We start from the raw sequence: 67,438 nt of genomic DNA on the forward strand, positions 1-67,438 counted from the left end.
AGTATTCTTTGATAGAGTCCCCAATCCGCTCGACAATGTCAGGATCAGTAAGCAGCGATTCGTTTAGCCGCCACGTAGGCGGTCGTGATGGAGGGGTGTAAATTGAGAGGATTAGTTCTATGGGGGCATGATCTGACCATGTTATCTGGTGGATACTCGTTGTGACAAGATGTGAGAGGGCCAACTGGTTCACAAAAAAGTAGTCAATTCTAGTATGCAAATCGTGCACTGGGGAGTAAAAGGTGTAACCCCTTTCTACGGGATGCTGAATCCTCCAGATATCATATAGTCTAGCTGTTTGCATCAATCGTCTAAAGGTTTTGGTCAATTGTTCAGTTTGCGTTGATGGGGTCATGGTCGATTGTGCCATATTAAAGTCTCCTGCCACAATAATTGGTAAATGAGAATATGGTAACAGCTTTGAGAGGATTCTGGACAGGTATGTAGATTTATTTTGATTGGGTAGGTAGACATTAAGTAGAATAACTTCTGCCCCATTCAATACTCCCCTAAGTAGCAAGAATCTGCCGGATGGATCTCTGGTGATGGAGGTTAAGGAGAATGAGACATGATTGTGAAGCATTATAGCCACTCCTGCTTTTCAGGATGGGCCGGATGCATAGTAAACATTGGGATACAAGTGCGAATTAATGGCATTCGACTTTCTATTGCAGAAGTGGGTCTCTTGTAGGAAGAGGATTTCAGCTCTCAGCTTTTTGGCCTCCCTGAGCACTAAATACCGCTTTCGCGGGGTATTCAACCCCTTTACGTTAAAGGACAGTAACTTAGCCATGGGGGTTAATGTAGGATGTTTTTTGGCGGTGTCCCCTTGTAACTAACGACACAATTGTAGAGTGAGTCATGCAACCCTGTGCAACCATTCCACATAAAAGTTCAGCAAAAACAAGTATAGAAAAAAAAACATATACAGTTTAACATAGAAACAAACAAGGACAAGAATTGAACCGGTTAAATTGGTCTCAGGGGGGTTAGGAGCCCCTAAAAGGAGACTTAGTGCAAGTGCTAAGATGGTTACCAACACTTCCCGGTTGTCCCGTTTAAGGGGTGACCACTGTGGATGAGCGTGGTCCATATAGGGGGTAATGGAGAACTCGGTAGTCCAGAGAGGCCCGAGCCCCCGGGAACATCTAACTGTAAGTACATGTTTGCTAGTATCATAAGTGCATACTTTTCAGTAAGGGCCTAGTGACTATCACAATGGGAACAATCGTTTGAACAGCAATAAGTGCAGTATTATTGACTGCTTTAAAATAACCATGAAACTAACACAGTTGAAACCATAGAAACATTCGGTATCAGAAACAGATGAACATATCGCCTGGGTATATCGCATTCAAAAATTGTTCATAGTCAGAATATATTTACGTATATGCGACCCTTCTCGGTCAAAGACCTCCATCCGGAGTGAAACGATCGTCCAGCATATAAAGGGATGGGTCCTGAGACATCATGGTGGTGCCGGTGGTTGTCTCCCTCTGTTGCGGCCAACTTCCTGCCATCTGGAGCGTTGTGGTAGCTGGTCTCCACGACGGGGATCTTGCCAGTCAGGTAGTGTCATCTCAGGAATATCCCAGGTTTGCAGGAATGTCGGCAGATCTCCTGGCGATTTCAAGATGGCTGTTTTGCCTTGTGCTTTAGCTGTTGATTGGAATGGGTATCCCCACCTGTACGGTATTTTTCTCTTTTGCAGCTGTTCAAGAAGAGGTTTAAGTGTCCGTTGTCTTTGCAGGGTTTCTCGAGCCAAATCGGGGTATAAGTGGATCTGCGCCCCTTCGAATAGAATCGGCGTTGTAGACCTGGCCTTGAACATGATATCCTCCTTAACGGCATAGTCATGTACTCTGCAAATCACATCTCTTGGAGTGTCGTTGCTTAAGTTTTTTGGTTTCAGAGCTCTATGAGCGCGGTCCAACTTTATCCGATTTTCAGGCGCCATATTCAGTAGCTTATTAAAGATATTCTGCAGGACTACTTTTAGGTCTTCCTGTTGTTTGGCCTCAGGAAGACCCCGTATTCTGATATTGTTCCGTCTTTGACGGTTCTCCATGTCTTCCAAATGCATGGACAGTTCTTGGATCCAACTGGCTTGTTGCTGAACTGTGTCTTGTAGTTTAACAACAGTCTCAGACGTGGAGGCCTCCGATTCTTCAAGCATATTAATCTGCAGAGCCATGCTGTGTAGGTCACTTTTAACTTCTGCAATGGCCGTCGCATGCGTCTCCTCAATTTTGGATATCAACAATTCAAGATCTTTCTTGGTAGGGAGTGCGCCAGTCCCATTCACTGTCTGACGCAGGGGACTCGGGCGACATAGCATTGTGGCTGGAGCCGATATTCTGCGTTCCAGCTTGCGTGTCAGCGGGTATTGGGGACGGCGATCGCGTGTCTGCGTCCCCTGAGGCTCCTCGGGTTGGCGACCCTGGGGGTCCCTCTAACTGAGAGCCCATCTGTCCCGGTGTAGGTGGGGAAGAACCCGGGGACCCGGACTCACCCCTGTGCTCGCGGTCTTCTCTGGGAGGTGTCGGCGCCATTTTGGGCCTTCCCGGGGAGTCCGGCTGAGATTTTTGAAAGTATTGTCTCAAAGCGCCTCGTTCGCTGGGTGTCTGTGTCGCAGTCAAGGGTTTAGCTTTCTTTTGTTTGCCCATGACAGCGTTCAAGGTGGTGATATAAAGCTAAATCGTAGAAGTTTCAGGATATTCCCGGGAGCTCAGAAATGATACGTCTCTACGCCACCATGTCCAGGCCACGCCCCCAAATTTTCTTTCATTTAGGATTGCTACCTCTGCTGGCAGTAAAAGTTGGAGGGGGTGATGACATCAGGGGGTGTCCTGGTGATGTTCAAGGACAGGACAGTGACATTCTGGTTGGGGATATGACATCATGCGCTATCAGTTGGAGAAAACTTTGCCTGCTGTACTTACAAACTGGACAAGTTTTGAACTGCACAGCCTCTACAAAAACTGGGCTGTCCGGTTCAGGGTCCCCATAGCAGTAAATGTGCCCCTTAATGCGCAGGGGAGTGTAAAGGTTTCCTGCTGGCTGCTTGCTATTATTATAGGGTATTATATTATTATAGGGTAAGAGGCAGGTGGTGCAGGTTCTTTTCTCTATCAGCCCCTGCCCGTAACACTGGTAGGGTTGCCATCTTTTCTGGAAAAAAATACCAGCCTTCCTATATATTTATCTTTTTTCCCTATTAATAACATTGGGATCAACCATAATTTTTACCGGCTAGGCCAGTAAAATGCCAGCCAGGTGGCACAACCCTAAACACTGGGTATGTAGTGTTATTCTTGCAAGTGTTATAACATTGCACATAATGCAGACGAGAGAGGCAAATAATGAAAAACATTATAATGGAGATCAATTTAAAAGTTGCTAAGAATAGGCCACTATCTAAACATAAACTTCCCCCATTTAACCAAATCATCAAACCCAAGGATCTTTGCCTGTGCCGACATTCATAGTTTGCTATAGGCCAGTCCTGTTTTAGCTGTCTGTTTTTAACTTTCAGTGCTGCAGGGGTATAATACTGACAACTAAACTGAATGTGCAACAAGGCTGTTACTCCACACACTTCTGGAAAGCCTCTGGATAGTTGCCCTTGATGTGGGCAGTTGGTACTTGATGTTGGTTTTCTCAGTCTTTAATTTTTTATTGGTTTGGGCCTCTCTAATTGTACCTCTATAGCTTCAAAGGGGCAAAAGTCTATTTATGCTGTGGAGATTGGAATGAAAGGATTCCTTTCCTTAAACCAGTAGGGTTACACACCCATGTACTGTATATATAATTATAACAAAGCTCAGATGGTGTCAGTTCTGAACTGATACACTGCAAGATTCTGCAGACCTTCCTTCTGAATGTCAGGGTTCAAGTGTGTGGGTCCCAAAATCATGAGTATTTTTCCCTTTAGTGATTGTCATTACCTATTCTGGAAAAAATGCTGAAAGAAAAAGAAATATTTGCAGCCGGGGAGGGAAAGGTGGGCAAAGGCAGCAGGTTGGGGCAAAGCCTGAGAAGTATTTAGCATCATGGCATGCATTATATGGTATATTTTATCTTTTATATCAGTGATCCCCAAACGGTAGCTTGTGAGCAACATGTTGCTCTCCAACCCCTTTGAGGCTCTCTGTGGCCTCAAAGCAGGGGATTATTTTTGAATTCCAGGCTTGGAAGCAAGTTTTAATTGCATAAAAACTAAGTACAGTGCCAAGCAGAGCCTCCTGTAGGCTGCCAGTCCACATAGGCAGGGCCGCCATCAGAAATTGCAGGGCCCCAATACGACAAAATTTCCTGGGACCCCTGGGCTGCGCCCACCACAAGCCCCACCAACAAGTCCGCCCTCCCCATCTTATTGGCCCGTGTATGGGACCCTCCAATGGGCTTCCCCTACGATATCTGGTTGAAAATTGCCCAGATGTTGATCAGGCAGGGCTAAAAATCCCGTTGGATCACGGACTGCAGGGGCGCTCGCCTCAGGCGGCAGCGCCAGACACATTTCCAGGATGGTGGTGTTTTATATGTATTATATGTTTATGTTTATATGTTTATATGCTCTGCTTCCTAGGTTTGGAGTTGGGGGACCCATCTGAATGCATCCGAGCGAATCCATGCAAGTGCCTGATGAAAGAAGGATCTGGGGTCATCGGCCTGGGCTGCCAGACTGGGCACCCTGGGAGACTCTGAGGGATTCCTAGTTAGGGAGCTAAAGGTGCAGAGGGACGTGGGACACATCGTGATGGAACAGTGGGTCACTTATAGCCCTTGTCTCCCCTTTAGTGAACCTGCTGCTCTTGAGAACTGCTCACACATGACTGTGTGTGTCATAACCAGGTAAAAAAGAACCATCAGCCATTTATTCTAGCAACAGTCCGTGGGGTCTCTCTAATACCCTCCACTGTTCATCTGGCTGAGGCTGCAGGGAGTTACAGTCTAAATGGCTGGTGTTTGCCTACAGATTTCATTTTATTGCAGTGTGTGACTCATTAACATTACCTTCTACTATTCATCTTCCAATTTTTCATTTAAAATACCACCTTTTTACCAAGCACAGGCTGGTTTGTGCCACTGACTAGGCCGAGTAAGTGGATGACACAAGGAGTTCCACTCATACTAGTCTAAGCTGCCCAGTTATCCTTTATCTGGTCACTGATAAAGTGACTTTTTTAGTTTGCGTTACTGTCCATCTTCTTTTGTAGTAGCACATCTAGTTCTATGGGGCTTTGTGCAACTCCTGGTTTCCTCTAGACAGACCCAAAGGGTATTGCATGTACTGTGTCTACACTTATCACATAACACTTGAGAAATCAGTGGCTTTGTATGAAATTTGTCTTTATTTCTAGGGATGTGCTGTCCTCAAGGGAAACGCTCCATTTCACAAGATACGGGCAGCAATTCATGTACAGCAATGAGAGCAAAATCCTCAATTCATACAAATGAAGGAGGCCGCAACGGCATGTTTCAGATCACATGGACTTGAGAAAGGGTCCATGTGATCCGAAACATGTTGTGGACTAAAAAAGTAGCATCACAGTTCTGCAGTTGTTGTGATCTCCTTCATTTTGTATGAATTGATAAATTTCTGGCCTTTACGGTGTGACCTGAGAGGTTGAGCCCACAGGATAAGAAACTCAAGGGACGTGCTGAGTAAAACTACACAAGTTTTTAGAGCAAAATCCTGTCTGTGACCGATCAAGGTAAGATCTGCATATCCTAATGCACAATACAACTCTGTCTGTCTAAATCCCACCACTCTCATGATCTGCCTCTGAGTCAGGTTTTTTATCTTCACAAGTGACATTTGTTTGTGCCATTCTGTGGGTGGCAGTTAGATCATGTTAGAGCGATTGTTTAGAATGGGTGGTGTAACAAAGGAAATTCACTGTGCCCTACATCCACCCATGCAAAGAAAACCAACTCCAATCACTCAAATAAACTGCCATAAATGTAGTAATAAGGTATGGGTAGTCTCTCTCGTCCATTCCACTATCTCCTGCTGCTTTCTGCTTCCATATCTCTCTTCTACTCAACTTCACATTAATATGGCCCTCTCCCAACAGATCTCCATAGCCCCCTGTATGAGCTGATTGTTGGCTAGTGGGCCAAATGATTAGATCAACCCAATTTGGCCCACTACGTACTTTAGGTGGCCAAAATGGACAGAGCTTTTTGTGGTCTGCTTTAAATGGGTGGGTCACCTTTAAAGGATAAGTAAACCTTAAAAATAAGTGAATGTAAAACTGATGAGGGTGCTAATCTAAGCACTTTTGCAATGTACTGTCAATTTTTTTTAATTCCAAGATATTAAAGGATACATGTACTGTTACTATAAAATGAATTTTGTTACAACAGTGACACCTGCTGGTCATTTTCCAGTCTGACCACCAAGAAGTCAAGGAAGTTGTCAGGAGAAAAGAAAGAGGCTGCTTAGATGTTCTTCTGCTTAGGAAAGATTTGAGAAAGGTTTTTATTTTTTTCCAAAGCAGAACATCAGAGCAGCCTCTTTCTTTCTTTTTTTGGCTCTTAATTACCTGGCTGCTATAAGCAGTCTCTGCCTAATCTGCCTAATTTGTTCTTTTTGATTAAGGGTAGGACTACATGGATGTTTTCAGCGTGATCCGACGCAATGCGACAAAATGCCTGCGACAAGTTGCATGCAACAGAAATAAGGTAAGAGATAGAAATGTTGGATGAAGTCGTAGCGTTGATCTGATGCGACACAACTGTCGGATGCAGACGCTGTACGCAAGATGTACGGGCACTTGATGATGCTCAGTAATGCTGCTGTTTTCATGTCTCTTGTGAAAATGTGAATCATAAGTGTATTATGTGTAAAAATAGCCCAACATTGTTTTTTTTTTTTTTGAATGACTGATAAAAATAACTCCCAACAATGCTATGCTATTTATATATTTCCCTGTGATTCACATACCAGCAACATTTATAGTACTTAGGAGGCCTGCACAACAGTAAAGTAGGTTTGTCATAAGAAACCAGTAAGGCAGCCCTTACTCGTTTCCTTTTCCATTGAAAATGTGGTCATCTCCAAATGCAAATGCCACCATGGCTGTTGTGTGCTGTCATATATCAGAGATTTATACTAGGCCTGTGTGGGGCTATTTGGGACCTATCTCAGACCAGCCATGGGGGCAGATTTACTAAAGGGTGAAGTGGCTAACGATAGCGACTTTTCACCAGCATTGGCACCCCCAGGGACATTGACAATACACTAACAGGCGTTGGAGCCAATTCGTTAGCTTACGAGACCATCACTAGCGTTCATTCGCACTCTATCGCCAGACGGCTTTTCGATCTGTCGAACGATCGTTACTCTGCAAATTCGCAGGAGGAGGAGGATTTTAATGAACGTTACCTCTTTCTCCAGAGTTGACTTTGCCACCTCAAACCAGGCGAAGTACTTAAAATAAGTTAGATCTTCCTCAATCTTTTGTCACTTACATCATATCCTGTGTGCTGAAAATGCATTAAAGTTCCAAAAACGTTGGTGACTTTTCCTTTTTTGAAGTGGAATTGCCTGCAAAAGTCCTGACTTTTTTTGGCTGACAAACTTTCTTTGGGTAACCGTTTTTCTCCACACATTTCATAACATATGGAACATTCATTTTACAGTGGGCTCATGTGTAGGGCATTATATTAACTCTCTTGTCTTTATTAAGGTTCCCTGGACATGTATAAGAAAAAGTGGTAACTTCAAGCATTTGCAGCAACATTTATAATAAAGCGCAAGATCATTAGAGAATTTTCTCTAGGCACAAACAAACACTAGCGCATCTTCGCTATGATATGTTCTCACTGCCGAAGTAAGGCTTGCAAAAAGACAACAGCGTTTGGTGCCCAGGGCGCAACTTCGAATATTAGTGAATTAGTGTAGTGGTAGTGAATTTGCACCTGGCGAAGTGGTGCGGTGTGTGAAGCGGTCGCTGGCGACATTTCGCCCTTTAGTAAATCTGCCCCATGGTGGAACAGAGCAAGTCATTTGTCTAAGGTTTGGCTTGCAGCTGTTACCTAGCTCCTCAAGCACTAGACATAAGTTTTGACAGATGCAGGGGGCATTGTTTTCCTGACCAGAGCTGTTAGGGGATCATAATGTGCTTCCAAAATTGGGAAAGTTTATATATTTTTTTTCTTTGTTTTTACACAAACGAATTGAAGCTTTCAGAATGGCTATTGTCTAATGAGGATAGCAAGGTCCAGGCAAACAAAAGCACAGTGTGCTATGTCATGTGGTATGTGTATGACTGTAAAAGGGTGGCCATGTATTGTAATTACATGTTATTAAATGAGACCAACTGGTGCAGGGCCACTGTCAGATGCTTCTTTGCTTTGTTCTTAGGAACCTGCTCTCTCTTTGTTCCATTGAAACATATAACGGAGTTCAGATTATCCCAGAACCTGGATCTGCTACCAGCTCAGAAGAATCCCAGAAAGACCTAGTCCACTATTTAGCAGCCATGACTAGACTGCATAATTTCTACCCCTGAGCTGCATTGCACTACATATTTATTGACCACTGTCCCATGACTTGCAGGTTGTCCGCTGCAGTAATGTCTGGGCCTTAATACTCTACCCTTCAGTCCGTTATCCAAAGTTTGATATAATACAATTTGTTCTAACCTGCAGCTAAAAAATTGTATTTGTTTCTCTTTTTGGTCCCTCTACTTCCACCTTTCACCTTCCATCATCATTTCAAAACTGCTCCCTGGTTACTAGGTTAATTAACTCCTAACAACCAGATACCATGTTAGATTGCACTTCAAAGAACACGGGTAACTCTGGATTTGTGATAATCACCCAATATATGCTGCAAAAGTGCTATGCGTGACCACAGTTTGTGGTGTTGAGAATGCAACACGTGACACGTGTCTTTAAAGGGGTTGTTCACCTTCCACTTTTTTCGGTTCAGACCGTTCACCAGAAATAATGACTTTTTACAATGACTTTCTATTTTCTTTGTGTGGCCTTTCTTCCAATTTTAAAGTGTAAAGTCTAATTATTCACCTTCTAAAGCAGCTCTGGGAAGAGGGGGTCGCTGACCCTCTAATTGTTGTAAAGTGATGCATTTATTTGATACATTATTTATTCGGTTGCCAGAGTTTCATTAATAGCAGCTGTTAGCATTGATACAATAGATGCTAATACTCCAGAGATGCTGCTGAAAAATGTATCAACTAAATGTTGCAAAATTGGAACAGTTCAGAGTCTGCACCTGAAATACTGAGCTGCCAGACTCAAATGCCAGAGACATTGAAGTCATTGAACATTAAACTTAGATTCTGGAAAACTGTAAACAATAAAAGTTGGAAAGTAACTGAAAAAAGTCTTTATTTCTGGTGAACAAACTGAAAACAATTCAACTGAAAAAAAGTGTTTGGAAGGTGAACATACCCTTTAACCACACAATAAACCACTGATTTCTCATTTCCTGAGTGTATGCAGATTAGTAACTGACTTCCTGCCCACCTCTGCACTTAGAATGTTGTCTTATTTCTATGAATCGTGTGGCTTAAAAAATACTTTTGTATTCAGATTATCTGTAGTGTTCTAGTGACTTCAATGTGTTCAGTGTTCTAACGAGTTTGGAAACTTATTTTCAACTGTTTCTAACAAGTGAGCCCAACTACACAGCCAAGCACACATGGATCAATGTGGTGCTCTTAAGCTTAACACTTGATATGGCTTGAAAGGTTTCCATAACGTCTGCCCATCTTGGATCTTGACCATATTTTGAGTGTCAATGGAACTGCCCAAGCTCAGCATGCTTAGGACAGGGGTCCCCAACCTTTTTTTTACCCGTGAGCCACATTTAAATCTAAAAAAATGTTGGAGAGCAACATAATTTATGCAAAAAGTCCCCAGGGGTACAAAATATGGGCTGTTATTGTCTATTGGTAGACCTTTTGTGGACTAAATGAGGCTCTTTTTTGCAGTACATCTGTTTTTTACGCAACCAAAACTTGCCTCCAAGCCAGGAATTTAAAAATAGGCAGGTCACTGGGAGCAACATCAAAGGTTTAGTCAGGGCTGAAATTAGGGGTAGGCAGAGTAGGCCCTGAAAGGTGGGGGCACACAAAAGCTGGGGCCTACTCTGCCTCCTACCCCTAGTCTGGTCCTTTTTACGTGTGTGTCCTTTTTGCATGTGTGCACGTCTTTTTCGCGCACGTATGTCTATTGGGCGATGCTGCCTAGGGAGCCTGGCCGGCCTGGCGCTGGGGTTGGTGAGCAACATGTTGTCATGAGTCATTGGTTGGGGCTGAATCACTGGCTTAGGGGTTCATTCATCTGTTATAGAAGCTGATGCATCAGGGTTTATTCATTCTGATGCAGAATTCAGTGGATTCTATGCTGTCATTTAATGTGAATCTAAATGAATTACTAATAAGTCTTGTGTGTTATTTTGGGTATACAGAGTAAAGTGAAAGCAGGCCCGGAGCATGTGCAGGGAATCAGCAGGAGGAAATGGGGAGCTGGGGGCTCCTTGGAAGCATGGCGCTTCACATGCTGAATCCATAAGGTGAGCTTTTCTACCCTACTCTTAGTTGAGCTTTCTTTGACTTGCTATACTGCATAGTGAACTCTAAGGCCACTCAGACCATCATTATTCCCATAAAGCTGTGTTAGTAGCGATCAGCATCTGATAAGCAGGATGGGGTGAAATGACTAAATGTTTGGCTTTGTGGTGTAACATTTCCTGCATGGTAAGCTTTATTTAATACTTAAAGGCAGGCCCGGACTGGCAATCTGTGGGTTCTGGCAAATGCCAGAGGGGCTGCTATAAGGTGCCATAGAAAGTCACTATATAGTGGGCTGGTGGGGGCTGTTTGGGCCTCTGTGTACCTGAAATGCCAGGGCCTATTTTAATTCTCAGGTCAGACCTGCTTAAAGGGGAACTATCTCAAAAATGAAAATGAATATAAGCTTCAGCACACTGAAATAAGAAACTTTATAAATATAATCAATTAAAAATTCTACATTGTTTCTGAAATAATCAAGTTTATGTTCACTATTCCTCTCTCAGCATCTCTCTTCATTCAGGAATTGGGTGTCAGATGAATGATCCAATATATCTTATAGGGGGGGGCTCCACTTGCCTAAAATATGTATTAGAGCTTACTATATTAAAGACATCATGTCTTTCTACAAGCAGAATTTGTGCAAAAGGCAGTAATTTTGTTAGTATTGATATGTTATTTGAGTGAGCTCTAATACATCTGCTAGGAATGGAAGCCCCCTATAAGATATATTGGATCATTCATCTGACACCCAACTGCTGCATGAAGACAGAATGAAGAGAAAGAGATGCTGAGAGAGGAATAGTAAATATAAACTTGATTATTTCAGAAACAATTCAGAATATTTAATTGATTGTATTTAGAAAGTTTCTTACTTCAGTATGAGGAAGCTTATATTAAATGTTCGCTTTGGTTCACCTTTAACACAGCAACCCATAAACTAAATGCAGTATAGGACTCTGTCATGGAAACTGTTGGCACAAAGGTGTTTGAGTTTTCTGCTTTAATAAATCACATAGAGAGCCATTGAGACCAAGTGCATTCAACACTAGTGTAATGTGGAGGTACTGTAAATATGGTCTTAGTCATCCATGCATTTAGTTTGTCTGGTAACATTTCAAACTGAAAAGTTGCTATGAAGTATGGGCAGGTGGAGTCATGTTCCCTTGCCTCATACACAAGAATGTTACCTTGTGAGATTCCTGAGAGTCCAGGGCATTGGGATCAGGCAGAGATACTGCTGGGAGCAATCTCTTGCCTTACCCACTGGTACTGTATGTGCTCAGGCAAGTGATGACCACAACTAGGGGTACAATCCCTATACTGGAATATGTTAGATTAGCCTTAGAGCAATTCAGATACATGGGTGGGGTTGTGTTATAGGAGTGTTGCTCCACCCCTAAACTTTAGCTGTAAGTTCAGTCATTATTGGCAAAAACCTTAAAAGATAATCACTGCTTGTAAATGAGATTAGTTTCCCTTTAGATACATTATGCATTGCTTGTTGCTGCCTAATATTTAGCATGCACGCATTTTACTGCATACCAAACCCTACAGTGATATGCTCTGTGATATTTTTATTACAAAGCACTCTGATGTATGTTAGGAAAACAAATCTTAAAGGGGAACTAGCAACAATTATTTTTATATTTATAGATGGTGTACCAATCATAGTTCAGCAAGACCTGAATGTTTGCAAGAGGATGTTCTTTATGGTTCTCAGTTCATTGAGCAAAAACATTCTTTTCACACTCATTTTGCCCTTGAAATGTGAAAGTGTACAGTATGTTCATTATATACAATGCAACATATATTTTAGCAAGTAACAAGCATGGGGTCTGGTTTAAATAGAGCAGTACTTGCTAGGACTCCAAGAGGCATATTACATGCGTCATTAAAATTAAATATTACGCAGCAGCTTCTCAAGCATTGATAAACCAGCTTCTGATCTAATTGTGTGGACAATATCCCAATGTTGCATCCAGTACTGATTTGATTGTAAGCTCTGTCATGCCAGTTGCAAGCCTTACTGCGGAGCAGATCAGCATGACCGAAGAATGTGTTGGTTCGTTAAAATGTGCCTCTCCCATAAAATGCTTTGAATTACTACCTTGCACGTAACCGAAAATATTGCTTTGTTGACAAAAATTTATAAAATATGTAGCTATGCAGAGAAGGAGTGGGGGTAGAGGCTATACTTGAAAAATGATTGAGCTGGGCAAGAAGACTATGACAACAGTGGCAGATACAGTCTGTATCTATGCTTTCTGACAGATTAGCCCACTGGCAACTGCTTTTCACCATGCACTGGCCAACATGACACCGGCAGACAAAATCCTTCCGGATTCTTGAACCGACTGATAGCCATAGTACATGGATGTCTATTAGGATTGGAGGGCCCCATACTTGTACAGATGGCTGGATGATATGATTGCTGCATGTATGCCCACATTTTGGTGAACCAAATAAAGAGCCTGGACTCTGGTAGCATTAACAATAGGAAATTTTTATTTTGCCCAAACCGCTCCCCAAATGCTACTGATTTCCGATAACAGTAGTACAGACGGAATCAGAGACAATTACGACATAACAATCGGAACAGGCAAAGGTGTACAAACCGTGAAATGTGCCAGAGCTGAGCTTCTGGGCTCCACTCAAAAATAGAGGCTGAATTATGTTTACCATATGGAAAAGAAAACCTATACATTTGATTCTCTTCACATTCCCAGTAGATTCTCCATTATGTGTGCCTTTGGACCCATTTGCAAAAATAGCTTTATTTTACTCTATATAGCTCTCTGTAAATACTTTATCATCTGAGTACAAATTTACTTTTATTGGAATTTGCTTCTCGCTCCTCCTTACATTTCAAAAGAAAATAAACTTATTAAAAATAATGCTATATTGACTTCCATTTTGTAAGTAGCCTGAGGCATGAATGAGCTGAACAACACGCAAATAAGCCATGCAATCTAAATATTAGCTGTGTTTTAGAGGCTGCAGACCATGGTTGTTTTAAAACTATTACAACAAAGCCAATGATTTTTCACCAGACCATCTGATGGTGGAATTCTGGGAGTTGTAGCTCTGCAATAACTGGATGAGGAAGGGTTCTTTCTTCTAAAAGCATTTCCAGTTTGCAGTTGGACATGGTTACCTGGATAACCTGAGTTCCAGGTCTGAGTAGTCAACACACCCATCAATTAACTATAGTAGAACCTTATTTTTACACTTATCTGGGGACCAGAGTAAATATGATGTAAATTTAGCACTGTATACATTAAGCAGAACGTTCAATTAATTTTGGGACCTTTTAATTATGATTTACATACCAGAAAATCTCCCAGTCCATGAAAATACCCATTATTACTTTCTCTTATTTCCACCACACCATTATAGCCTCTATAACATTTGTCTCTATCTCCTAAGAGTGGGCCCCCATTCAACACTGAACCCACGGAAAGTGGCTGGTAATATTTAGATTGCTTGGCTAATGCCATAGTTCAGTTCAGCCTCCAGATACACGTGAGCAGTGAAACAATCTGTTAAACCAGAATAGCTCAGAAGCCATGTTGTGTGCTTTAGTAGTTCCAAGAGGGTTGCCTTGACCTCTCAATCTGTAAAGACTTCTGAGTGGGTTGTGCAAATGTGATTGAATTTTTTTATTTTATTTTAGAAATAAACCCCTTTGCCATACTTTTGACAATGTGCAGATTAGTTTCTAGAAGAAGGGCTGCGCTGCGGGTATACCAGACTCTCATTAATGCTCATTGTACTGCAGGAAAGAGTCTTGTTTGTGACGGTCTCACGTCAGACAGATATACCTCCATGTGACAGTCAATACAAGACTGGCATGCCACCTATTTCTGTAATAAGCTGGTATGTGATGTATGCTATGCATCACACCCCAATAAAACATACTCATTGTTTCTGCACATCATCATAAACATACCCTGAGCATTAGCACTTCTGAAAGAGCACAGTAGGGATAGCAGTGAAGTTAGTGAGCTCCGTAAGTGCTGTGCTTCACCAGAATTCCATTAAAGCCATTATTGCAGAGGAAGGAAAAAAAGATTAAAAGTAAACAAATGAAAATAAAATCCTTACAGACCTTTTCTGTAGTCTCAAATCAGTTTCTTAACAAGAGTGACATTTAATTAAAATCCCTGCACCATGTCCAACAATCATTAAAGTGCCCAGAACGTTAAGAGTGGTTTCAAAAGTAATGTTGGAGTGAAGCCTGCCCGCCAGCTCTCTGTACGGGTTTCATTTTCAAATGGGCATATTGCCGTGTCTCTAAAATCAAGAGAAAGTGGTTGACAATAGACACTTATAGGGTGTATCACACACATTCACCGTGGGCAACTGCAGTAGGCTGCAATGAACCAGAAACAACGGGGGGGGGGGGATTTCCTAGACTCCCAGTTTCACCCATTAACAAGAAAAGCAACAACAGAAAAAAAAACCCCAAACACGAAAAAAAAAACCCCCAAGATGGCTCTGCAGAAGTCAAGGAAAAGAAGGTTCACATTGAAAATGTAGGTAAGACACATAAGTGAAATGATAACACCAGCCTGCTGGTTTTTGGAAAAGCTGTGCAGTCCTCAGCGAGTAAGAAGTGGGAATGGTCAGGTAATGACAGTGTCCTGAAAGGCAGCTGCTGTGACCCGCACAGCCAACCCCTACTGATGGCTTTGTCTTAGGCCTTTCATGCACTGGAATGTATAGGAGAAAATAGCAGTACAGAATAGCCGGGCCCTCCATATCTAACCGGAGAATTCTGTAGGGCCGTATCTGAAGTGGGGACTCACTGACCAGCGGTGTCTCCTCCCAACAGTCTTTCTGTTTAATAGGTTTGTTCCCTTAAAGGATTCTCACAGCTCTGCTGTATTTCATCTCTCCTACCTGAGGAGGACTTAAGGGTTAAATGCAGACCAGCTGCCTTCCATGGCCCCTACCTGAGGGTGCCCGCAGACCAGCTGCATCTTGTACCCCTGCCCGAGGGGAATCTTAACAGTCCTGCTGTGCAATGTTACCTATCTTAGGGTTCTTTGCTGTTCTGTACTGACACTTTCTTCCTTTTTTAAGGGGGATCAAGAAATCAGGACAAAGTCATGTAGCCTGACCTGAAAGAAGAAAGCAGTGGTACCGTTAAGTAAGTGAGAAGCAGGAACTGTAAGCTTATGGGCTCATTTGAATATCTCTGAACAAAACCTGTGAAGTGGCAAATCCAGGAAAAGTAGTTGGTTCTTACACCACTGCCTTAATGCTACACTGTGCAGAACAATTTTGAAACAGACTGCTTATATTCAATCTGCTCCAAGGTCCTGGTTATGTTCCGTGAATAGCAGGTCAATGTACCAATGATTCCGGGACTGTAACATCATAGGAACTAAAAGGTCCCTTTAACTTCTTCAAGACCAAAAGAACTTGTACAGCACAGCTGGCCTGTTGGCCATGAAAATATTAAAGGGACAGTAAGAGAGTCCACAGTTGAGGTTTGCATGCCACTGGAATTGGTGCTTAGTCTTCCTCTATCTTCTGCTTGGCAAGCAAAACAGAGGCTGCTGCAATGAGAGAGGCACCCGAGCATGGAATGCTGATCATCTGGATTTGTGGCCTCTTTCTCCAGATGCCTGGATAAACTCACAGTGATTAGAAGCAGACAGGAACGCTGTCACAAACTGGATAAAAGAAACACAAGGGGAGTCGTGCACAGCTACTGGGACAGGGGCCAAGAAAAGGGGAGGATCCACAGTGGCTGACTGGAGCTGTCAAGCCTTAGAGAAAATAAGTGTGAAGGATCCTGGCTTTGCACTCTGTTACTGAAGAGAGCCTGGGACTGCGGACGGTTCCTTTGTCTCTTCTATTTAGTGGATTTCAATCACCACAGGCTCAAACACTCCAGCAGAGATCCTAAAGCAAAGAAACAGAAGCTTAGACATATAGTTTCCTATATGGACAGGGGTTTGGTTTGGACAGGGCTACTCTCCCCACTAGGCCTTGTAATCATAAAATGTCACTTAATGCTTAATATTTGCATTAGTTCAATACAGATACAGCCACAACTATTGGCGGGATGCACCTGGAAGGCCGCAATGAAGATTGATTACAGCAATATTTGATATCTTTAGGATTATGGCTTAATGGTTGATACATAAATGTTTTCATAGTTTTGTAACCAAGTACTATATGGGGCCATGGCCAATTGTCTCAACTGAGCTTGAGCCATATAAGTCAGGAGAACAGTGCTCTAGGCAATCATATGCACACATAAAAATTTTCCCACTGGAGAATGTTTATCTAACCCAAAGGAATGCACCACTGGGCAATCCACTGATAAACCAGCAGATGTTACAAATCTGTCACAAGCAGTGATCGATTCAAACAGACAAATAATTGAGATGCCTCCCTAATTGCATATCTAAGTGCCTTGCTTACATCTAATATAAAGCTTCAATCACACAACAGTTCCTTAGCACCCACTGTGTTTAATGCACCTAGTAATTCTTTTGCTTAATGACTTTGTTAGTGACAGTGTCTTATGATTTGTTTTATAGGTATTTTATGACTGTAAACAGTGAGTTAAAATGTAACCAGTGGCCCTTAAGGGATAGAGCCACTCAAAACAGTGTAGGCTACAGCAGTCATGATTCTAGCCCACTGCAGCGTCCCAGTTGTATCTTGGAAAACAGCTAATAAGCGGGGGGGTTGCTGTAAGGGACACTGAGCAAGCAAATGATAGAGGCTTCCCTGGGACACCACCAGTAAGTAATGTAGGGGTTGTGCGACCACCACCCATCCATTTAACTGACAACCCCTTGTTTGTTTAAAGAAGTAGGTGGAAGAAGACATACTTTGTGATGGAGGAGGAATTTACAGCCATGCATGAGGCTTGCGGGTTGGCAATACAATGAAGCTTAAAGGAATTGTTTAGTATAAAAATAAAAACTGGGTAAATAGATAGGCTGTGCAAAATAAAAAATGTTTCTAATATAGTTAGTTAGCTAAATATGTAATGTATAAAGGCTGGAGTGACTGGATGTCTAACAGAACAGAACAGAACACTACTTCCTGCTTTGCATTTGGTTTCCACTGACTGGTTACCCTGGTGACCAGGCAGTAACCAATCAGTGACTTGATGGGGGCAACATGGTTCATAGCTGTTGCTTTTGAATCTGAGCTGAATGCTGAGGATCAATTGCAAATTCACTGAACAGAAATGTACCATGTGGCCCCCTTTTCAACATTTTTATTGAGTTTTCCAAAAAACAAGCAATATTTACTTATCACAGCGCCAATTGAGTTTGATTAAGCTATTTAACTGCAAGCATACATCATGCTGTTTACAACACAAAGGCATAATAAAATTTTGAAAACATAAAAATAATAAATGACATATTAGTGTAATGAGTCCCTTGACCCATACAATAAAGTTTAGTAACTAGATCTACTGTATAAGCTAACAAAAGCAACATACAACTAAAACAAATCTAAACCTTGCATGGTGGAGTTATAATAACACTAAATATTATGTAGATACCGAGTTAGTTATGTTGCCCAGACATTAGGATAGTTAGATCTGTAACAGCTCCTCATGTGGCCCCCCTTCAAGTCGCTGACTAACTCAGAGTTATAGAGCTGAAAAGCAGGAAGTAGTGTTCTGGCTATTATATTTGACATCCAGCCACTCCAGCCTTTATACATTACATTTTTGCCTAACTAACTATATTAGAAACATTTTTTTTATTTTGCACATCCTATCTATTTATCCAGTTTTTATTTTTACACTGAACTGCTCCTTTTAGGCTTTTTACCTGTTAGCAAGCTGGACTCCGCTCAGTGTGGTTGATCCATCTCTGCTGACGAACAGTCTCAGATGACTATCTATAAGGAGACACAGTGTGCAGAGTTGCACAAAATCCTGTTAGAATACCAAATAACAGACAACAGTACACAAAGCCAAATCCCACTGAAAAAAGACTATATGGCACAGGATAAATAGTGGATAACAGATAACACCATTATGTTCTATGGAGCTTATCTGCTGTGGAACCCAAGCTTTTTCTCCTTTGAATGGCTGCCCCCATTGCTACACAGCAGCTTATTTATATAAACAATAGTAATGTTTCTAAAGCAAACACAGCAGTTTTACCAGTGCAGGGCAATACTGCATTCTATTTTTATTACTTTAAAACTCTTTAATTTTTTCATGTTACTGGTACTTCAACCTTGTGACTGCTTTAGCACACTGGTGGGTTCTGGAAACAAAAGGTACTTTATACAACTAAGATTTAAGTGGTTATAATTGATTGTTTATTTCTTGCTGAAAGAGAATGGGATGGAATTAACTTGGCACCGAAAAGCCGGCTGTACATATTGGTTTAAGGTGGCCAACCATACACGGATAGATCCGCTCGTTTGGCGATGTCGCCAAACGAGCGGATCTCCCTCCGATATGCCCACCTTGAGGTGGGCAATATCGGGCTGATCCGATCGTGGGCCCTAGGGCCCAACGATCGGATCCTAGCGTTCGCCAAACGGGCGGTCGGATCGCGGGACCGCATCAACGAACAGATGCGGCCGCGATCCGACGGGATTTTTAACCCCATCCGATCGAGATCTGGCCGACTTTCGGCCAGATCTCGATCGGGGAAGCCCGTCGGGGGCCCCCATACACGGGCCAATAAGCTGCCGACTTGGTCTGTCGGCAGCTTTTATCGGCCCGTGTATGGCCACCTTTAGTTAAAGGGCTACTCTACACAAACTAGAACATTCCTGGAGTTTGTATACTTGTGTACCCGAGCCCTTGTACATTGTACTCCTTTGCTCCCTGTTGTGGAATTCCCAAAGCTGCTGATATAGCTCTCTTCTTTACCTTCATTGTTGCTGACGTCTGTGAAGTCTTGACTCTGCATGATCTTCTCCACAATGTCATCAGCGTCAATCCTGGTGTCATCTACCCATGTGGGCTGACTCTCTACAGAGTCTTTCTTCCTCCTAAGGACAGGACAAAAAATACAGATACTTGGGTAAGGCAAATAATTGCACTAAGGGGTTTTGTCCTAGGGATTAATGGAAGACAACATATTACTGGCATTCCATACAGTGACTGAGGGATTCCAGGCTCTGCACCCCTTATACGCATTTAGCCAGTGAAGGGAGAGGGGCTGTCACTCTGTTCAGTGGAATCTCTTCCTTGTAACATGGAATAACAACAAATTCCACCAGAACAAGCCAAGTAGGGAAATCACGGTTGTTCTGTGTCACTAGGAGTTGGATCTAGAATCCACAGAGAGATGAGCAAGAGGTTCCAGTGTGCTCCAGGCGTAGCTGAGTCACATCACTTATTCCATGGCAGTAGCTGCGAGGCACAGCATGAAACTCACAGCTCTGTCACAAACTTGACATTTAAAAGACAGAAGGGTACTTCTTTGGCTTTTGCTTTACAAAGCAAATGAATGGTAAATGTTATTATGCTACATTGCCTAAACAGCAAGTCATTATTTCCAAGTGTTTGGGTCATAAACATCTCAGCCAGTGGAAGAATACTGGCACTATTTGCTTACCCAGCATGCCATACCATTTCTGATTTGGCCACTTCTGTGCTGGCTGATATCTTGTGTGGGGGCAGACAGATCTGTGCACACCAATTAAATGCAAATCAATGCTTGGAACTACTGCTTGGCAGAGGTTAAGCTGAAAGCTTAGAGAGACTGGCTCAGAGAGACTGGCTACGGTCAAGTACTCATCTGTTTGACTCAAGACGCAGTAGTTCACAAGCGACATACAAGTCAACAGGGGACACTGTGACTATAGCCTATACCCTAAAAGAAGGCGTGGCCCTAGCACAAGTTAGGACATTACTTTTTTTAAAAAAGGAAGAAAGCCCAGCAATTACCAGCAGGAAATAACACAACCCTACACAAGAACAAAAATTGAAAAACAAAATTGAAAAACAAATTTGAATACAGTAGAAATGATTCTACCTGGAGTGTCTGTCTGGGTGAAGTGGAGGCCGAATAGGCCGTGGAGGCTTTTCCGGCTTAATATCTCGCTCAGGTTCAGTCCCTTCTGCTGTGAGGCTGAGACACCCAGAGACACTGCTGCTGGTGGACGTGTTACGCCTGTGAGTCAGGTCTGACATGCTGGAGCAGCGTGAATGTTCGGAGCTGTGACCTGCGCACAAAACAGAACATTGCAAATGTATCCTATTATATTTTGGCACATACCAGCAATAAAATACAGGCACATTCTTTACTGAAAGCTTCACTTTGCAAGCAGGATAAAGAACATGGAGGAGGCTTGTGAGCTGCTTACAGGATACTTTGGATTGCTGGCTGGCCTGGCTAGAATTACGGGAATGCCCTGAATGGGACGTTTCCTCTGGGCTCGATAGGTTTTGCTCTGTTTCATCAAAAGCCCCTAAAAAGTAAAAAAAGAAATTAGAATAAATGCAGATAAATTAAATTACCGTACCGTATGCACAGATTGTGTACCTAGCCCCATAAGTAGGCCATACCTGAGCTCAGCATAGCCTGCCGGCTTCGGTTCGGCCGTACGGTGCCACCAGCTGACCTCACTGTCCCCTCTCCTTTACATGTCATCTGTAATGAGGAGTCTTGTCCTGGGGGAGTAACTGTTTTGGCTATAGACAGAGGTCTGAAAAAAAGTGAAAAGCTGTTAGCAAGGAATAGTGTAGCAAAGTCAGTACACAGAAACACCATGCAGAAGGGCTGTAACTTACGTCTTGAAGCATGGGTCTCCAGAAAGAAGCGACATCCCGATGTTGACCTGCCACGGAACAAAAGATTTTAAAAAGGAATTTCCCAGTGTACTGCGCGATAGTTGTAATGTTAATATTACACAAGCAGGTGCAAAGTCATAGAGCAGAAAGAGCTTGCTACCTTTAGAATGGAGTTGTCCTGTCTTGTGTTCCTGGTATCATAACCTTCCAGCAGGCAACAGCGGGCTGTGGAGCCAGAACCAGCAAACTCGGCCAGATTGAGATCAGCAAAGCCTAGCTGAAAAGAACATGATACAACCTGGTTAGCAGCCTGTTATAATGTGAATGTCACTTGCAAGTTCTCCTGCAGTATTGCTGTGTTACAGGAAATATACTAGTGAGCCCCCTTAGATACAGAAAGATTGGAGTCGGAGAAGTGGTAGAGTACACTGCTGCTGGCCACCTCCTGCTGCTACATGTGCATTTTCACATAGTGGAAGTGAATGGTTCATCTTATTTAATCCATGATTGTACAATACATGGAAGGGGACCACTGTGAGACATGTTTATAATATGGGGAAAGGCTATTTATATCCTGTGTACTCCTGCACCTCCACCTGCTTGCGTCATGTTAGGTTATTAGCAGGGGGGGCCCATATCCCACAATCAAGGAAGGAAGCAAGGAAGGATGCTCTGCCCGAGTCTCTTCTGCTTCCCTGTGACAGCTGCCGATTCCGATTTGCTTGCTGTGCCATTTTTCCCTTCAATAACATAGCGCTGTTCCTGATATCCGCCCAGACACGGTATGCAGGAATATATGTGCTAAATACACAGAGAGCTGCAGCTCCTCTCACTTCCATACCTGCCAATGCAGTGATTGGCACCTGACATTTGCAGTCTGGATAGAATGAGTGGAATCTGATAGAATCACAGGGTTGTCTGATAAAAGTATTCCCGCCCAAAGTGACACAATAGCTTGGGAAGTCGGGTAGCACAGGTATGGGACCTGTTATCCAGAATGCTCGGGACCTTTGATCTTCATACCTTAATTCTACTTGAAAATCATTTAAACATTAAATATAAGGATTCATTATATCTTAGTTTGGATCAAGTACAAGGTACTGTTTTATTATTACAGAGAAAAAGAGAATCATTTTTAAAAATTTGGATTGTCTATGGGAGACGCCATCCTGTAATTCTGAGCTTTCTGGATAACGGGTTTCCGGAAAATGGATCCTATACCTGTACAATTAACAAATTGTGGATGTATAGTTAGTTTTATATGCACAACACCAAAGCACTGCATATGGCTGCTGCACCAGACTGGAGGCCTAAGAGCCCTATGACAGCAAAGGTGCATACCTTTAAATTTTCCCCTCTGAGCAGTCATGTATACCATATACAGTCTATTCCCCATACGGTAACAGAACAAAACATGTACTAGGTGTGCCAGGGTTGTACCTGGAGACCTGGTGCTGTACATAATTTCTAATCTAAATCAGGCCCTTAAAAGAGGTGGTTTAATGTAAGTTCAAATAAAATAAGAGGTGGCAGTTTGAATGCTGCAGTTCACTAAATACGCTGAGTTGTGGCTAATGTAAAAGCACTGAGAGTGCACAATGTCAGATCTGCTAAACCACTAAATCTGTCTCAGACAGGCAGACTGGGCAAAGTGGCAGATTTTCTTTAAACCATTAGCTGCCAGGGCGCACAAACTGTCATGTGACTGTACTGATATTAACCTCGTGCAGGGGGCTCTGGGGACAAAAGTGATATAACTGATTTATGACCATATGTTCTTACCTTTGAAAATGTTTTTCCTCCCTTCAGTTCCTGTAACAGGAAATCACAGATTAGGATATCCATTGTGACGGCACAGGGACACGTGCTGCTCACAGAGCAAACACATATCTATACATTCACAAAAATTCCTAAAGATATTCAACTCTTGCATAATGCATGGCTGCATAGGAACCAGTGCAGTCTGCATCTTAAAGGAACAATAACACCAAAAGATGAAAGTGTTTTAAAGAAATGATAATAATGTATTGTTATCCTGCACTTGTAAAATTGGTGTGTTTGCTTCAGAAACTGAAGCAGCCATTCAAGCACAGGATACACAGTAGATAACAGAAAAGTTTTCAAGAATCCTATTGAATACTACAGAGCTTGTCTGTTATCTGCTGTGTATCCTGTGCCTTTTCTCCTTTTTTCAGATTTGAATGGCTGCCCCCATGGCTTTACAGCAGTTTGTTTATATAAACTATAATAGAGTTTCTGATGCAAATATACCAGTTGTACCAGTGCAACACAAACATACATTATTATATTTCCTTTAATTTAAGACATTTACATTTTTTGGTATTACTGTTCCTTTAAATAGACTCCTAATGAACCAACTATAATGCAGATTTTATGCAGGTGTGCAAATAGATGGAGGACCATAGGGAGGATATCCCAGAGGCAGATCCTTGCTATAATACACCAATTATCGATTTTTTGAAAGCATTAAACTTTTAAGCAGTTAACTCATTTCAATTCCTATCCTTAAGTCTAACACGCACACGTTACCCACATATCACACGCACAGTATCTCACAAAAAGCATTCCCACACACTCACTGTAAGACAAAGCATCCCACACAATCCAACATCTCCCATTATTAGCACCCAGCTTTGTTCACTGCACACACACCTAACAGCCACTGAATATTATGTGCTAAAATGCACTATTTTATATACAGTATAGTACATTCAGACTGCTTTGAAAATCATGTGTGCGCCATATATATATATATATATATATATATATATATATATATATATATATATATATATATATATATATATATATATATATATATATATATATATATATACACACACACATACTAGACAGGGCAACTTTTAGTGCAAACAGAGACAAGGTGCTTTGTCACCCATGGTATATCTTATCTTTGGTCAGTAACTACTTTAACAATCCCAAAGTCACAGTTCCTTCCCAGAGACTATTATCCCACTGTTACTATAGACACCATCTCTCCCTACTATACCTGCTATCCCACAGCCACATTCCCTTCCCAGAGACTATTATCCCACTGCTACTTTAGGCACCATCTCTCCCTACTATACCTGCTATCCCACAGTCACAGTCCTTTCCCATAGACTATTATCTCTCTGTTACTATAGGCACCATCTCTCCCTACTATACCTGCTATCCCACAGCCACTCTCTCTTACCAGAGACTATTATCCCACTGTTACTATAGGCACCATCTCTCCCTACTATACCTGCTATCCCACAGTCACACTCCCTTCCCAGAGACTATTATCCCACTGTTACTATAGGCACCATCTCTCCCTACTATACCTGCTATCCCACAGCCACTCTCTCTTACCAGAGACTATTATCCCCACTGCTATTATAGGCAGTTTTGCAGTAACCCTACATTGTGGTGCCGCCAACCCAAGTATTTGTAGCTGAACAATATTATTAGGGAATATGAGTGCAAGGAGTTCATCACTACGTGCAGTTAGTTAGACCACAGCTTAGAAATGCTGCAGATAATTGTTAATTTGTGCCACTGCCTCCAGCCATGTTGCTCCGATAATGATTTGTGTTTTCTCATTACAGGAGACATAAAAGGTGCTTTACTGCTGGACTATCATTGGAGGAATGCAGGAATATATTTTGGCTGAGAGATCAGCTGGTTCCTGACCTGCCAAGACCCTTGTCTCTGCTGAGACTATGCAGGCTGCTTTGCACATTAAATAAAGAACAACATGAGGCTAGAAAGTATGTCTGGAAATCCTCCCAATGAGGTGCAATTCAGCCTTGAATTTGGTATTTGCAATCATTATTGTTTTTATTGCTAAAAGACAGTTAGATGACACCTCCTGATCATTGCCAACACTGTAAAACACATCATATTGGAGTTTAGGGCCATGTGAGATTCTTTGTAGACTATTCACCTAAGGTCGTTTCTAGTTTCTACACTGGTGGCTTGGTCATGGGGGCGAAACAGATGATTATCTCACCAGCACTTATCCCTGAAATATGGCATTTGGGTGGCCAGCTGGTTCTGAACTTAAGCACCAAGAGTCTTTGGAGCACCAGGAAGCTTGTTCTGGGCTAGTGCACCGAAGCCCACACATAGCCAGAATATTCTCTGACCCCCAGTCATTGGTTTTCCTTACCTTCCGCACAGAGACTCTGCAGATGCAGGGGTCTAGCACGCCCGTGGCAGGGTTAGCACTCATCTTGCACACAAAGGTGAACTTCTTCTTCCAGCGCACACAGTTTTCCTGGACCTCTTCCCTGTATCAGAGGAAATCAACAATCAATTGGTTTTGTTCAGATCATCTAAATCAGGTTGCAAATAGTATTCTGCCTATATATATATATATATATATATATATATATATATATATATATATATATATATACACACACATATACACATTATATATATATATGACTGAAAAAGGCTCGCACTCAAAGGTTATATGAAAAAACAAAAGTATTTATTTTGCAAAATACGACTAACATTTCAGCTAGCACTCTAGCCTTTCTCAAAGTGCTAGCCAAAACGTTAGTCGTATTTTGCTAAATAAACACTTTTGTTTTTTCATAAGACCTGTGAGTGCAAGCCTTTGTCGGTCCTGCATTTATTTTTTCAGGCTACATGCACCCAGGCACTGTTCACTCTTATACGAGTTGTACCGACATCCAGCTATATGCACATACAGGCATGGGACCTGTTACCAGAAAGCTCGGGACCTGGGGTTTTCCAAATAGTGGATTTTTCTGTAATTTGGATCTTCATACCTTAAGTCTACTAGAAAATCATGTAAACATTAAATAAACCCAATAGGCGGGTTCTGCTTCCAACAAGGATTAATTATATTTTAGTCTGGATCAAGTACAAGCTACTGTTTTATTATTATAAAGAGAAAAAGAAAATAATTTTAAAAAATTTGTATTATTTGGATAAAATGGAGTCTATGGGAGACAACCTTTCTGTAATGCGGAGCTTTCTGGATAACGGGTTTCCAGGTGACGGATCCCATACCTATATGCAGTTATCATTGTGCATCCTTGTGGTTACAGTTGCAGCTTCCAGACTACAAGATCAGCCCGGCAGAGAAGGAGGCTAAAGCTCAGTATTAACATTATGATAGGCATAGGATGAGAGCAGCAAAGCAAGAGCAGAAAGTAACTGGAACATTCATTCTATGACAGGAGCTTCATGTTACCCAGCCCTGCAGGCATGAAGCATCAGGAGCAGTGATTCTCTGCTTATCAATTTTAATGCTTGGGTGCCAGAGGCGCAGGCATATTTCAGTGCAGTCACATGGAGCTTATTGGGGGTGGGCTTCATCCTCACAGTAAGAGGCAGATGAAGGGCTAATCCCTGTCTTCCAACCCACAAGCAAAGAACAGACAAAAGCCTTCCAAATACACAGTGTTGAACCCTTTTTCTCATGCTCTTTGCTTCTATTAACGAACTTGACCAAGGAAATGCCTGTGACGTGACTGCGCTGTATTTACTAAACAATCGAACAGGCCAAAATTAGGCCAGAAGTAGAAAAGCTGTGGTTACTGCAGGTCACTTTGGTCTGTCCATCTTTTCAGAGCTGATAACACAATAGAAAAGAAAAGAGGATATGAATGTGGGCTACAGTAATAGAAACCTTATGTGCTGCGGGGTTCGACTCCACAAGGCCATAGCCTAGCAGAGCTGCAAGCACAGCAAATGGCTAGCATGTGACTGCAACTGACAGGAGAGCAAACTGCCGTATCTAAGCAGGACTTCCGGCCCGACACAGCTGCCTGCACATACTGAAAGTGCAACCCAGATACAGAACTGATCTCATGGCAGAGAGTAAGGGGGGTAGGATGGAGACACTTGGGCCCTAAGTTCTTTTTTGTCTGCCTCACGCTCTGCAATCCTCCAGTGATTTCCTATCCCAGGTATCGCTGAGGCCTGTGATATAACCGGCAGGCTCTGCCAAACAGAGACTCCATTGTGAATTGTTCCTCATAGAGCCCAACTCCCTGCAACACTGTAGCCATGAAATCAAATTGCCTTCAATCTGGCTGGCGCTCCATAACAAAGCATAATCATGCGAGCATCAAGTCAAATAGACCCCAAGAATAAAAGGATATCTTCCATTTCTTTTTCCAAGTAATACAAAAAATGCATTGTAATCTATTGCTATTGAAGCATTTCTGCATTTCTGTGCAGCTTGTACAGAATACTGCAACAATATAGCAGGCTTCAGCTTTCTTCCAGCCAAGGTTTCAATTCATAATACCTGCATGCTTCTTCACATGAAATATGTAAGGAATGGAGAGACAATGGGGCAGATTTACTAAAGGGCGAAGTGGCTGTCGCTAGCGAAAATTTGCCAGAAATCTCATCTGCGGGGACATCGACAATTTACTAACAGTCGTAGAATACAATTCACTAGTGAAACAGACCATCGCTAGCTCAGTTTCGCTCCCTATAGGCAGGCGCATTACTCAGGCGAACAATCGTTCACTAAAGTGTGAATTTTACAGAATGTTACCTGTTTCGCCAGAGTTTTTTTCTCCAACTTAGACCTGGTGAAGCTACATCCTCCTCAATCCTCCTCATCCTCCTCAATCTTATATCAGTGGCATCATATCCTGTATGCCGGAATGTCATAAAAGTTGTAAAAAAAAAATATTTTAAAGCGGGCTTGTCTTCACAAGTCCTGGCTATTAAAGATTTTTGCCTTGACAATTTTTTTAACCAATTTCAGGGGCATGCCACATTTTTTTAGGGTGGGCTCAGGTCTTGGGAATTAGAAGATCTCTTCCTTGGACATTTGTTATAATAAGTGGCCACTTCAAGCAATTTCATCAACATCTCTAATAAAGACGTATATACATCCTATGTGTACCTGCCCTATTCTGATTGACCTAGGCATAAGAGTACTAATGAAGTTTCGCTAGGCAGAAATTAAAGCTATCGAAAGATCGGTAAGAAATGCTCGCATTGACGAATTAACACTAGCGAAACTTTGCCAGTGTTCCGCTGCTTCACATTTTAGTAAATTAGCATAGTGGTAACGAATTTATGCCTGGCGAAGTGTCACGAAGTGGGATGGAGCATTTGCTGGCGAAAATTCGTCCTTTAGTGAATTTGCCCACTGGAGTGTTGGCTGGAGGAGAGGAAGGAGATTATTCCAGGACCAGCAGTAACATTTATGTAGGATTAAGTGAATGCAGCTTTTTGGGAAGCTGCGCACAAAAGTAAAAATAAACTGATGCGACGGCAGCTGGGGACACACTGAACCGTAAATACAGAAGCCTAAATCAGTGACAGCACTCCCCGCTGCTTCTAGGGCAGGGGTGTCCAAACTGCGGCCCGAGGGCCACATGCGGCCCAGGATGCATATGAATGCGGCCCAGCTTGAAACTCTTGGTTCCCGAGGAAATAGGAGGAGGGGGTCTCTGCCCATTGCCCAGTTAGTAATAATAATATAATAATACGTCTATTTATTATCCAGGTGTCCCATATTCCAGTGTATAGCTCTATCTGGTTATCCAACTGGCATTGTAGTTCTTTTCTGTGTATTTCCTTTACTTTTACAATTAAAAGTGTATTTTATGTGTGGCCCCAGACAATTTTTCTTATTCCAATGTGGCCCGGCAAGCCAAAAGTTTGGACACCCCTGTTCTAGGGGATACCCTGGGGCGCACTGGGAGAGTGTGCTAATGAGCAGCTGACAGTAATGTCTTATGAAGGCAGGGGCATGTGGGAGATAATCAGGCGCTCAGACTGCACGTTGGTAGGAAATGTGCACTGCTGCAGCTGGAGGTACGCAGGCATATAATCCCATGGGAGAAGCAAGAGAGCACTTAGCCACACATGTACAAGACACTAACAGTAACTACTTTATTATGGCCAGCCCTAACTGTGTGTAAAAGTGAATCCTCTGTGCATGTATAAGGGTTGTGTGATGAGGGAAACTTCCTGCTGCTTTATTCTTTATTTTATTATTATGTTTTCTAATTGAGAAACTTGGACTCGGTTCGCTATTTGGGAACCACCATCTGTGAACTCTATAAATCTGCTGTGTGGGACAGTTGGTTATTTGAGGAGATACTGGGAGTTGTCCCTGGTTGTAGCCAACACAACTGCAGTGCAGACCCACAGCTGCAACCCTTCTGTGTATTACCCTATAGTCTTTGCAACTGTCATTTATAGGGCTGAATGCAATGGCAGGTACAAGGGGCAGTGTGCAGGGTGCAAAGGTGCAAACTGGGGGCATCAGGGCTGACAGATTAGGAATGAGCCCCAGGAAACCATATGGGCCTCTGCCCTGGGCCCTATACTTGAAAAGGACTGATGGGCCCACACTTATCCAAGGCACCTCAACACTTATGACTTCCCTGCACTCTGAATAAAATGTTGCACTTTGCATTTGTTTGTGATACAATAAAGATATTGTTGAAAAAAAAAAAAAAAAAAAAATAATATGTTAAAGAGGGCCCAAAATGGGGTCACACACACTAGACACTAGTGGTAGGATGAATTTAGTATGGTTTGCAGCTTTTGCCTGTAAAAGTCACTTTGCACAAGATACGCAATTAGTAGGTCAGCATATACCCCAGCAGATGTGTGTTATCTGGGAAAAAAGGGATGGTTTAAAGAAAACAACACTTGAAGCTATGCTAAATGTATGGCCCACCAGTTGCAGTGACAGAAAAAGGGTCCATATGGGTATAGGAGGCATTTAATCGCTTCCGTTATCTGAGCAGCCTGGTGCTAACTCCTAGCTGAGAATGCATTGCACATATCTATTCTGACTCTATTAACTAGACATGTCAGATCCCTGCTGACATCCAGAAGCATTAACTGCAGTGATTCCGGCAAATCCCTTCTTGTACTGCCCATTCCACAGGGCTGGACACCAGCTGTAGATGCTGGGAGCTGTAGTACAGCAGCAAAAAAATAGAGGCTTCACAACAAGATGATTCAGCGTGTTTATACCACAGAGCTTGATCTGTGACCCTACCGTACACCACAAAGTAATGCCCAGCACAAGTCATTAATCTGATAATTCAGAGGTGCTGAATCACGGCTTCTGTCAGGGCAAAGAACTGAGGCACTATAGTGAATAAACTGCTTAGACCATAAGGAAATAAATGTACTGATTTTATGATCACATGAAATGACACAATTTAAAGTGCATCCCTGGCATCCCCCCCCCAGGTATGTTCATAAAGAGACTATTAGCACAGAACCAGTATTACTGAAAATCATGATGCATCTATGCTATTTCATTTGTAGCTAAATAGTTTAATTGCAGAATTTAAAGGGAAACTAACGGCACAATTAAGCATGGCCTCATTTTTATAATCCTCGGGCATGGGGCAGCTGTAAGCCTTCCCACAGCAAGCAGCACTATGGTGCTTAAAGGAGAACTAAAGCTTAGCTAAAGAAGTAGCTAGAAATGTTGTACATTATGTTTTGTGCTTCTGTACAGTCCAAGCCAGTGATCCCCAACCAGTAGCTCGTGAGCAACATGTTGCTCTTCAACCCCTTGGATGTTGCTCTCAGGGTCCTCAAAGCAGGTGCTTATTTTTGAATTCCAAGCTTAAAAGCAAGTTTCAATTGCATATAAACTAAGTATAGTGCCAAGTAGAGCCTCTTGTAGGCTGCCAGTCCACAAAGGGGCTACCAAATAGCCAATCACAGCCCCTATTTGACACCCCAAAGGGACTTTTTCATGCTTGTGTTGCTCCCCAACTCTTTTTACATTTGAATGTGGCTCACAGGTAAAAAAGGTTGGGGACTCCTGGTCCAAGGCAACAACAGCCCTTTAGCAGTAAAGATCTGTGTCTCCAAAGATGCCCCAGTAGCTCCCCATCTTCTTTTCTGTTGATTCACTGCACATGCTCTGTGCTGCTGTCACTTACTGAGCTTAGGGACCCACTCACAATATATAGACATAGAATAGAAATATCACAATAAAAGGATGATTAGTAATTAATACAGATAATTACTACATGGCAGCACAGAAAGCAGTGCAGTTAGCATCAGAATTTAATAATCAGCCTTTGCCAACCTAATTTGTTGCGACCCCTAAGCTTAGCTTCTCAACAGCTGCTCAGAGCCCACTGAGCATGGGAGGGTCGCAAACACTTTCCAAGATGGTGATCCCCTGTGACAAGTTTGAAGTCCTGGATCATTGCTACTATTGAGAGGCTGAAACATTAGACTGGTGCAATAAATTCAGTGTATAAAATATGGCATTTTTAGCCATATTAATTTTTAGGGTTTAGTTCTCCTTTAACATGGACTTGAAGGAGGAGGGCCATGTTGCAGGAATGAGCAAAGTAAGGCTAAGCGGGCTTTTATTTGGCATGGATGGGAGTGTCATGGTTGCCCTATTTCATTAGACTGTTAACGCAATGCTATGTTAACTTTTTACACGCAGTTAATTAATGCTGAACATCCATAATGTGTCATTCTGCTACCATGGATTATTTCTGCATTTCTACATTGATTGAAGCAATACATTCTCAGCAGTCTTGTCTTATGGATCATTGGATCGAATCGGCCTTTCAGCTTCTGAAGGTGTTCAAGCTAATTCAGGAACAATTTAATAAATGGAGTTATAAAGCCAGTTATAAAAGATAACTTAAAGCCTCAAGTCGTCCTTGTTTGTCATTTGCGACTTCTCCAGCAAGTTCTGCAGCCATAAAGGTGGGAGACTGTGCCGCTGCTGGTGGCAGAGAAAGAGTTGCCTTAGGGCACATTCCTGAAATGCTTTAAGGATCAGAGAAGGTCAGAGTCCAAGCATACAAAACAAGAGTGAAAGGATAGACAAGGTGAAAATATGAGAAGATATACACTAGCACTGAGAAACCTTGGGCTAAATGAAATAATTTCTTTGCATGAATACAGGACACGGGATTATACAGATAAAGGTGTCTCTGTAACTGTCCACCTGCCTGCTATCTACCTACTATTCTGCAATCTTAATTGTTTCCCACTGTTACTATAAGCAGCATCTCTCTCTACTTTACCTGCTATCCCATAGCCACACTCACTTCCCAAAGACTATTATCCCACTACTACAATAGGCACCATCTCTCCTTACTATACCTGCTATCCCACAGTCACAGTCCCTTCCCAGAGACTTTTATCCCACTGTTACTATAGGCACCATCTCAAACTACTTTTCCTGCTATCCCACAGTCACACTCCCTTCCCAGAGACTATTATACCACTGTTACTATAGGCACCATCTCTCCCTACTATACCTGCTATCCCACAGTCACACTCCCTTCCCAGAGACTATTATCCCACTGTTACTATAGGCACCATCTCTCCCTACTATACCTACTATTTCACAACCACAGTCCCTTCCCACTGCTAATATAGGTGCCATGTATTCTTACTATACCTACTATGCCACAGCTAGCTAGCAGTACTGTAGCATCAGAATGAATAGGGCACCGACCATATACAGTACAATTTGACTATAAATATATGGTCAGATTATACTGATGTATGCTTTCTCCCCATTTCAAGATGTTTCATGACAAACAGTATAAAGTGACACAAATTGTCAAGTTGGTTACAGGAGAAAAGCAACCCCTTTTCATTGTGTTTTACAGGAGAAGAACATTTAGTCCAGAGAACGCAGACACACAAGTTGTAACAGCACAGACATTACTCTAGAGTTAGACAACCTAGCAATGAAGTACACTGCCCTCTTCTGCCATGCAGGAGGGGAAAAGGGGTCTCTTTAAGGATTATTTTTCCAATCACACACAGCTATTCTTCCAGGCCCTCGCAGGGGGTTCTGGGTAATTGCCTGTTTGTGAAAACAAAGGCGCATTATAGGAGCAGCAGCATGGAATTCCTCCAAACTCCTGCAAAACAACGATGGCCCTTCCTCCTCCTCGTTTGTGCAGAAAGACACAAAAGCACGACAATGATGGTGCCACAATCTCCCTTCTGTGTGATACAGAAGACCTGAGGGGGCAGCTGCCTGGTACAGGGACCAATGACAGCAGCGGGGTTAGGATCCCTGCACCTGCCTATCAACAGAGGCGAGGGGGAGTGACTAGGACCATGGGAATCATACTGCTACAGCAGGTGACACACATTTCTATATGGCCATGGACAGATGGGTGTTTTTCTTTGCCTTTAGGCTACAGGGCATGGAGCATTTCAAAATGTCTCCAACTAATATCATCTATTTGGCTACTCTAACCCTGCAGGGCTACTTGAAGCAATAAAATGGTTATATACTATGGCACTGGCATCACAGGAGTTGTTTAATAGAGTGGTGGCCTTATTTCACTACCCACCCTGTTTATAAAGAACATCCTTCCATTCACTAGTCCATCTCTGGCGTTCCCTTGTTCATATGGCAATCACCTAGCCCCTAAGTCAATGTGACCAATGCCTCAATTTTTTATGCCGGGTACCCCCGAGGATGGTGTTCTCTATTGCTGAGGCAACTCAACATTTATGAACTGGATTTTCCATGTGAATAGCGGCCCCTTCCTGTCTTTAAAACAAAAATACAAAGAGAATATTTAGAGATGTTACATACCGGTATAGAAGAGGACACATAACTAGCATGTGTATTCAGGGCCAAAAGATCGTATAAGAAAAACTGCTGGGAGCTCCTCGGGTAAGTGATTAATCAGGAAGGCATGGAGGCAATATCTCATTACTTAAACCACAAAAGAGGCAAGGTCAGGGGAAGAAATACTAGGCACTGAGAATTAAGTGGTGTTGACATAACAAGCAGGATTGTCAAATAATCTATGGTCAGAGGGTAGCCTTTTGCCATTTCAACGGCACATTTTAGGTTCACCAGTATACTGGTTGACTGTGTTCTATCAGGCAGCATCCTATTGTGCCCAAGGATCAGCAGGGCAGTGTGCATAGCAGATCAGACGGATACCTTTGCTAAGTGACTTATCAGGGTCACAAAGCAGGAGGGAGGCTGGTTATAATCACAAAGAGGTGACAGATGGGACACAAAGGGAAACAGCCAATGTAAATGGCATGTTCTTACATTTTGAGAAACAGGGATTAAAGGAACAAACTGTTATACAATGGCACAAGCCAAGGATACAGTCTTTCGTGGCACTATCGGCTGCTAGCTCTTGCTTCTTGTCAGCATTGAAGATGTTAAACACCCACAAAAATTTAGATTTTCTGGTTTCCATAGTGAACTCAATTGTATTGGAACCCTGCTGTTATTTAACATTTTTTTGAGTGTTGTGATCCAAAATAGCTGCAAAGAACAATGTGCCAGGCCCACACAACGGGGAAGGAGGGGCTGCATTACACGGCTTTCCCAAGCCAAGCACATTAAAGGAGAACTAAACTCTAACTATTAATATGGCTAAAAATGCCATATTTTATATAATGACCTTATTGCACCAGCCTAAAGTTTCAGCTTCTCAATAGCAGCAATGATGATCATTCCAGGACTTAAAACTTGTCACAGGGGATCACCATCTTGGAAAGTGTCTGTGACACTCACATGCTCAGTGGGCTCTGAGCAGCTGTTGAGAAGCTAAGCTTAGGGGTCGTCACTAATTATCAAGCAAATAAGGAGATTGGTCTGTAATATAAGGTGATGTTACAGGGCTGATTATTAAATTATGATGCTAATTGCACTGATTTCTGTGCTGCCATGTAGTAATTATCTGTATTAATTACTAATCAGCCTTATAGTGTGACATTTCTTTTCTATGTGTACTGTATATAAGCTCAGTAAGTGACAGCAGCACAGAGTATGTGCAGTGAATTGGCAGAAAAGAAGATGGGGAGCTACTGGGGCATCTTTGGAGGCACAGATCTTTACTGCTAAATAGCTGTGGTTGCCTTGGGCTGGTACAGAAGCCCAAAACATAATGTACAACATTTCTAGTTACTTCTTTATTTAAGCTTTAGTTCGCCTTTAAAGCAGAACCATGACTTTACAAGGTGCAGGTCTGTGTCTAAATTGTGTTCCGATGTCAGTGCTGCAGATTTAATTTCCCTTACACACCCCAAATACTGGCAGCACATTTCAGGGAATATTTTGATCATAACAATGAACTCTTGCAATATCTTTCTCCCACTCCAGTTCCCTTTGGTAAGGGGCAAACTCCTCTTTACTCCTTGCTTGCCTATTAATTGTGTGTTTGTTTAGCTGCTGTGCTTACTGACACAAAATACATGTTTTTGTCCAGTCACAAGCATCACCTTTCCCAGCGTACAAGGGCTAAAACGGATCTATTCCCTGGCAGACAAGAAAACTCTTTGTATAACTGGGTTTGATGGTTCTTTGCTGCTTAATCACAATTAAATAAAGGCCTAGGCTTAATAGAAATCAGACCCTGGGACACTGAATGATAAGCAGTTTCGATATATGTTTATGAAAAATAGAGTTTAGGGGCCCTAATGGGTCCAACAGTACCACTCCATAGTGACTGAGTTATGGTAGTGAACACGGTGGCTGTAGGGCCATTTTAATAAATTGGCAAAAGGGGCAATTGCCCAGGGCCCACTATCAAACCCGGTATATCTTTTGACTGAAGCATCCCCTAGAAGTAGAGAGACTTTATGTCTTGCCTCATTATATTCAAGTTCTCATGCTTGAGGGTAGTCCTTTTACAAATATCTTGGGGCAGCTGTGAGACCAATAAGATCTATGCCAATGGTAGCTTTAAGTGGCACTGCTCCAAGTGGAACTATCAAAGCTCAGAGTTATGATGATGACAGGAGGTGTTGCTTTAAAGCAGTCTAAAGCTGACATTTTATCATAAGATTTGCTTGTTTGACTAGGGAAGATCTTTAATGTATATGTTGGCAATATTGGGCTCATGTGATTGTTTATCTCTTGGCCCGATGATTGGATCATTATTGCCACTATGCCAGCTATAGAAACAAGGATCACATGCAGATGCAGTCCTCAATCTAACTGAAAAATCAAACCTGGCCAATTCCCAGCCAGATTATTGGTCATGTAGGCATGCTGTAGGGCCCCCTATATGCTGAACAGGCCTTAAGGCCCCATACACGGACCGAGTCGGCAGCTTATTGGCCCATGTGTGGGGCCCTCCGACAGGCTTCCGAGATCGATATCTGGCTGAAAGTCGGCCAGATGTTGATTTGGCAGGGTAAAAAATCCTGTTGGATTGCGGCTGCATCTGTTCATTGATGCAGTCCTGCGATCCAACCTCATGTATTACCTCCATTCTGATCAGCTCAATATCGCCCACCTCAATGTGGACATACTGGGCAGAGATCTGCTACTTTGGCGCCAAACGAGTGGATCCCCCCGTGTATGGCCACCTTTAAGGGCCTTAATTGGCAGTTTAAATTTACGAGTGGAATGCCGCCTAAATATGTATTATTATTAATTTTCAGCTTCAATGTCACCTGGAAGGTGCTTCATCTATAAAATGGCAGCTCACAGCATCCTTGGCTTCCTGTTCCAGGATGGAACCTACTGGAGAGCTGCTGAATAAAAGACTAAATAACTCAAAAACCACATGTAATTAAAAATGTAAACCGATTGCTAATTGTTTCAGAATATCACTCTCTAAATAATACTAAGTTAGGTTAAAGGTGACCAACTCCTTTAAGTGTGAAACCCCTTTTTACGTTTTTCAGGGGACTATAAAAGAATGGTGTAAAATCCAGGAAAGTATAAAGTCATGGAAATGTATTTTGCATAATATATTGGTGGAACCACAAAAAAACAAAAACAACGATTTAATATGGGGTTTCATTGTATTCCTATTTATAGATAGAGTAGTTTTGCACAGACATCCAGAACCAGGTTACAAAGTAAATATGACACAGACAGCTTTATAGGGACCAATGTGTCCGAGATTCATACTAAGAAGGCAATAACACAAGTTTTTTAACACAGAAAAACCATCTTGGGAAAATCAATTACTCCACTGATCAAAAAGGGCCCTAATTGTCCAAGCTGTAAGGGACTAAGGGGAATTTAAGATGGCCCAGTAGATATTAGGGTTACTATCAGCTCCCTTCTTATCCTCTGTAAATGTAGTATGACTAATGTCTCTTCACTATGTAAGACTAAAAAGCACTATACTAAATTTGGATTTCTAGTGCCCAGTTATCAGAACTTGTGATTAATAAACCAGACGACTACCTTAAACAGGTCACAGACTCACAAACACCCTATACCTTCTTACCAGCCACATTACCATAATACAATTATTCTGTAGGTATTGATATAATAAAGAATAGAACATAACCAGCACAAATAAAATATAATAACTGGGAGTAGACAAATTGTGGATAGATTTTTTCCTTTAAAACAGACAAAGCCTGTCTGCAGATTGAAATTGCACCAGCCTACATTTACCCTTGTACTTTCAGTGCTTCATAACATTCCTGCCAGTCATGGACCAGGCTAGAATTTCCACCTCCACCAACCCCACTCCTGCCCCCTGTAATTGGCTGATATATGGACTAATGTAATGTACACAAACTATAGTAACTCTACAGCACTCCTTTTTTATTTATTATGTTCACTACAATGTAACATGTATGTCTAAGGGACTTCTCTAACAAAAGCTGGTACAGGTATGGGATCTATTATCCAGAAACCCGTTATCCAGAAAGCTCCAAATTATGCAAAGGCTGTCTCCCATAGACTCCATTTTATCCAAATAATCAAGATTTTTAAAACTGATTTCCTTTTTCTCTAATAATAAAACAGTAGCTTGTACTTGATTCAAACAAAGACATAATTAATCCTTATTGGAAGCAAAACCAGCCTATTGGGTTTATTTAATGTTTACTTGATTTTATAGTAGAATTAAAGTATGAAGATCCAAATTACGTAAAGATCCATTATCCAGAAAACCCCAGGTCCCAAGCATTCTGGATAAAAGGTCCCATACCTGTACAGTATATTTCGTGAGATGTTTTTTATAGGCAAAGGTACTTTGGGGCTCCTTGATGCCCTGGGTGGCCTTTCTGATGCCACCCCCCCTCGCATACAATTTAGAGCACAGGAGTGGAAGTGGGGGAGTGGAGGGCGCATCGCGAGTGCAGAGAGCGCAATTACCCACCCCCTTAAAAGTCGGAATTTCAGCTAATAAAGTAACAGTAACGGCTTTTTGCCTTTTTTTTTTTACCTTTATGGTTAGTGCACAGAACAAATGGTAACATATGCCCCCTGATGAGATCTTTCTCACAGCTAGTTTAAAGTGGCACTGGGTGGCATTTTACAAATACAATTTCCCATGGAGATAAATCAGCTGAATGCACTGCTTATCTTTTCGCCTGCTGCATCCTGTGGTTATTATTGTGGGCTGAATGGTATTGGGATCCACAAGCTGGTGGTAATTTACCCTCTGACCACACATTGTCTCATACACCATCATTAGTTTGGCTTTGGGTTTGAGTTGGAGTTGAACTGGTTCCCTTTGGCGACAGGTCCATAAGGACTCCACCTGTACTTATATGCTTTAAACTAATTACAGGCAAATCTTCGGAACTCCTGACATTCTAAAACTACAATTCCTAGAATCCTTACATTAGTGGAGCTGCTCCAGCAATGCCACCAGTTTCTCCCTATTGTTCCCCTATTTCCAGGGCCGATATGAACTGTTCATTCCTTAGATAAGCTCTCTGCAGCAAGGCGCTGGATTCTAGGATGCCGAGCTGCAGGAAGGATTGATATGATAATTTGGGAACTTCCTAAATCAACAGGAATCTTGGGAGGAAGGACAAATGGACACAAATGTCATGGACACAAATGTCATGGACACTTCATCCCAGTGGCGTTTTGCACATTCAGTGAAACAAAGGCACAGCCAGCCTCAAGCTTTTCCATTATCATTTCCCAGTACAGGTATGGGACCAATCCATAATGCTCGGTACCTGGGGCTTTTACGGATAATGGATCTTTCCGTAATTTGGACCATCATACCTTAAGTCTACTACAAAACCAAATAAACATTAAATTAACCCAAAAGGCTGACTTTGCTTCCAATAAGGGTTAATTATATCTTAGTTTGGATCATGTACAAGCTACTTTTTTTATTATTACAGCGAAAAAAGAAATAATTTTTAAGAATTTGGATAAAATGGAGTCCATGGGACAGCCTTTCCATAATTCGGATCTTTCTGGATAACGAGTTTCCAGATAACAGATCCCATACCTGTACTATTATTGCTAATGCTTTGGTGTGGGTAGGTGTATCATGATTATATTTATGACTGTTGACTGCTGATCATACCTGCCTAATAGACATATGGCTGATCCCTGACCAATTTCTGTTCAGACAGCTTGTGGTTTTTGCCCTATAGAAGAACTGGAATCATATGGACACCCAGTACAATATAGAGTATATTGACCAAATGGGCCCATGCTGAATAATATTACAATATAGAGTATATCGACCAAATGGGCCCATGCTGAATAATACTATCTACTTCCTTGTTACATTTTTTTTTGCAAATGAAAGTTTCTTCATGTGCCAGGCTTCTGCTGGGCAGGTGTATTGATCTTTTAACCGCTTATCAGCAGACAGGTAGAGTACAGCAATATTGCAATACTAAGTGAAAGGTGGTGCTTGTTCTAGTGTAATCCCTCATAAATCCCCATTATAGCTCCTGCCATGGATGTGGGTGTGCTGTATCTGGCCTTCTGTTTGTGAAAGGAAAGGTTAGATAAAAATACGTCAGCATCAGCTAGTATTTCTCCCCTATGGATCCTCATCCGGCACCTGAACTGACCTGTGCATCAGTGTGAGCTTTTGTTATCCTCTGCTCCTTGTGAACTACAACTCCCAGCAGCACTTATAAAAAGTTGTCAGCTCCTTTCAGTTGACTCCTTTCAGAGTGGTATCATTGTAGATTCAGCACAGGTTTGCCCAGTTACCTCTTGGGGTCATTCTATGGCCAAATTATGATGGCATAGAATGAGATTAACTGGCATTTGATTAAAAGTGTTGTTCACCCTTAGATTAACTTTTAGTATGATGTAGAGAATGATATTCTGAGAAAATTTAAAAATTGTTTTTTATTTTTTATTATACATGGTTTTTGAGTTATTTAGCTTTTTATCCTAGAGCTCTCCAGTTTGCAATTTCAGCAATCTGGTTTGCTAGGGTCCAAATTACACTGATTTGAATGAGACTGGAATATGTATAGGAAAGGGCCTGAATAAGGAAAAGAGCAATAAAAAGTAGCAATAACAATACATTTGTAGCCGTGCAGGGCATTTGATTTTTGATGGGGACAGTGACCCCTATTTGAAAGCTGGAAAAAGTCAGAACAAGAAGGCAGATAGATAAAAAAAAAATGAATCCAATTGAAGAGTTGCTTAGAACTGGCCATTCTATAAAATACTAAAAGTAAACCATCACATCAGTAAATGGCCCCATTAGGAGAAGTTCTATTCTCTGATATATTTCCTCTGAGAGATGGTTATCAGATGTTCGTTCTAGTTCAGCCTATTGCCTGTGATATGAGCTGGATAACAATGCTGCAGAGCTCCAGTGTCTTATTACCAAGAATGCACATAATCCTGTACATGACCTAAAAACCCAGAAAATTACCCCTTAGCCCAAAAACAGCTTTGCACGGCAACATTAAAAAGATACTAAGAGCTGCAAATTGCTCAAATGAGAGCGATTAACAGGGAAAACTTATGGGAGACTGCTACACCCCTCTCTGCAATGCTGGAGGCAGCTATCTAGTTGCAGCCTTTGGAACCCGATGTACCAAAAACAAAAAAGGCCCTAGCGAGGACAGGAACAAAGGAATGTCATAGAGAACGTCAGGTATTCCGCACTGGTATCTGAGGTTCAATAGCTTTTGTATGTGCCTTGTCCTGTTGCCAATGCACCTTCTCGGCTCAGTTCACATGGGGCACGGCCACAAATTGTTAACAGGATAGAGTTTCCAGAATGTGCGCAAGAGGATAAGGATTGTGCTTCGTGTCCCTGACATGACAATGTTTGAAATTGAATAGAGCAGAGGTTTGAATTACGCACAGGATTTCTGTGAAAGTAGTGGGCTAAAGGTAGAGGGTTCCCTGGAGCGTAAAAATAAGGTGGACAGACCCTGTGACTTCTGGGGGCCCAGCAGGGGCATAACTATGGGGGGTGCAATCACACCCAGGCCTGCACCCCCTTGGGGCCATCTGAATGCTTGTGTACGGGTGGAGGTGGCTGCTCTGCCTGCACCCAGCCCCCACGATCATAGCTACTTTACTGGGGCCCAGTGCATATTCAATATATTTTACAGTATATGCTTACATTAAGATCCTCTTGTCAGAGTTCAAGGGCCCTAAAAGCCCATGTCCTCAGAAACTCTGATAACTGCCACTCAGTACCGCATACCTCCCAACTGTCCCGTTTTTAGAGAGACAGTCCCTCTTTTAACTGCTCAACCCAGTCCCTCATTTGTACTGGAAAGTCCTGTTTTTCTCTGCACTGAACAGCCAGAAAAAGAAACAAAGTTTCTTATTTAATAGGCTTTTGGCAGAGAGCACAGAACAGCCACAGCTGCAGATAAGATACCTTTGTAACAATTTCGTGATAAGCAAACAAGTAATTGTAACAATATAAGATAACAGGTCCCTTGGGAAATGTTAGAATCACAGCTTAAAGGGCAATTCACCTTCATTAGCAAAATTGTAATAACTGAAAAAAAAAAACAGAAATATGTTCACATTTTTTAACCTGCCAAATTTTGTAAAATGGGGGGTGTGGCCACAAAAATGGGCGTGATCAAATATTACTGTCCCTCTTTTTATTTCCAAAATGTTGGGAGGTATGCAGTAGCAGGTTACATGGGTTCTAAGGTTGGGACACCTTTCACATATGGCCTGTACCTAATTCTGAAGACATCAGGCTAGACAGACCATCAAACCCTCCCCCACCACCAAAACAGCCCTAACCAGTATACTTAATGTTACATAACTAGGTACTTAACCTGTGCAGAGCTTAATAAAGGGTTGTTATAGATGGCCAATACTAAACATTTTTCTCTTTTTTTTTATAGTTTTTATATTTTTGCTTTCTTTTCTTTCCTGCTAATGGGGGTCACTGACCCAATTTAAAAACAAATGCTCTGTAAGCCTACACGTTTAGTGTTATTGCTACTTTTTATCATTGCTCATGTTTCTTTTCAGGCCTCTCCTGTTCATATTCCAGTCTCTTATTCAAATGAATGAATGCTTGCTAGGGTAATTTGCTGAACAGAGTGCTGAAATCAGAAACTGCAGAGCTACTGGATAAAAACCTAAATAACTCAAAAACCACAAATAAAAAAAAAAAAGGTAAACCAATTGCAAATTGCCTCATCACTCTCTATATCATGCTAAAAGTTAATCTTAAGGTGAACCATCCCTTTAACAACTTAAGACATAGTTTGGCAAAGATAATTGCAAGCTGTGTCCCCATAATTAAGGGCACCCACAGTCCATTTCCCATTCTTGGCAGTGGCCTTGCATTTAGAGAACCTTTATAGTGCAAATGCTACACCATGTCCATTTTTGCTACATTTCCAAATTTTACCTACAATAAACCGATCGGTTTAGGCCCCAGAATTCCTTTTATGTTTTGTTCCTTTGTATTCTATAATAAATAAAAAGTTTATCCTAGTTCCTCGGGACCATAAAATCAAGGTTCTACAACCGGGTATAAGAGTACCCTTAGATTCATTTGGGCCAAGGCTAAAAATAATAAACTATAATCTGAAATTAAAACAATGTGTTCCTCTATAAAATGTTGTCCTGGAGGCAGTCTAGTACAACACTGATATATTTTGAGAACTCTGCATAAAACAAGTTGGAACCGATGTTCAAAATGACCTGACTCAGTGGGAATATTAAGCCTTAAATTTGTAACAGGCTGGCGGGGGGGGGGGGGGGTATTTATTAAGGGAGGTAATGTGTCCAGTCTTGGGGTGCTCCTGTACTTCACCTACCACAGGGCCAGGTTAGGCAACAATAGCCAGGCACCGTCAATGAGCAGAGAGATATGCTTATAGCTACTTCCTGATTCAGCAAGACTTGATGAATTGTGAGTCATCATACCAATATAATGGTACAGGTATGGGACCTCTTATCCAGAATGCTCGGGACCTGGGGCTTTCCAGATAATGGATCTTTCCATAATTTGGATCTTCATACCTTATGTCTACTAGAAAATCATGTAAACATTAAATAAACCCAATAGGATTAATTATATCTTAGCTGGGATCAAGTACAAGCTACTGTTTTATTATTACAGAGAAAAAGAAAATCAGTTTTAAAAATTTGTATTATTTGGAAAGACAACCATTCTGTAATTTGGAGCTTTCTGGAAATCGCGTTTCCGGATAACGAATGCAATACCTGTACCATGAACGAGGTGGTTGATGCGAAAAAAGTGGGTTATTGAACTTTATTATAGAGTTTGCCTGAACATCAGAGATATTATGATGAGCCGTTTACAGTGGGAGTCATCCTGGACTGCTTTCAAACAACAGAGGCACCACTTCCTTTAATAAAAAGCCCTTTATTTTAAGCACTGGGACTAAAATAAAAAGGGCGCTTTTTAAGACCAAGCGTTAAAATAAAAGAGATTTTAATTAAAGTAAAGTGAGTCCTATCTACTCTGAAAGTTTTGCTCATATCGTTGTCAGGGGGGCCACTGTTAAAGTGCTTAGGATGTCAAATCTTCATCCTATTTGGCCACCAACACTCTAGGCCACATGGGACAGATCCGATTGTCTGGCCCCCGGGCCAAAACTTGGATCATAATAAGGGTTTAAAGGTTGGAAGAGAACCTCATAAACATTCTGACGCAGTCTTTCCCTGATGTGATTTTCTAACCTGTCCAATAGAAATCAAAATAATTTTTGACCAGCTATTGGTTGAAAAGGCTGTTGGAAGGCATCCATACACTGTCCAATAAACTGCTGACTTGGCTAGAGGTGTCAAGTCCTTTAGGTATTGTTATTAACATATATTTATAATGTGTAAACATATTCTAGCAAAACTGCACAATAAAGGGGTGTGCACACTCAACATACAGAGTAGGAATGTGTGTGTGATGGTGCCTCCAGCTATCAGGAATTGCTTAAAGTTGTAGTTCTGTGAAACCAGTCCAGTAGAGTACTTATTAGTTAGCATGAAGTATAAGGTGCTATTGTTTTCCAAGAACAATAATGAGTTAATCAAGATTGTTTTTTTAATACACTTTACAGTAGATACAGCTGTTGGCCCCAGTCTTTATGACGCAGCACATTACGTTCTTTCCCACCATCAGTAAACAAGGATGAAATCAAGGGCAAAGTTGAGATTAACTCATACCCAGCTATAATCTTTGAAACATATACATGTATGATTTATATGAATTTGCATTTTTCTCAGTAGTTCCGATTAGGGTTGTGGGACAGGTCCTGTCAACCCTTCTTATTCCCCACCATAGGACTATGTAACATTTGTATGCTGTCATACTACTCGTAAATAAATACAGTTATGTAAAAAGAGTTGGGGAGCAACACAAGCATGAAAATGTTCCTGGAGGTGCCGAATAAGGGTTGAGATTGGCTATTTAGACACAAAATAAACTACTCCTATTGTACTGTCTAAAGCAGTGATCCCCAACCATCGGCCCATAAGCACCATGTTGTTCACCAACCCCTTGAATCTTGCTTCCAGTGGCCTCAAAGCAGGTGCTTATTTTTGAAATTCAGGCTTGGAGGCAAGTTTTGGTTGCATAAAAACCAGGTGTACTGCCAAACAGAGCCTCCTGTAGACTGCCAGTCCACATAAGAGCTACTAAATAGCTAATCTCAACCCTAATTCGGCACCCCCAGGAACATTTTCATGCTTGTGTTGCTCCCCAACTCTTTTTACAATTGGATGTGGCTCACGGGAAAGAAAGGTGGGGGACCCTTGGTCTAAAGGTGGCCATATATGCTACGATCTTCCCCCACGATCATTGGCCGTATGAAAGCTGTATTGTCTGCTCTACTAACGTTAAGAGCTGAATCGTCAGATATGCAGGTAACAACATAAAGAATTATTTAGCTCTGTCTGAAGATTCAGCATTAATGTTAAGATGTTCAGGCACCTTCAAAGGTGCACAATCAAAATTTTCAGTCCTGCTCGATCGACGAGACAACAGATATCGGTTGTCCCACCACACACGCACTGGTTATCATACGAAAGATCTTTCATGCAATTATATCAGTGCGTCTATGTTCACATTAAGGTAAACAATGACAGACCTACCCATATACAAATAAACAGATAAGGGTTTTTTCCTACACACAATGATCTTTACCGACATACTGCTTTGTGTAAGGGAAACAATATGGCAGCACTGACGCATCTACCTTAAGATAAACTAAAGCTAAAAGCATTTATATTTCATTCTTACAGTGCAAGGGTAAAATCCCATAGAAAATTGCAGGCTAGACTGCTCATGCAATCACTCCAGTCCGAACTAATGTAGCGTGACTCTAAGCATTATCGTTTCCATAATGCACAGGAACCCATAACGCCAATGTCTTTTAGTGTACACAATGGCTGGCCAATCCCTGTTAAGTCTGTGTAACCCTTCACGGATAGCTAAAATTTGCAGCAATGACCAATTTGCACGATGCACAGGAATAAAGAATGAGTAAAAAGAGGAAGGATGTGTTACAGCAAGGTGCATTTGTCACACAGCACACAGGACATATACATTGCTATAAACTCTTCCTCCCTGCACCACAGAGGTGCAATATTAAGCCTTAAGGTGGCCATAGATGCAAAGATCCTATTTTCGGACCGTGTGTGGAGAGTCCCGACATTTTTTGTCCGGCGGAGATTGGTCATTTGGTAGATCGGACAGGTTTGATTTTGTCCAGACCATCCCGCCAGAGCCCATTGCGCTGTCATCGTAATCCGATCGTTCTGCCATAGGGCCGAACGTTCAGATTACCTCCGATATAGCCATGCCTGTTAGTGGTATATCGGGGAAAGATCAGCTCGTTTGATGTCGCCAAACGAGCGGATCTTTGAGTCTATGGCCACCTTTATACAGATACATCCCCCCCTCCAAAGGGATCTTCCCCCAAAAATGTTTATTTTTTAATATATCTTTTTACATGAAAGAAAATGTAATTCTGAGCAACTTAATTCATTAAACATTTTCAGTGGTTATACAGAAATGCAATTGCTATTCCAGGATATTCTTTTCCCCTTTCTGTTCCGACACGTGAAACAATGTAGCAGAATTCAGAAGGCAAAGCAGCAGTGCAGAGACTTAAAAAAAATCTTGACAGACACCACTTTCAACAGCAATTGCACATACAAATAACTTTAAAAACACTGAAAACGAGCAATGAATGAAGTTCCTTAGAACGACATTTCCTTATTTGCATGGAAGTAGATTGATTTTCTGGCTTTAACAATGTAGAAAATGTAAAGTTTGGTGATACCTTTTATTGGCTAACTGAATAAGTAAAAATTGTAAGCTTCCGGAGCACCCAGGCCCCTTCATCAGGCAAACTTACTTACTCAAAACCAAACTTTACATTTTCTACATTTTTTCAATGGCTAACAAGGTACAACATCTTAAAAGGATCAGTAACATCAATTTTTATAAAATTCGTTAGTGTAGAACAAAAAAAAACCACAAAGACATATTAAACCCGCTAAGTATTTATTAAGAAATAACTTACCGAAACTCGTCTTGCGCTCCTCTTCAGAAAAGGCGACATGGTGACGATTCATCATGCGAAGAAATGGAGCGTCGCATGATGGATTGCCGGATTGCCTTTTCTGAAGAGGAGCGCAAGCAGAGTTTCGGTAAGTTATTAATAAATTATTAATAAAGACTTAGTGATATAAACGTTTAATATGTCTTTGTGGGTTTTTTTTCGTTCTACACTAACAAATTTTTTTAATAAAATTGATGTTACTGGTCCTTTAAAACTCTGGCTTTACCAAGAAATAATGATCAAATCTCATTTTAGCTGAGGAAGATTTATTTGGTTCAGTAAATGGCAGGAGAGAGTTGCTGCTTTTTAAAGAAATGCCAAAAGTGGGGCAGGTTAAGACTAGAAGTCAGCACCAGCCTCACCTGTATAAACACAGGTAGAAGTCACTTTTGTGTGCACATGTTCAGTGCCTGCTGCATAGGGCGGCACGTCATGGAAATTTACATAGGGCTAGGTGGCACTGCTTTACCTGGGCAGGTGACTCACTGCACTGCACAGCCTCGTGGGCAATTTGACAAAAAAAAAAAAAGGTAACAAATGCACCAACAGAACATGTGGTAAGGTGTTAGGGGGTTAAATGATTTTCCCACACCTAGATAGCAATCTATAGAGGTTTGAGTTTCGCTTCCCTCAGTCCCACATTAGATGGTTCTTCTGTACAGTCAGTGGTTAGGGCAATAAAGCAATAAAGCGATAAGGTGCACACAATGGGTGGCTGTTGCAGATAAATTTAAAGTTTAAAGGAGAAGTTATTGGACTTTATGTGTTTGATCCGCCCCCCTGCAATTAACTTACCCCTTTGCCTTAGCTTGTAAGAAGGTAAGATACACATAAAACTTTGTTTTATTATAGAACAGCATGTGACTTATTACAACAAAGTTTTAGCCCGACTAAAACCAGTCTGACAGTGACCTACTTACCTACTGGACTGGCTGACAAAGTCTCCTCCATCCAGCAGCCTGACTTTGCAGAACAGGACCCCATTCACAAACGGGACAGCCGTCAGCTCCTCCAGGTTAAAGCTGGTCTGGAATTTAAATTTCTTCTTCTTGGTTAGAAAAGCCATTAGTGCTGGCTTAAGAGAAAGCAGATGGGATGGAGAAGGCTGGGGGGATGTTTCTCTCAGAGAAAGGGGGGGAAAAAAGTCAAAGCTACGGAATTTTCTGATCTTTTATCGTCCGTCGACTTCTATGTATCTGTGCCTGGGATGGCCGGCCCTCCTACGGGAACGGATGACACACGATTTCACTGAGGAGAGGAAGAATCTTTGGAGCATCTCCAGGGATAGAAGGAGTGGACCCGCACGCTCCAAACCAGCAGAGATGGGGGGTCTCCAAAGCTCACTCTTATTTGCTGTCTCCCCCTGCTGAGGGATTAGTCTTCTTGTTCAAGTACAGAGCGGGCTTGTGGTGCAGCATATGTTGCCAGGGTGCTAGTCTCCCAGCAGCCAATCTGTGCGCCAGGGGGACATGTAGACTCTTCGGGGAGAGCGCTCTTTTGCCTGTCCTTCCTGTAGCTGCTACAGCTCAACCAGTGAGCAGAAGGAATCTGAACCTAACACTGTGCTGGGCAAGGCTCCTCCTCTACCAGGCTCTGTAGGAGGCGGAGTGGGGTGGGGGGGAGGAGAGCAGCACTCAGGTTCCAGCAGCCTTCTCAGCAAAGCATCATCATCATCATCGGCCTCATCATCACCAATAGCTGAAAACAAAACAAACACATCACTGTCTGAGAGCGAGGGGGAGAAATAAACACACAGTTTGTTGGCAAGACAAAAGCCAATCGCTGCCTGGATACATGAAATCAGCTCTGTGCTCCTACAGTACAAGCCAGAGCAATGGGAGCAGCCTCACACATTCCATGCCTTCTCATATTTCTATGGAATAGGGCAGAATATATGCCATAACCAGGGAGGCATAGCCCCCCACAACATACACACAATGAATATGGATACTGCAGAGATATAATCAATCATTTATTGTATTATTATTATTTTGTAAATATTTTGTATACCCTGGAGGACCCCTAGAAGAGCTGCACCTGCTGCACAGGCTAAATGTACTCCCCTGACCATAACCTTGCATTACATTAATAGTAATGCCCCCAGATACTGGCAAACAGTACATGTCACTACAAATTACATGTGTGCCCCTCTAGCTAAACAGCCACAATAGGCAGAAGGGGGGGGGGCACATCTATAACCTCTATTTGTACAGGGAGTCCTTAACAATCATGTCTTACAAAGGCATGTATTTTGAATCTCTACCCAATGAAATAGAGGTATTCTAGGCAACTTTCCAATACACAGGAAACATTTTTAGTGGTCTTAAAGGGAATGTCAACCCAACAAAATATTTTTAGACTAATACAAGAAACCCTAATTTTAAGCAACTTTTCAATATGCATTCATTACAAATTGTTAATGGTTTTTAAGTTATTTGTATATAATACACAAAAGCCATGAATATCTTGTAAATTATATCCTTATAAACGGTGAGTTCTGATGTCATCAGTTATAAACGGTGAGTTCTGATGTAATTTCTGTCACATGACTCACTGAAACTTGTGTATTATAATAAATAAAGTACCCCCAGTTGTGAAATATGAGAATATTAGAAGTTACCTCGGAGTTCCATGACCTGTATAAAAACACTCAGCCTTCGGCCTCGTGTTTTATATGGTCATGAAACTCCTCGGTAACTTATAATATCCTTATATTTTACAAGAGGGGGTACTTTATTCACTATATGTATTGCTATTGAAAGCAGTGTCTGTCCCTTTCTATTCTCTGCCTTATTGATACAATGTAAAACTGGCCATAAACGTGCAGATTTATTCTTATGTCAGACGAGCGATCGGACGTCCCTATCTTCCAACCTGCATCTAACCATTCAGATTAAATAATGTAGTAAAAGAACAAATCAGACGATGTTCTGCCCGTGACAGCAATCGTACGAAAGTTATGCCCGACAAATGGTAGTGACAGTTACCCATTTTCTAATTTGGAAATCCGGACAGGTGGCAACCCTAGCGAACACATATCTTCTGACCTGTCCTATCAACTAAATGACTGTTCACCATGGTACAAAAAAAAGCCCAGGACATCTGCAAATCGTATGAAACAAGATTTTCTCTTTGCATCTATGGCCATCTTAAAGGAACAGTAACACCAAAAAAAAAAAAAAAGGGTTTTAAAGTAATGAAAATATCATGTACTGTTGCCCAGCACTGGTAAAACTGATGTGTTTGCTTCATAATTTATATTAACAAGCTGCTGTGTAGCAATGGCATAAACTGAAAAAAGGCTATATGGCACAGGTTAAATAGTAGATAACAGATAACACCATTATGTTCTACACAGCTTATCTGCTATCTGCTGTGTAACCTGAGCCTTTTCTCCTTTGAATGGCTGCCCCCATTGCTACATAGCAGCACTATTATTTTTTGATGTCACTGTTCCTTTAAGCATATTAATTGGTTTAGTAACAGCTGATTAAAAGAACTGGTCTTGGCTGTGGAACTGAGACTTTTGCAACATTGTTTAGAAAGTAACAACCAGGAATTAAGCAAATGCTTTCAAGAACAATTGTTTTTACAAATAACTTTAAACACAATGTGTGTGTATGTATATATATATATATATATATATATATATATATATATATATATATATATATATATATATATTGGAAAGTTGCTTATCATGCACATTTTTATTTGGGGGTTAACTTGCCCTTTGAGCTGATTACAGGTTAGCAATGCATTCTGGAGCATAATAAGTAACAGCTTTCATAATGCAGTCTGCCAGGCAAAATATGTCTGACATGAAAATATGAAGTCAGCTCCAAACCTCGATAGATATTAAACGGAAAGGGGGAAGAATCTAAGCAAAAGTCCTAAAAGGGTTCCCACAGTGGGAGGCTGGTTATATCTCCATGCCACAGACAGAAACGTTATCATATGCAATTAGCCTTTAGGTATCAGAAGGGGACTCATGGCTTGGAGCTAGACTCCAACCCCCTCCCCAAGTGAAAGTGTCGTTCTCTATTTTTCCTATTAGTATATCACTGGGAAACAACAGGGGGCACACTGAGAATAAACTAATTGTATGGGATGGATTAGGTTTGGTTAATTCACATAGCTGAGGTTTGGGGTTGGTTGAGGCAATAACAGGTTGGAAGAGGGACAGGCAAATGCACTAGCAAATTGCAGTAGCTTCAAGTGGTTTCAGCTCTTGTGCAACTACAGCTTCTAACCACTTATTATGCCAGAGGTCGTGATGATTTTGCAGTTTGGAGTGGGAATATCTATCTATGGCTTACACAACACACTGCAAAGCAACTAGGATTCGAAATTGCAGAGCAAGGGCCTGCGGTGATTTGCAGCAGCTGTTCAACAGGAAACCAGAAGCAGTTTCTGTTGGGCAGAACTGCAAATTACAACGGAATGTGATTATTATAAAGTAAAATACAGTTTGTAATGTCCTATAGGAATTCTACTATTGCATAATCGGTCTTTCCTGTAGAGCCACACATGCTTAAAGGGACACTCTCCTGAATATTCTACCTAAGCATGAGAAATATGTAAAGCTGAGCAATTCTGGGGCAAAATGTACATGTGCAGGGCTGGATCTAGGTGTAGGCAGAAGAGTCAGTCTGCCTACCTCTAGTTCAGCTGATGAAATGATGAGGCTCTTTGTTATCAATGGTAAAAAGGGCGGGCTCAAGTTTTGTGAGAAGCTCCCTGATTGTCACCTTACAGAAAAGACCATTGAGAGGAGGGGCTTGCTTTGGACATCCTTGTCATCTGGTCCGGCATTGCTTATGTGGTTATACATTTCCAAATTTACTCAGAGACAAAACAGCAGTCTGGTTTTGCTTTATGGCAATTAATTCAGTAACAATGGTGGAAAGAGTGGCAACATTGAGCCCTTTAGAATCAGGACCCCTGAGACTTCCATCCATATTTGTTGTCATATGCAAGCAAAAAGGGCAACCTGTTTAGGTAACAAAGTTGTATTTAGTGCCAGTGAATCAGTGTCAGGGTTGGCACCTTTTCTGGAAAAAAATTCCTATACTTTTATATTTATTATTTATATTTTTTCCCTATTCATAACATTGGGATCAACCATCATTTTTACCAGCCAGGCCAGTAAAATACCGGCCAGGTGGCAACCCTAGGTGGCACAGGGCTTTACCAATCTGATTCATGGTATTAAAGGACCATACATCACAAAACCAATTAGAATATTTGCATTAAATGGGTTGGGCAGTAGTGATGTGCAAGCCGGCCCGAAGACCACGAGTCAGGCTGGTTCAGGCCGACTTCTGCAGTACATCCTTGGGCGGGTTCGGGTCCATGCAAGCCCAGTCCCTTTGGTGATGCCACAGCGAGGCAGGGCTGCATGCATATTAAAAGAGGGGAGCATGCTAGGTTAGGGTCGGGTGCAGGCTGTGGCACAGTGGGTTAGGGTCAGGACAGGCTGGGGCGCAGCAGGTTAGGGTCAGGTACGGGCTGGGGTGCAGCGGGTTAGGGTAGGGTACGGGCTGGGGCGCAGCTGGTTAGGTACTGGCTGGGGCACAGTGGGTTAGGGTCGGGTGTAAGTCGAGTTTTTCGCAACCCTCACATCACTGTTGGGCAGGGCCCTCATTATATCCTTATCAGTTATTCTATGTATTTTTGTATGTAATCTGCAGGTTGGCCTGAACCTGCCCGACCCACTAGTATCCACCCTTCTATTGTACATAACTGCAGAATGTGTTGACGCCTTCTAAACACTTATTAGTAATAATTATGGGTGATGCTGACCATACATTTAATGATCTGCTTGTCTGGCAAGGTCTCCAAACAAGCAGATCTTTATGAGGACCATGACAAATTAGCAGTGTCCGTGTGAAAAACTACTAATAACATTAGATAAGCAAATAACATGTCCTGACTAATGGCGGCACGTGCCCAATGTCCTTCTAAGCCTGTTTGCTAATACTCTTAGTTCTACAATATCCCCACCCTGTGGGTGATTTTCCCTGCCAAGCATAATATTCACTCCCAAAATAAAGTCACGCTGCCCTCTGATAAGTTACAATGTACCCAGGTGGTAAGGTGCACCAGCCTAATGCCATTTTATTCTACTTGGCTGCTCCCACCACCATTCAGATCTGCATTTAGCATGCCTTTCAATAGATGTACATTCAAACATCCATGTGTCAGGGTCCAAAAATAATAGGTGCAATGAAAAATAAGTATCAGCGTTGCCTGGAAGTTACAGTAACAAGTCTTTCCTGGCAAGCGTAACACTACTTGAGTGTGACTCCTGCTTACTTGGGCACTTTTGTTGCCATTAGCAGATGCAATAAACACTACCAGTATGTTATCTGTTGCCACTATCAGTCACACGGCCGGTTAAACAGTGACTAGTCCTCCTATAATCCTAGGAGTAAGAGCCACACACTATATCTAGTAAGTGAAAGTCCCTTCTGGTGTCATTATACAAACGAGAGACAGCTCTGGCTGGCATTTACACTAGTGCAGAGTCAATGCCAGTGAGAAGCACCATCTGAGCAACAGCTTGTAGATAGAGACCACTTTCTTCCGGTACGTGACAGTCCTTACCCTAACCCAGCTGTCTAAAATCCTTACCAGTGTGCAACACAAACCTAAGCGCTTTCACCATTAAATTAACTTTTGGTATGATGTAGAGAGTGATATTCTGAGACAATTTGTCAAATAATATAATAAAAAATGAAATAATAAAAAATGAAAACCAATTGCAAATTGTCTCAGAATATCACTCTGATATAAAGGGGAACAACCCCTTTGACAACCACAGTGCGTGGGTGTGATCAGTGACTATATGAGTAATAATTGTGGCCTGTGAGTAATAATAATAATCACATGCTGGGTACAAAATCCCTACAAGGGACACTGCCTATGACACAGCATCACTGTGAAAATCACTACTACACAACTAACAGTCTGGAGGTGAACGACATTTTATCAGTGTAATTATATATTCATACAAATAGCTATAAAAGTCACAGCCTGACTATGAGTAACACTTTATAGTTATAGAAGTGACAGGTGCCTGGTAGTGACACTGTAGCTGTATAGAATTGACATCCTGCCTGTGAGACTGTAGCACTACAGAAGGGACAGCCTGCCTAGGAAAGATAGGGGAGAACTACAGAAGTGACAGCTAGCATGTGAGTCACGAGGAAGCATTATAGAGATGACTGGCAGTGTGGCAATGACACTGTAGCAATACAGAAGTGACAGCCAGCTTCTGGTTGACAGGGGAGCACTACTAAGGTGATAGCCAAACTGTGTGTGACACTAAAGCACTATAGAGGTAACAGCTTGCCTGTGAGGGACAGTGTAGCCCTGCAAAAATGACAACCTTACTGAGTGCACTTTTGCACTATAGAAATGACAGCCTACCTATGATTGATATTGGAACACTACAGAATGACAAGTTCCTGCGACTGACACAGCAGCACTAGAAAACTGCTGGCCAACCTGTGAGCGCTGCTGCAGAATTACATAAGTGACTGTAGCACTACTGAAGAATATGACATTGTTGCACTACAGACCCTGTTTGTGAGCACTGTACAAGTGACAGCCAGCCTGTACATGATACTGTAGAGCTACAGAAGTGACAGCCTAGTTGTGAGTAATACTGGAATGGGAACTCTGTACAAACTCACGTGCACACTCAGGCCCTTTCTGCCACGATTACGCTTGGTGCACAGCTCTTCAGGGAGACGGCCCTCCCAAATTATACTGATAAGAAGCAATACAGGCTGGCACACAGAGCTATTCAAACCGGGGTGCAACCCCTGGTACGTTTATTGCATCACAACGTTTCGGGGGCGTTCCCCCTTCGTCAGGTCACCTGACGAAGGGGGAACGCCCCCGAAATGTTGTGATGCAATAAACGTACCAGGGTTGCACCCCGGTTTGAATAGCTCTGTGTGCCAGCCTGTATTGCTTCTTATCAGTATAATACTGGAATGGCACAGAACTGACAGCTCACCCTACATATGTGGCAGGTAGCCTGTCAGTAGCACTACGAAGTGACAGCCTGTCTGCGAGCAGCACCATATAAATACAGCCAGCCTGTCAGTGATACTGAAGTGTGACAAAAGTGACAGCCCACCAGTGAGTGACACTGCAGCACTATAGTAGTGACAGTCTACCAGTGAGTGACACTGCAGCACTATAGACAGTGTGAGTGACAGGGGAGCACTATAGTAGTGACAGGCTGCCTGTTGAGTGACAGGGGAGCACTATAGCAGTGCCAGGCTGCTTGTTGAGTGACAGATAGTGTGATTGACAGGGGAGCACTATAGTAGTGTCAGGCTGCCTTTTGAGTGATAGGGGAGCACTATAGTAGTGTCAGGCTGCCCGTTGAGCGACAGGGAGCACTATAAGGGGGACAGACAGTGTGAGTGACAGGGGAGCACTATAGTAGTGCCAGGCTGTCTGTTGAGTGACAAGGAAGGACTATAGGGGGGACAGACAGTATGAGTGACAGGGGAACACTATAGTAGTGCCAGGCTGTCTGTTGAGTGGCAGGGGAGCACTATAGGGGGACAGACAGTGTGAGTGACAGGGGAGCACTATAGTAGTGCCAGGCTACCAGTTGAGTGACAGGGGAGCACTATAGGGGGGGACAGACAGTATGAGTGACAGGGAAGCACTATAGTAGTGCCAGGTTGCCTGTTGAGTGACAGGGGAGAACTATAGGGGGGACAGACAGCATGAGTGACAGGGGAGCACTATAGTAGTGCCAGGCTGCCTGTTGAGTGACAGGGGAGCACTATAGGGGGGACAGACAGCATGAGTGACAGGGGAGCACTATAGAAGTGCCAGGCTACCAGTTGAGTGACAGGGGAGAACTATAGGGGGGACAGACAGTATGAGTGACAGGGGAGCACTATAGTAGTGCCAGGCTGCCTGTTGAGTGACAGGGGAGCACTATAGGGGGGGCAGACAGTGTGAGTGACAGGGGAGCACTAAAGCAGTGCCAAGCTGCTAATTGAGTGACAGACAGCGTTGAGTGACAGGGGGCATTATAGTAGTGACAGATCCAGCCTGCGAGTGACACTACAACCACACAATTCGCGACAGCCCAACCAATTGACAGCATAATACTGATCACCAAACCGATCCTCTGAGTCACATACCCAACAGCGCAGGCGGATCCTCATTTCACGCTTACAGTCTCCGTCAGACCCAAACAGCCACCTCCATACTCTCTTTGCTTGCTACGCCAACAGCGCTAGAAACGCCACGGAGCCACACTCCACCAGTATCAGCACCGATGTACTTACGCTTTCTCCGTAACTCCCGCCAACTCTTCGCCTTCCAGAATACAGATTCGCGGAAATCACACAATGGTGACGCAACAGAGACAAAAGAGCGCTCATTGGGCATAGGGTGAAACAGACTCAGTCTTCGATTGGCTGGTAACAAGCAATGTGACGTTTTATTGGTTGGTCCGTAATCTCTGCGTTCTGTCATTGGATATCTCCTCTTCACCATCGAATGTATGAACCGCTGAGAGTAACAAGCATTGTATCTGAGGGAGAAACTGTCCCAGCTGTGAATGAGAGAGTTTAATTATTTAAAGTAATAAGGCCAAGGCAAATGGATTTTCTATTAATCGTTTCTCATTAACTAAATTGGCAGCTTTCTTCAATGAAGTCTTTACAACTCTGCGCATTGCTTCCTGTGTTGGGACAAAGGACAGCAGTTGCCATTGGTGTTGGGGTTCTAGACAAAGTTGGTAGTTCGTGGCCACAATCTGCTTTTTATATTGCATTTTACTTTTGCTATGATAATAGGAATACAACACTTTATTTAATACATAATATCCTTGATCGCTGTCCTTGTGGCGTGCTCATTGATGCCATAATTTAAACCGTGTCTTAGTGAATTCATTTGTTCTTCATGACTGAATGACACGTGTGTATTATACACAAATGTAAAGATATCACCCCACACTAGTCAACTAGCATACACTGAGCATACAGTATCAGCTACATACATTATATGTGTATAGCTCAAACTGTATGTATCCTTATCATTTACAGTAGGGGGTACATTATGCCTTATAATAAATGAGTGATACTCAGAGTTCACTGTATAACTGAGCCTGCAGCCTTGTACCTTTATATGGTCACAGAACCCTTCAGTGACTTCTAATATCCTCATCATTTACAGTAGGGGGTACATTATACCTTATAATACATGAGTGATACCCGGAGTTCCCTGTATAACTCAGCCTGCAGTCTTGTGAATTTATATGGTCACAGAACCCCTCAGTGACTTCTAATATCCTTATCATTTACAGTAGGGGGTACATTATGCCTTATAATACATGAGTGATATGCAGAGTTTAGATATTACTGGGCCCGACAGCAAATAATTTTTCAGGCCCACAAAATGTTTAGAGGTTGACTAGTTTTATCAATATTTATTGAAACAGTATATAAATTAGGGCCTCATGGGGACCCTATACCTCCTGGGTCCTCCTGCAGCTGCAGGGTCTGCTTCCTCTATAGTTACGCCCCTACGTTCCAGGGCCGGATTTAGATAGTGGGCGCCCCTAGGCCCACTGCCGTTCGTCGCCCCTGTCCCCTCCAGCGGGACTGAAGCAATGGGGATTGGCGCATGGGAAATTTAGAAAATTATTGTATCTCCAGCGTATCCCCAGTGTTTTTGAACCAATGTGGGTGTGGTTGGGCAGCATGCCGCCCCCCTAAAATCCTGCCCCCCTAAAATCCTGCCGCCCTAGGCCCGGGCCTAGGTGGCCTTTCCACAAATCTGGGCCTGCCTGGTTCCCTGTATGACTGAGTCTGCAGCCTTGTGTCTTTATATGGTCACAGAACCCCTCAGTGACTTCTAATGTCCTTATTTACAGTAGGGGGTACATTATCCCTTATAATACATGAATGATACTCAGAGTTCTCTGTATAACGCAGCCTGCAGTCTTGTGTTTTTATATGATCACAGAACTCCTCAGTGACTTCTGATATCCTTATTTACAGTAGGAGGTATATTATCCCTTATAATACATAAGTGGTATGCAGAGTTCCCTGTATAACTCAGCCTGCAGCCTTGTGTCTTTATATGGACACCAAACCCCTCAGTGACTTCTAATATCCTTATCATTTACAGTAGAGTATATTATACACGAGTGATACGCAGAGTTCCCTGTATAACTCAGCCTGCAGCCTTGTGCCTTCATATGGACACAGAACCCCTCAATGACTTCTAATATCCTTATCATTTACAGTAGGGGGTACATTATCCCTTAGAATACATGAGTGATATGCAGAGTTCCCTGTATAATTCAGCCTGCAGCCTCATACTTTTATATGGTCACAGAACCCCTCAGTGACTTCTAATATCCTTATCATTTACAGTAGGGGTACATTGTTCCTTATAATACATGAGTGACACTCAGAGTTCCCTGTATAACTCAACTTGCAGCCTTGTGACTTTATATGGTCACAGAACCCCTCAGTGACTTCTAATATCCCTATCATTTACAGTAGGGGATACAATATCTCTTATAATACACAAGTGATACTCAGAGTTCGCTGTATAACTCAGCCTGCAGCCTTGTGTCTTTATATGGTCCAGAACCCCTCAGTGACTTCTAATATCCCTATCATTTACAGCAGGGGACATTATCCCTTATAATACATGAGTGATACTCAGAGTTCCCTGTATAACTCAGCCTGCAGCCTTGTGCCTTCATATGATCACAGAACCCCTCAGTGCCTTCTAATATCCTTATCATTTCCAGTAAGGAAAGTGCATTATCCATTATAATACTTGGTAGTATGGGACAGTCATGGCTATGTAAATTAACGTGGCAGGGGGATTTAATCACAGTTTGGATTAGGGCAGGATAGGGTTGGGTGTAGGTTGAAAAAACATGGCATATTTTTATTTTTTACCCTTTTTTTTATACCCAAAATCGAATGCCCCTGTCTGGCAGGTCAGTATTTCAGGTGCAGACTGAACTGTTACAATTTTGTAAAATTTAGTTGATACATTTTTCAGCAGCATCTCTGGGGTATTAGCAACTATTGTATCAATTCTAACAGCTGCCTTTAATGAAACTCAAGAATAAAGATAAATGGATCAATCGAGCTGGCTGGAAAATTTAGATTGGGTGCCTTTGAAGGCACCTGAACATCGGGCATTGTTAGTGCTGAATCTTCAGATACAGATAGAAATCTATTGCATCTGAAGATTAAATTCATATTCAACACTTATTGAAATGGATATTAGTCAGTCAAATGCCAATTTGAATACAAATTTCACTCTAAAAACTATTTAAACCAAACAGGAATCCAGCTACTGAGCTACTGTGAGGGGAAGATACATGAGAATAGCTATAACAATGCTTGAATCCCCAGGTCAGGCAAAGCCTTTCGGTAATGCCCAATTAATCCTCTCCTCTGTGATGTTGCATTAGCTGTTACAGGATGCATATACTGATCCCAGGGCCGGAACAATTCCACATCATGCCACACAACCATAATAATAATAAAAAATCAGTTCATGACACAAATGAGATTTCTGTTTTACTGTGATGCCAGTGCAGGCTGTCCAGATGTATAGTGCCAGTTGAATTTGCGATATTTATATTGCTGTTTCGAATTCCACTATGCATGCCAATATTTGGGTAATGTTGCCATTTCAATAGCGAAGGCTGCAGACTTGTCACTCCCATTGAGGTCATTATTATTGTAAACATGTATTTATATTCCACAGCACTGTGCAGTAGAAGGGTGTATACATTAGACATACTTATTGCATGCAAGTATTGACCAGAGCAGATAGCCCCGATTCAGTAGAGCTTAGGGGAGCACAGTCATGCAGATTAGCATTGGTGCGTTGCAGCACTGGGGTCTAAGGATTGATTCCAGCCAGGGCACTATCTGCAAAATGTTTGTATGTTCTCACTGTGCTTTTGTGAGATGTGCAAAAAGGGACTCTGTGGGACTCTGGTTTCTTCCCATGCTCCAAAACCATACAGGCAGGTTAATTGGCTAACCATAGTGTGTGAATGTGTTAGGGACCTTAGATTGTAAACTCCACTGGGACATGTGAATGATGTATAATTATCACATCATGATGGACCTGACAGACATCATCATATAGTGCCAACAGTCTATCTTGAGGCTTTCTACAACATAAGATGAATGGGGACCCAACCACCCTAAATTCTTGAGTCCCATTGTTTTGAGGTGCAAATTTCGGTAGCATAACTAATATTGGAGAGCTCACATTACTACAGTAGCAGTTACATCCATTTCATCCTCCCAAGGCCAGTAACTGACCACCCAAAGCACCTGAAGGGTCTAGTGCAGGACTGTCCAACTGGCGACCACCCCCTTGTGTGGCCCCCACCTACCTGCTGTGTCTGCTTACCATCTGTAAACTTTAAATATTATCACTACAGAGATTAACTGGCCCCTGCATTGTTTAAACCTCAAATTCAGACTAATCCCCTGCATTATTCACACCTGTGATCCCCCTGCATTGTTCACACTTATGACACCTCTATTGTTCACACCTCTAAAGCCCTGTACTGATCACACCTGAGACCCAGACTGAAACTGTCCACATTGTTCACCTGTTCACACTTTATACAAAATGCTAATGGGGTACCAGCACTGTGTCACTGTATGTAGTACATGTTAGAGTGGTCCTGATGGGTTTCCCTGTCTCCTGCTCTGTTCTGCCTTCCCATCCCTATGCTGCCTGTGTGTGCCCTGCTCTGCCTGTGTGTGACATACTCTGCCTGTGTGTGACATACTCTGCCTGTGTGTGCCCTTTTCTGCCTGTGTGTGCCCTTCTCTGCCTGTGTGTACCCTGCTCTGCCTGTGTGTGCCTGCTCTGCCATCCACAGGGGATGAGGAGGCATATGGATTTAAGGGTATGTCTTAATATGACAACATTTTTTTACATATGAGTGATAAGTGATATCCCTGCAGTGAGCACTAACCATTTGTTTTTTTAGCGTGCTACCACAATTAATGTGGGTGTGGTTTAAAGTGGGTGTGGTTTAGAAAACAGGGAGTGGTCAACACTGGCTTCCATTATCAGCCCTCCACCATGTAGGCCAGAAAAATTTCGGCCCTCGGTACCATAGAAGTTGGACAGCACTGGTCTAGTGTATACAAAACGTGACTGGCCAGTATTAATAATAAATAATGACTTGTCCAATTATTTTGCTGACAGGCCTTATTCTGGAGCAAAGCAGTCATTAGTTATCAAGCTGACACATTTTTGCAAATTCAGTAACCAGTGAGAGGCCCCTGATCCTTTGATATTCCCAACAGAATTACTGCTGCAAAAAATGTGCCTTTATGCTGTTCTTCAGTGGCGTAACTATAGTGTGCCAGCCCCCCCCTGCAAAAAAAATCTTCGGCACTCCAATCCTCATCCTCCCGCCCACTTCCTGTTCCGCCTCTACCCTACCCAGGTCTGGACTGAGAATTAAAATAGGCCCTGGCATTTCAGGTACACAGAGGCCCACTCAGCCCACAGAGAGGCCCAAACAGCCCCCCACCAGCCCACTAAATACTGACTTTCTATGGCACCTTATAGCAGCCCCTCTGGCATTTGCCAGAACCCACAGATTGCCAGTCCGGGCCTGACCCTGCCCACTCCCCGCCCCCTCCCACCTGGCTTGCGTCCCCCTTCCTCGCAGGTATGTAAACAGTTGGGGAGGAGGGTATTTTTATTAGCTATAAAGTAGACCCCACAGACCTGGCCCCCCTGCGACTGCGGGATCTGCTTCCTCTATAGTTACACCATTGCTGTTCTTCTTAAAGGGATGACAGATCAACACTTTTTCCCTTTCTTTATAATAACAGCTTTAAACCCTGCTAGAGGCTTAGAAGGACAATGGAATTTCATGTGTTTGCAAGAATACTGAAACTCCCTGTGTGGGGCCACAGAATATTATAGGCTTACTGGATGGACACTTATCCCACTGCAGAGAAATCTGCTCGTTCACGTGGGGGCATCAGATTGCATGGCAGAGTGAGTCACATCACAGTCACCCCCTGTAAAATCAAACCTACAGTGTTGTGATTTTCTTTTCCTTAAGGATGATGTTTCCTAATGATATTTTTTCCCTGAAGTGTTGGAAGTCTTGCACTTTTGATTTCCTGCCAGTCTTACACAGCACATTACAGAATGCTGAGCTGACAACATAGAGAATTGCTTGGAAAGAAAATTGTGTATACCCTCTTTATAAACAGGGGATGGATTTCATATCATTCATAGGCTATTTGGTCCACAGAGCCTTTTTTATGCAGATTTCTCTGCACTATTGGTTCTGACTGTAACAACGGAAGCAGAAGAAACGTATTTAGAGAGCTATGTTGTTTTATGAGTGAGGATCAGAGAGCAGAAAAGGGATTAAAGGAGAACTCAAGTTTAACTCAAAAGGTAGGCTAAAATTGTTGTACATTATGTTTTGAGCTTCTGTACCAGCCCAAGGCAACCACAGTGCTTTAGCAGTAAAGATCGGTGTCTCCAAAGATGCCCCAATAGCTCCCCATCTTCTTTTCTGCTGATTCACTGCACATGCTCTGTGCTGCTGTCACTTACTGAGCTTAGGGACCCACTTACAATATACAGTACACCCAGCGCCGTTTCTGGAGAAGGAGCCGCCTGAGGCGGCTCCTGCATTGCCGCCCCCCGCACCGACTTACCTGTCGGCGAGGGGAGGCAGGAACACGATTGCGGAGAGCGTGATTGCGGAGAGCGTGATTGCGGAGAGCGCAATTGCGCTCTCTCGCAATAGCACAGCTGAATTTCCGGCTTTTTGCTGCCCCTGGAATCCTGTCTGGCGCTGCCGCCTGAGGCGAGCGGCTCAGCTCGCCTCATTGGCGGAGCGCCCCTGAGTACACCTGGAATATAAATGTCACACTATAAAGCTGATTAGTAATTAATACAGATAATTACTACGTCAGCCCAGAAACCAGTGCAACTATGATCAGAATTGAATAATCAGCCTTGTAGCATCAGCTTATTATACAGGCCAATCTCATATTCTGCTTGATAATTTGTGACGATCCCTATCGTGAAATATTGAGTCAGGGCTGTTTTTGGGGCTGTTGCCCCTCTCAAATGCAGTTGAAGTGGGTTATAAGTGCTAGTGAGTTGTTAGCAGCATGAAACACGTAAGGCTGAAAGGGAAAGTTGTTTATGACAAAAGGGGTCCAATAACAGTGTGACCACAGTAAATGCTGCGGATGTAGTTTTCTGTCCTGAAGTCATAATGATCCATTCATCTAAATAACTGGGATGCCTCAAGTATTAGAATTATACACGGACTCGCATCAACCGCTGTTTGGCCCCTCCTGACCAAGTCAGCCCATTTAAGGTTCCAAACTGTGGCCTTACATTCGGAATATGGGCACAACTATTGAGGATGCAGACCCTATGACTGCTGTGAAGCCCAGGTGGTGTAGAAGGCCCAGTAGGGCACTGCAGCATTGGACCAGGGCTACAGCCTTGGGGCCTGGGGCCCCCCACCCCCCTCCGGCCCCCCACCCCCCTCCGGCCCCCACCCCAGACGGAAAGCACCCTCCAGCCCCCCACGCCTACCTTCTTTTTCTTTAAGATGCGGGGACCAGGGAGGGAGGAGGTGGCTTCCACGCAAGGACCGATCTGGAATAAGCCGGTTTAATATACGTTTATATAAAATGTATTGCTGCAAAAGTTTAGCCATCTCTAAAATAATTTTGCTGTGGAAACCTCAGCATTTTTATAACTTGCTAGAATTCACATCATTAAACTGATCTTCTTTTTTAGATTCCTGTGCAAGAAGGCAACTTAATGTCCCTTGTAGTGGATTCCATATGAACAGAATTAACCATCTGTGCACATAGTCAGTTATAGCCTCTTTTTAATAGACAATTCATAAATAAAAGATATGTCTTAATACTAAATTGGGCATACAACAAACAAATCCAATTTAAAATTATCCATAGGCTACAACTACATTGTATGGGAATCCGGGACTCTTCCCGCTGCCCTAAATGCGGTGCCTCTGATCAGGGCCGGATTTACATAGTGGGCGCCCCTAGGCCCACTCCCGTTCGTCACCCCTGTCACCTCCAGGGTGGCAGGAGCAATGGGGATTGGCGCACGGGAAATTAAAAAAATTGTCTCTCCAGCGCATCCCCAGTGTTTTTGAACAAATGTGGGTGTGGTTGGGCAGCATGCCGCCCCCCTAAAATCCTGCCGCCCTAGGCCCGGGCCTAGGTGGCCTTTCCACAAATCCGGGCCTGCCTCTGATGCTGACTACTTCCATCTAATATGGCTATGCCCACAAATCTACCACTTTTGAGCACAAGTCCTAAATTTCATCCAGAACACAACGTCCCTACCAAAAATGCTCGCACCTACTCAGCAACACATATTCTGTTAAGAACCTTGTTATATTTTGCCAGGAAATCTATTCTTCTACATTGGATGGCCCACTCCTCTCCAGCACTCACCAGTTGGCTCAATCTAATCAGAACACATTTCCCACAAAGCTCTGAATTACGGAAAGGCCATCTCCCATAGACTCCATTATAATAAAAAAATCACGAAGATCCAAATTACAAGTTTTCCGGAATACCCCAGGTTCCGAGCATTCTGGACAACAATAGTGTGCACAAACTGTGTTTTTGCCGCGGGCAGCCCGAAGAAGGGAGGTCACGGTATAGTAACAAGAGCAGAGTGTGGATCTGGCCCAGCAGGGACCACAAGAGCTGGGGATCCACCGGGTTTTTTCCCGATGTCCTCTGCAGGACCAGACTGGGATTCAAAATAGACATTTAAAGTACATGGAGGCCCACACAGCCCCCACAAAGGCCCACTAAATATGACTTTCTATAGCATCTTACAGCAGCACCTCTGGCATTTGGCAGAATCCACAGCTTTTCAGTCTGGGCTGCAAATTGACTAATGCAGTCAGTGTTGTTTTAATGAGGGAAGCAGCAGGTCCTTGCCGCCTGAGATGAAGTGCAGTAGCCTGCAACAAGCTGGACACAACCTACACAACCTTTTTATGCTCTTTGCAAATAAGCCTGTTTGAGTTTCAGTTTAAGAATATCATCTGCCTTTCAAGGTTGCTGTGCTCCTTTGTCTCCCTCTGGTGGCCCTTAGTGAACTTTTAATAACATTTCCAAATGTTAGACTGGGTTACAAATTTCAGTTACAATTACAAATGAAAGTTTACTGATAATAGCCTAAAAGGTCCCAGATTTCTCTGTCACCAGAGGTCCATCAGTCCCTATACAAATGTCACAGGTAGTTTACACTACTTCCGTATACCATCTCGTATAAATACAGTATACAGTCTTGCTATTGTTAAACTGATTTCTCCACCAAAATGCACTTCACTTTTCAATATTCCTGTAGGATTCAGTACAAAGCTTCTCCAGCTACTGCTTTGCTGAAACTCTGGCCAAAATGAGCATTATAAAAAGGGTGACATTGTTAAAGGAACAGAAACACCAACACCTGAAAGTGTAATATAATGTAGTGTTGCCCTGCACTGATAAACTGGTGTGTTTGCTTCAGAAACGCTATTATAGTTTATATAAAGAAGCTGCTGTGTAGCTATGGGGGCAGCCATTTAAGCACAGGATACACAGTAGATAACAGATAAGTACTACTATAGTTTATATATCCATTCAAGCACAGGACACACAGTAGATGATAGATAAAAGGTAAGTGCTACTATAGTTTGTATAAACATGCGGCTGTGTGGCCATGGGGGCAGCCTTTCAAGCACAGGGCACACAGTAGATAACAGATAAGTGCTACTATGGGGCAGCCATTCACGCACAGGACACACAGTAGATAACTGATAAGTGCTACTATCGTTTATATAAACAAGCGGCTGTGGGGCCACAGGGCAGCCATTCAAGCACAGGACACACAGTAGATAAAAGATAAGTGCTACTATCCTTTATATAAACAAGCGGCTGTGGAGCAATTGAGGCAGCCATTCTAGCACAGGACACACAGTAGATCGGTAAAAGTATACCAGTAATGTAACTAGACAGCGCTGGGCTCCTCAAAAACAATTATTTGGGGGTCCTGGAGCATAGTGACCCACCTGAGAGCTACCAACTATCCTGCCTTCTCCGTACAGCCCACTCATGCTTTGCGTTTGGCGCAAGTTTGTAAAATTAGAAACATGCATTTCTGTTTAAAGTGATACTGACACTAAAATACTACTTTTTAAAATATGAATGTACATTAAAAGTTACCTATAGGTCATGTTGATCGGTTTTTGCTGAGAGGATTGTTTTGTATGTAATTGTTAGTTGAAGTTCCTAAACCTGATTGTTTTACCAACTTGACTGCCCCATCTCAGCCTGTCAGTTAAAGTTTCCAATGCTAACTGACTCCTGCTGCACAAATATGGCAGCCCCCTCATACAAGAACATGGGGCATCAGACAGGTAATGTAAAAGCAGAATACAGAGAGAAGGCGCACACCATTAAATTAAACTACGGGCTGCTAATCCATAGATGACTCCCCATTAGGGTCTCCATATCGAATTGCAAATATTAAAAATAATGGATAGCACACCCGATTTGAAAAACAAATACATTTATTACAAAAAGAAGAAAAAAATAAGCAAAAATAATATACAAAAAAATAGTTGAAAATAATAAGGTCTGCCCAACGCGTTTCGACCTTAAGGGTCTTCCTCAGGGGCACAAAATAAACAAAAAATCAAAAAGGCAGGTAATGTAAAAGCATCCTGCAAATACTTTATGGCAAAGTTATTAGTTGCCTCAAAGGCAATATTATGATAGATGTAAAAAAGAGTTTAATATCTATCCCAAAGGACTGGCCAAAACCCAATTGTTTCTAGATGGCTTATGCATGAAGGATCAACCATATCCCATGGAAAAAAGGGGGGAGGGGAGATGTAACGGGTAACTTCTCCTTCTACAAATATTAACTCAAGGGGAAGTAAAGTCTAAAATAGAATAAGGCTAGAAATGCTGTATTTTGTATACTAAACATAAACATGAACTTACTGCATGCCTAATCAAAATAATGATTTATGCTTTAAATTTTGGCCACAGGGGGGGGGTCACCATTTTGTAACTTTGTTAAACATCTTTGCAAGACCAAGACTGTGCACATGCTCAGTGTGGTCTGGGCTGCATAAGGATCGTCATTAATTATCAAAACAGCACAAGTCAAATAATATCTGCCAGAAGCCAATACAGCAAGACTGATTAAAAATCAGAAATAGGCAGACTGCACTGGGTCCTGTGTTGTCATGTAATCTAATGTGTATTTTATAGTTTTTGTATTGTTTAATACAAACTTTCTCCAACTCTGCAGAATC

The 67,438-nt window shown here is 42.4% G+C and overlaps 1 protein-coding gene and 1 long non-coding RNA gene across 3 annotated transcripts; one reads left to right on the plus strand and one right to left on the minus strand.

Moving 5' to 3' along the window:
* Positions 1-5,308: 5,308 nt before the first annotated feature.
* Positions 5,309-10,811, plus strand: LOC121397738. Its single transcript, XR_005963882.1, has 3 exons — positions 5,309-5,717; positions 6,608-6,690; positions 10,448-10,811. It is a non-coding gene; the product is annotated as an uncharacterized LOC121397738 (long non-coding RNA).
* A 2,226-nt stretch (positions 10,812-13,037) lies between these two features.
* Positions 13,038-56,378, minus strand: fam102a.S (family with sequence similarity 102 member A S homeolog). Of its 2 annotated transcripts, none has more exons than XM_018232743.2 (12): positions 56,361-56,378; positions 47,952-48,729; positions 25,472-25,592; positions 23,080-23,109; positions 21,458-21,574; positions 21,298-21,344; positions 21,073-21,212; positions 20,871-20,975; positions 20,540-20,729; positions 19,429-19,550; positions 18,368-18,437; positions 13,038-16,466 (listed from the first exon to the last, which is right to left on the minus strand). In XM_018232743.2, the coding sequence occupies exons 2-12, from the start codon at positions 48,095-48,097 to the stop codon at positions 16,421-16,423; spliced, it is 1,134 nt and encodes a 377-aa protein (XP_018088232.1). In that variant the 5' UTR covers positions 48,098-48,729; positions 56,361-56,378; the 3' UTR covers positions 13,038-16,420. The 2 variants fall into 2 exon arrangements, with proteins under 2 accessions (XP_018088232.1, XP_018088231.1); XM_018232742.2 differs by lacking the exon at positions 56,361-56,378 and adding an exon at positions 56,214-56,347.
* Positions 56,379-67,438: the final 11,060 nt, after the last annotated feature.

This window comes from Xenopus laevis, chromosome 8S, assembly GCF_017654675.1.
Source record: "Xenopus laevis strain J_2021 chromosome 8S, Xenopus_laevis_v10.1, whole genome shotgun sequence".
Classification (NCBI taxonomy): domain Eukaryota; kingdom Metazoa; phylum Chordata; class Amphibia; order Anura; family Pipidae; genus Xenopus; species Xenopus laevis.

What these genes read in the sequence shown, in the direction of transcription:
- fam102a.S (XM_018232743.2), bottom strand. Translation starts at nt 48,097, where the DNA reads ATGGCTTTTCTAACCAAGAAGAAGAAATTTAAATTCCAGACCAGCTTT. An exon ending in GCAGAGTCTCTGTGCGGAAG is followed by an intron (nt 23,110 to 25,471) that starts GTAAGGAAAACC and finishes TTCCTGTTACAG; the next exon opens with GAACTGAAGGGAGGAAAAAC. An exon ending in GAGGAAAAACATTTTCAAAG is followed by an intron (nt 21,575 to 23,079) that starts GTAAGAACATAT and finishes TGTTCTTTTCAG; the next exon opens with CTAGGCTTTGCTGATCTCAA.